Source organism: Falco peregrinus, chromosome W (genome assembly GCF_023634155.1).
Source record: "Falco peregrinus isolate bFalPer1 chromosome W, bFalPer1.pri, whole genome shotgun sequence".
NCBI classification, from domain to species: Eukaryota; Metazoa; Chordata; class Aves; order Falconiformes; family Falconidae; genus Falco; species Falco peregrinus.
This window is the reverse complement of record NC_073743.1, coordinates 5,126,729-5,198,059: the sequence shown is the minus strand read 5'-3', so window position 1 is coordinate 5,198,059 and position 71,331 is coordinate 5,126,729. Positions and strand designations below refer to the sequence as shown.

General features: G+C 48.9%; 1 long non-coding RNA gene and 1 pseudogene across 1 annotated transcript; both read left to right on the top strand.

Annotated features, from left to right (window-relative positions):
* Nucleotides 1–12,172: 12,172 nt before the first annotated feature.
* On the top strand, nucleotides 12,173–13,111 carry LOC129783205 (olfactory receptor 10AG1-like; annotated as a pseudogene).
* A 27,363-nt stretch (nucleotides 13,112–40,474) lies between these two features.
* Nucleotides 40,475–52,300, top strand: LOC129783114 (uncharacterized). Its single transcript, XR_008745108.1, has 4 exons — nucleotides 40,475–40,565; nucleotides 44,025–44,262; nucleotides 46,156–46,189; nucleotides 52,214–52,300. It is a non-coding gene; the product is annotated as an uncharacterized LOC129783114 (long non-coding RNA).
* The last annotated feature ends 19,031 nt before the right edge of the window (nucleotides 52,301–71,331 follow it).

Below are 71,331 nucleotides of genomic sequence, written 5' to 3'. Positions count from 1 at the left end.
TAAAGGTCTCTTTCTCTAGCAGTCGAAAGGAAATGTTGTTCTCCTTCTAACCTTCATCAGGGGGTTCAGAGAATGTGAGCAGAAGACCTTTGTACATGAAGGAGTTAGTGATGAGTGTCACAGGAAACCTGAGCAGGCCTGTGCTGTGCTCCACGTACCTCTTGGGCTTCAGGCTGTGCTGTGCTGAGTGTGCCCCTGGGTTGCAGAATAAGCCATATTGGAAGAAGAAATCTGCAGGAAGCTGCTGGTGAATGGCCAACCGCTCGCCCTTACCTTTACCTGGGACTGCAGTTACCAACTCCCAAGTGAACATCTCCTCTTAGAACACGAGAAGTGATGACTAGAATGGGTTTCCCTGGCAGAAAGCACTTCAAGGTCTCACAGGAGACAATGTGGGATAAGCCTTCTGCAGGCAGGATCTGCACAACTTGCTGCACCACTCTCCCAACACTGTAAACTCTGTGTTTCCAGCCTCAGAAGGGACGGAATACAGCTGACACGATTGTCTCCATGTGAGGAGAGTTTGCTCTAACCAAGGCCATTTGAAATGACACTTTGTCTCAGAGTCCAAGTGCCTTTCTTACTGCAGCCATAACCAGCTGGGCTGCTGATGGCTCATCCCCCAAGGGAACTGGACACTCCAGGGACCTCAAATTCGCCTTCATGACCATGTGCCTCCTAGTGGCCTATGAGCTTCTCAGATGTAATGGGTGTCATAATGATAGGCCAGATCATCAGCCTTCTTGTGGCCTCGGTTACTCCTTGGTTAGCGGTTCCTGAATTGGAGAAGGCAGTGATAAAGAGATGCACAGCAATGGAAGAGATGGCCAAGGACCCTGCAGGTGCCACGAAGGCTTTGCAGGAAGGAGTTTGAGGAATAGCCCCTATAGCTGTGCAAAATGGAATGGTATTAGTTATGAAGCTGGCGTCTCAAGGCAGACTCTGTACTGTTGTTAATACCGTTTATTGTGTATATGTAGATCAAAGTGGGGGAATTTCTACAGATATAAAAAAGATTTGGAAACATCCTAGTATTTTTCATGAGTTCCCGAAAGTTCACACCTTCTATGGAATTCAAGACATTTGGAATACGCTGACATCCTGGTTTCCTGATTTACAGCTCTGGGTTAAGAAGTTCATCTCCAGATGCCTTTCTCCTCTTCCTCTATGATCACGCCAATCCATTTTACCTATGCAGCTTCTCCTTTAAGGTTCAGAGAGGAAAAGTTGGACTGTCTTTCAGTAGTGTCTCTAATATTCCCTATGGGCAACTCTTCAGTTGTGGCAATAGACCTCATGGGGATCTGCTTGAAGTAATATCTGAGAAATGTAATTTTTATTTATTAATTTCTAACCCTATCCCCCACACCCCCCCTCCATAAGAAATCTCTCTTTTATTTGTCTTTAACACCCCATTGTCTAAGGAAAGCAGGCAACAATTACTGCCAAGCACTTGCTACACTCAGCTGCAGAGTTGGTTAAAGAAGTCTCATGAAAAGCGATGCAAGTCCCATGGAGACAAGGATAGAAATAGTGGGGCAAGAGAGTTGAGGAGCAAGGCTGTCCACACAGTGTTTTATCTCCAGGGACTGCTTTTCCCACCTGTCCGCACTTTCTTGCGAGATACTCTGCATCAATTGCAATTGGAAAAGCATTACCTGCCTTTCTCTTTCACTGTACTTCTGAAACTTATCCCATTAACTGTGCAAGCAAGACTTGAAGACCAGATGTCCCTGATGGGAGAGACATGGCTTGTCAGAGCTTTCTGATTCGTAATGAGCCCAGGGTGTCTTTGGTACTGTGAACTTGAGGTCTTCAGAGGAGACTTAATAAACCTCTCAAGAACACCAAGTCAGAAGCAAATCCCACAGTCCCTGGAAGCATTAACAAGCCCCGCTGAGGGCCATGACCGAGAAAGCCTCCCCATGGCCTTGTTAGAGCCCATCCTTGGAGGCTGTGAGTGCAGGTAGGCAAAGGGGCTGTGCAGGCAGCTCTGCTGCTGAGCAAAGCCTTGGCTTGCTTGATGAAGCAGAAAGGCCAAGCCGTGACCTGCAGCCTGTGGGGAGGTCGGTGCTGTCCCTCACAGAGGGCTCAGGGCTCTTCCTGGGGACCATGGAAGGTGGGGGATCCAATGCCATGTTAAGGACAACAATGGCACAACAACTTCCAGCTTCCCCATGGGGCTGCAAGGAGGCAACGATGCCTCAGTGCCATGAGGACAACTTGTCTTCTCACAGGCCTCAGTGTCAGAAACAGCTGCCATAGCCAAGGGGACAAAGAGCTGGATTCTCTTCAAGCTTTCCAGATTTGCTAAAACCCTTTTCCATCTCCACTGCAGGCTGTTCTACATGGTTGGACAACTGCCCCTGTTTCCGTGCAGGCTGTAGGCACCATCTCGCTGCCCTGCTTTGCTCTCACCCCAGCAGTTCCATCTGTTCACTGAGGTACTTCCACTCTCACTGGCTGTTCCTTGAAACACAAAGCCATGGGCTGATCCAGACTCCCTCTGGGATGCGTTCTTGCACCACAGCAGGACCCTTGGAGTGACAGTTCTTCCTCCTGATAGCCACTCTCCACCTTCTGAGTTGTACTTTGTGGCATATTTTTCCCTCTCCTTTTTTTCCCCACTACCCAGGAAAGTTTGTCCATCGCAGAAACCCTCCTTTAAGCATGGAACCCAACCCATTAGCCTTTTCTCGTGCTCTTTCCCCTCACCACTGAGAAGGAACCTGCACGTGGTCTTCTATACCACATGACTGCTTCTGGCCTTTCAGCTTCTCCCAGAGACATGACCAAGTCACGTGCCTGCTGCTGTCGTGTCATGTCCCCAAGAAAATGGACATGGCATCCCTATCTTCCTGGAGAAGGCCTAGGGGGTACAGTGGCCGAGGGACTGTCCCAGCCACGTTCCTGTGGCTGGCCTGGCACCTCCCAAGAATGAAATGACCTCACATCCCCCTTCACAGCCATGCACTTTCTTCTGCATTAGCAGTTTCTGTAAGCATAACTGAGTTCCTAACAGCGTACTCCTCCGTCACGATCCTTCTGGCCTGGGACCTGACCAGAGAAAAGCGTGTTTGTTTTATCAAATTTATCAAATATAATCCCTAGAAACCATTTGAGTGGAGAAATATTCTCAAATAAAATCCTATATTTGTATTGACATATTTTCTATATCCTTTCATTCCTTTTTTTCTATTTTTTATTATTTCCCTCAGCATAGTCGTTCTTCAAAAAACTTTCAAGGGGATGATTCATTGCATCATAGAGTAACTCATGCTTGAAGGGAGCCCTGAACAACAGTTTGTCTGGCTCACCTGCCCAGGACATGGTGAACTAGAGGAGGTTGCTCAAGACCTCCACCCAGTTTTGTACCATCCACAAAGGTGCTGAATGTGCACACAGTCATAGCATACAGGGGGATCAGAAAGATGTTCAACAGTGTTGGTCCAAGTGCTGGTCACTGAGGGATGCAGCTAGTAACTGCCTGCATGGAGGATTCTGTACCACTGATAACAGTGACTGAGAGGGGACATGACATCATTACAGGTAACACAACACCAACATCAACAATAATTACAGACCACAACCCAGGTCTGTAATGATTTCCATGATGACAGCTGTGCGGAAGAGCAATGGGTTCGTGTTTGGAATAATATCCAGTCATCAGTTTGCACACTGCACCCTTGAGCTCCTGGTTCCTCATGCTGAGGGGGTTCACTGCTGGAGGCACCACTGAGTACAAGACTGACAACACCAGATCCAGGGACTGGGAGGAGATGGAGAGGGGTTTCAGGTAGGCAAACGCACCTGTGCTGACAAAGAGGGAGACCACAGCCAGGTGAGGGAGGCACGTGGAAAAGGCTTTGTGACATTCCTGCTCAGATGGGATCCTCAGCATGGCCCTGATGATCTGCACGTAGGACAGCATGATGAAAACAAAACAGGCAAAGGCTAAACAGGCACTAACCACAAGAACATTTTACTTTGAGCCTTTCAATTCTTTTCCCCATCCCATCATGGGGGAAGCTGTGTGGGGCTTAGCAGCAGGACAGTCATTATGGAAGGAATGTTGTGGGTTGATTATTGAGACAAGTATCCAACATGATAGAATGAGCTGAAGGAATACTAAAACTAATCAAGAATGCCACCCTCCTCATCAGGAAAAAGGAGCTAAGTGACCTGCTGGGCCTTTCCATTACCATTTGAGTCTCTTTGTGGAGAGGTTTCTGTTAACTGGGAATCAGAAAATTCACTTTTCTTTCTCAGTGCTAAATGCCCAGGAAGCTTAGCATGCTCCCCTTCAGACGTAGATTTGCTCACATCAGAGAAAAAAATCTCATGGCCCATCGCAAATTCAGTTCATTTCCCTTTGTGCATCGCTCTTGAAGAACATCTTCATTTCTCCTGTAGAACAGAGTTCAGCATCTCATGGCCAACTCGGTCTCGAGGATAACATGGGGCACAGTCACGGGTTTGGAGCCAGGGAGGTGGAGGTATAGGGAAGCATTTTCTGTTCCTGCACAGATTGAATGGATTTATTTTCTGCTTCCCTTCTCTTTGGTTTGGTTTAACTTCCTTCCACAGGTTTGGCACTTTTAGCACCTAAACTTCATGTCTCTTTTTTTTTTTCTACTTTTTAAAGTCCTGAAATTATGTAATTATACTGGAAGTTGCCAGTCAGGCTAATGAACATGATTCTGACAGCCTTTTAAAAATCATTCATGGTGCTGTGAGCATCCAGGGGGGAGCAGCGGCAGCACCAGCATCCCCACCTTCTCTCCTGAGGCTGCTTACTAACTGTCTTATAACAGGTGAGAGTGACAGAGAGGTGTCCAGAGAACCTTCTCCAGATGGTTTCCAGGGGAATGCTAGAGAGAAAAAGGTCACTCACTGCCTCCTGCAGCATCATGTACTGAGAGTTGTGCTCCTACCCCTTGGCTCCTGACCATGCTAAATCCCTTTGGGCATGCCCTGAAGTGCTGAGAGTGGGGCAGCACAGACAGCACCAAAAGGAGCCACAGGCATCTGTCCAGCATGGCTGGGCTCACTGGAATGGGCTTCCTTCACTGCGGCGAATGAGGAGACGGGACGCAGCTTGATGCAAGCAAATGTCGGTTTATTGTACAGGAGCACAACTTTATATACACTTTCAAAGGCTGCGCGTCTTAAACCAATTGGTTCCTGAGGCTAAGCCTTGCATACTAGGCAATCCCTGATTGGCGGCTAATTAACAGCAAGATGTTGCCTTTCCTTGGCGCCAACTTTGGCGCCATCCGTTTCCCGCTCCCCTGTGCTCTGCAAACAGGCCTCATCATGTTAATTGCTGTCTAGACAAGCTCATCATGTTGATTGTTGTCTAGACAAGCCAGAGCACATTCCCCTCAGCTAACTGATTGCCACGCATGGTCCTAGTTTCCAGCCTGCTCCTGCATCTCCCCCTTCCTGTTGCACAAAAAGAACCCCTGAAACCGAGCAAAACCAAGGCACAAGTAATAGAACAAATAAAAAACCAACTAAGACATGATATCAATGTCAAAATAACCCACTGTCCTTGTTCCGTACAATTTTACAATTTCCCCTTTTTGCTTTTTGAACAGCTAGTACCAGGTTTGCCATGTTCTGCAGGGCCCTTGCAAACATGACAGCAACCAAGGCAATAGCAAACAAATAATACTGCCAATTGAGTGAATAAATGCTACAAAGGCTGAAATTTTCTCAGATTTTGATAACATGTTGCTGCAGTGGGGCGCCTAAAATCCACGCAGCACATACCATCAAAATCCTCACAGCCATGTCCCTGAACCAACAACAAAGGCAGTAGCAATTTTGACTCACATTCTTAACTGCCTACCAAACAAGGTGATTTAACTCTTTAATGCTTTTCCTACTGTTACTCTGGGTAAGATAAGAACCGCTGCGATACACGTTCCTATCATAGCCTCCTACTACATTAACATCTACAGAAAGACAATTATCGACAAAGTGTAAACAATATCATCTTTCTTTTAAATTAACATTATACATAGATGGAAGGGCACACCAAACAAGAACTGGTTCAATCAAAAAGTTCGAAACATCAAACATCGCATGCCTTCTTTGAACACACCTCTGGGGTCATTCCCTTCATTCCCTCTCTTTTTTATGCAAAGAGAGACAGAGAAGCCCCTATTTACATCTCTGAGCCCGGACACAAACCGCAGCTGTATGCGCCACCAGGCTCAGGGCAGAAATCATTCATGTAGTTACATAACTATATCTAAACAGTAATCTTCACACAGTTTTTCTTTCATTCTGTAGGGTCGGTGTCGGTATCAGTTGTCTGCAATAAAGGTTCACGGAAAGGTCTTACATTCTTCGCTGGGATCCATCTAGGTCCTTTTTCTGTAGAGACACAAGCATAACCTTTTCCCCAAGTAACAAGAGGATATGGTCCCATAATTTTACCTGTTTCTGGATCTCGGACCAATACTGGGGCTTTAACCCGTGCCTCGAAGGAGGCATTTGCAGTAAAATGTCGAACTATCGGTGGATTGTTATCTATTAAAGAACAATTCAAAAAATTAAAACCATACAATGCTTTCTGTAACCGTTCCTCCGGAATAGCCATTCCCATTCCCCCTTTTTGTTGTTGTAATAAACGCTTTAGAGACTGATGAGACCGTTCAATGAGAGATTGACCGGTGGGGGAATGAGGAATGCCAGTAATATGAGTTACACCCCATAGGGCAAAAAAGGTTTTGATAGTGGTTGAAACATAAGCTGGACCATTATCTGTCTTTATCTTTAAGGGAATACCCAAAGTAGCAAAAGCACGCATTAAATGTCTGTTAAACAGTTTGTGTGAAGGTGGATGAGAAGTTATTTGGCCTGTATAGTCGGCAAGTGCCATAACAAAGGTGTCTGATTGCTGATAAAGCCATTTTAAGTATACTGTTGTTATTGGTAGACAAATACAGACAAAATCCTTCCCTGATAAGGTTAGCAGGCGTGATCTAGCTTTAACAATCAGAGAGGCAAACATTTCATGTTGTGTCAAAATAGTTTTTGTAGACTGGTTAGGTAAAAAGATCCATTCAATAATTAACAGGGGGTCCGAGTTCTGAAGGTCCCATTGAAATATCAGGGCATAAGGCTGTCGTACAGGGTTTAAAATAATCAAGTAAAAAGGTAATTCAGGGGCCCATCGGTGGGCCTGTCGAGAAGCGATAGCCGAGGCAACCTTTTGTAAAGATGTATCTGCTTCAGAGTTAAGATTACGTGGAGAGCAAAGATTAGTGTCCCCTTTTAGCAGGTCAAACAAAGGACCCAAGTCTGTATTAGAAATTCCCAATAATGGTCGAACCCAGTTTATTGTTCCCAGTAATTTTTGTGCATCATGCAGGTTTCTTACATTGGTATTGATCTGCAATGGTTGAGGAATAATAGTTTGTGCTCTTATTCGCCAGCCCAGATATTTCCAAGGGGGAAACTTTTGGACCTTTTCTGGTGCTATACAGAGACCTGCCGAATTCACGGCATCTGTGACAAGGGCTACAGCTTTCTCCATGACTTCGTGATGTTGTGCTGCCACTAAAAGGTCATCCATATAATGATACAGTAACACAGTAGGCATAGCATTTCGGACAGGACTGAGTATTTTCGCAACATACCATTGACACATTGTAGGGCTATTTTTCATACCTTGTGGCAGTACAACCCACTGATATCTCTGCAACGGAGCTTGCATGTTGATGCTTGGAATGGAAAAGGCAAATTTTGGTGTATCATCTAGATGCAATGGGATACTGAAAAAACAATCTTTAAGATCTATGACAGTTAGATGCCAGTGTCAAGGGATCATAGTTGGAGACGGGAGCCCGGGTTGGAGGGCTCCCATATCTTCCATAGCATCATTAATTTTTCTGAGATCATGGAGCAAGCGCCACTTGCCAGTTTGTTTTTTAATAACAAAAACTGGTGAATTCCATGGGCTGGTAGAGGGCACAATGTGTCCTTTGGACAGTTGTTCTGAGACTAAGTTTTGAAGTGCGCGAAGTTTTTCCAAAGGAAGGGGCCATTGATCCACCCAAATAGGAACATCAGACTTCCAAGTTATTTTTAGGGTGTCACGCACTTCAATGGCCCCATCTAAAAATGTGTACGGATAGACATTCCCCATTGTGACAATACATCACGTCCCCACAAAACCATAGGGACAGGTAGCACAAAAGGTTTAACAGAAGCCACATGTCCCTCTGGTCCTTGAATTTGAATTAGTTCCAAACTCTGACGACTATTACCGGTCCCCCCTATCCCAGCCAGTGCCTGAGAGACATTAGTCAGTGGCCATTGCGGAGGCCATTTGGCTTGAGAAATTACTGTGACATCAGCTCCAGTGTCAATGATCCCATTTAGTGCTATTTGTTGGTCATTGTAAATAAGGGTACACTGATACATAGGTCGCTGTGGAGAAATGGATTGTACCCACAAAATGTGAGGTAACCCTGTAGATCCAAAACTTCCTTTCCTCTGCGGAGGGTGATCAGAGGTAAGAGAGCTTACCCCTGCCGGGATCAAAATCAATTGCGCTATTCTACTACCTTGCATTTTCAACAGCTAGTTTTGTTAGCAATATATCCCGAGCTTCCGCATTATCTACTTGACGTTCCAAAGCCTGTTTTAGTCTATCAATAAACTGCATATAAGGTTCTCGAGACTCCTGAGTGATGTTAGTAAAAGCTTTTTGTGGCTTTTGTACATCAGGAACCTGGAAAAAAGCCTTTTTTGCCTCTTCTCTAATTGCCTCGAGAGCCGCACGGGGGCAGTGTTGAGCCTGTGTTACCGGATCAACATGTGCCCCGGTGCCCATAAGATGTTCTATTGTTAATGCAGCTAATACAGGATCATTATGATTAACATACGTGAGCAGGAGTGCTTGCAGTCCTCCTCTCCAATGCGACTCCCACAACGTATACTGAGTCGGGGTTAGTAACAATCGTGCTAAAGATTTCAAATCATGAGGAGTCATGATATAAGTATCAAACACAGAAGATAACAGGCTTATAAAATAGGGAGAAGAAATACCATGTTCTGTAACCGTGCGGCGCAGTTCTTTAACAACCGAAAAAGAAAGAGCCTCCCATCGTGCTCCCCCTGCCCGACCCTGAGAATACAAGACCGGAGCAACTATAGTTTTAGCCATGTCCAAATCCCCCTCCTTTAAGGCTTGTTTCTTTATTTTTGTCCACACATCACGTAGATCAGGAGGGTATAAATCAGGTTCTTTTTCACGGTCTATCGGTCCTGGGTCAAAAGGATCTTCTTCTGGCGGATACCCCACTGCATTGACACCCAGGGGTCTAGAGCACTGTGACTTAGAGGCTGATGAGGAAAGAGCTGTAGGAGCTTGCGATTCCTCCTCCTCTCCTTCCTCTGCTTTCATAGTCTCAAAAATAGCTCTCCACGAAGAGAGCAGACGGTGGGACTCAGTATTGCCCTTTGTCGCAGAATCCCATAATTTCACCCCTGTGTCGTCCCAAAGTTCCCGCGTAAAAATTGTAGATGCAGTCACTGCGGGCATATTTACTTGCACCCACCTGAGCATTGCTTTAAGGTCTTGTCCAGAGATATTTTTCTTATGTTTATTAAGAAGACCTTTCATAAGCTCATAAACGTCTCCTTCTGGGGACGAAGCCTGATTCCCCATTACGGATTCCCCACAGCTCACCTCTCACCTCCGGAGGGATTTATGGCCGGCTCCTGCTTCCTTTCAGCAGATCATTCAAAGTTCTGTGGGATTCGCTGCATGTCGCTCAGATAGGCGATTCGAGAGCCCTTCACGTTAGATCCTTAAACGTATCACGTCGGGGTCACCAATTTGCGGCGAATGAGGAGACGGGACGCAGCTTGATGCAAGCAAATGTCGGTTTATTGTACAGGAGCACAACTTTATATACACTTTCAAAGGCTGCGCGTCTTAAACCAATTGGTTCCTGAGGCTAAGCCTTGCATACTAGGCAATCCCTGATTGGCGGCTAATTAACAGCAAGATGTTGCCTTTCCTTGGCGCCAACTTTGGCGCCATCCGTTTCCCGCTCCCCTGTGCTCTGCAAACAGGCCTCATCATGTTAATTGCTGTCTAGACAAGCTCATCATGTTGATTGTTGTCTAGACAAGCCCGAGCACATTCCCCTCAGCTAACTGATTGCCACGCATGGTCCTAGTTTCCAGCCCGCTCCTGCACTTCACCTTTGACAAATGCTGCCCATGAGACAATCACCATGGAAGAAGTACTCTGCCAGTTTCCTATGAGCAAAGCTCTCCTGAACTGTGATCTTGCGAAGCATTGAGACATCTGAGAATTGGAAAGAATAGTCTGTATGTTTGAGGACTTTGGAAACAAGCAGGACATGCTGGTATGTGGATAATCTGCCTGTGAAGGGTTGCTTTGAATTAAAGCATTTGTTTAAAATAGATGTTGGTATCTCACAGGTCTTGTTTGGTTTGTTAGTTGTTGGGGGGTTTTTTTGTTTGTTTTTTTAAGAAAAGTATTGCATTTTTCTGTGCATTTATATAAGGAGTTAGATTAGAAAACAATTATGGTGACATTTCTCTCATGTGAACTCTAATTTTATCTGGGAAATTTTGAATGGCACCTCTGTGAGATAGATACAACCCAGAGGGAAAAGGCAGGAATACCTTGGAAAGAGAATCAAACTCTTAGGATGACATGCTTTTGTGAAATGAAAATTTTCTCTGGAGAAAACCACCCCGTGTTTTTCACTTGGCTGTTTTGAATGCTTTTATTACGTGTGTTCTGACCTGCTGTTCTCATCATTAATACGTCAGAGTTTAAGACGACTTCTCAAAGGGTGTTAGTGACAGCTGGAGAGATGCAGCCAGCATCCTCAGTCTTCTGCCTGGAAGAGGATATTCGTTCCCCATGTCCAACTGAGATTCTTCAACATCTTTCAGCTGAGTCTCTGCTTCGTAAGAGGCAATCTGCCGTTGTGGTGCTGCTCACTTGTAGTTCACAGCCTTCAAGTGTGCCCAGTGAGAAGTCTACGCTCTGGGAAAGGTGGGACACGCAAAGGAAAGGCTCCATTCCTCAGACAAGAAGAGCATCGCTCTGCTTCCACGAGAGCTTGCAGGGGACTGGGAAGCATTGCAGGGCGGGATTGGAGCAAATGGGTCCTCGGTTGGTTTTGTAAGCTGTCGTAAATCCAGGAGACAAAGCAGCAAATTTAAAATGATTCAGGACTCCAGGAGTTCTAAAAGCATGACCTACTCAGGAAAAACTGGGTGTTGTGGGGAGGTCACCCACTTTTAATCTCTTTCTTTTCTGTATGACTGGAAACTGCATGAAGCATTTTGACTGATTGCAAAAAATGTCTTTAAGCACCCTGAAAACTTGTGATGTATGCATCAGCTGCTGCTTATCTACCTACCTAAGATGTTCTGCGGATGCATCAATGTCACTGGATTCATTGGCAGATAAAACTGTGTTTTACTTCTGAGGAGATTCACATGTCACCATGCAAAAAGGAATGATTCAGATTTAAAAGAGTCTCCCAGATATTTGAGTGTGTGGACACAGCATCAGGGGATGAGCCCTTACATGTGAGGAGAGCTGGGATTCATGTCTCTCACTCAGGTCTAAGAAACAAGTCATACTCTGCCTTGCTTTGTTTTGATGGCTTCTCCTTACCCAGCCTTGTCTTGCTTTATCTTCCCCCTTTTCCTCCCCATCCTCCTTTTCACCCTATCTCTTCTGCATGTTCTGATGTTAAATGCAGCTCTTACAAGACCTGGACAGGGAGTGTAAGAAAGACTGTTCTTGAAGGGGCTAGTATATATCTATTTAATTCCTTTCTTCTCATCAGTCACCAGGTCTTCTATTTAATAAAATCACCTTTAAAAAGAAGTCAAGTTTCTTTTTTCCTGATGACAAAACCCAGTCACTGAGGCTCAAGGATTCCATTCTCCCCTCTCTTTACAAAGCTCCCTGCATCAAGCAACCCCTGTTAGATTCCCTAACATTCATGCAGGCCTTGGTCAACCTCACCTAATCCTGCAATCACGTGTATGCTGGTGTTTGGAGTCTTTCTCTAGGCTTGAAGCGTATGTGATGGTGGACAGGCCATCATCATCCTCTAAGAGCCTGTTGTTTGGATTGCTCTGTATAGGGAAAATGCCCCGAAGAAAAGGCTTGGAGAATCACACTGTTGGATCTGGATTCATTCTTGTGGGGTTTTCTGACCTGCCCGGCCTGCAGGGCCTGTGCTTCACAGTCCTCCTGGTAATCTACCTTGTGGTCCTCATAGGAAACAGCCTGACTGCTCTCATCACAGTGGTGGACTCAAGCCTTCACAGCCCCATGTATTTCTTTCTGAGGAACTTGTCCTTCCTGGAGATCTGCTACACGTCAGTCACCCTGCCACAAATGCTGGTGGGTTTCCTGAGGGAAGATGGCAGGATCTCCTTCCTTGGCTGTGCTGCCCAGCTGTATTTCCTGGTTTTGCTGGGCAGCATCGAATGCCTACTCCTGGCTGCCATGGCCTACGACCGCTACGTAGCCATATGTGACTCCCTGCACTACACCCTGACCATGAGCAGGGTGCTCTGCATCAGACTGGTGGTGGGGTCATGGGTGGCTGTCGTACCAGTGCAAGTAGGACAGACCTACCAGGTGTTCACTTTACCCTTCTGTGCATCCCATGACCTTAACCACTTTTTCTGTGATGTTCCCCCGCTGCTAGAACTGGCCTGTGCAGACACTTTCTGGAACCATGTGGTGCTGTACACCATCATCGTGGTATTTGCAGTCCTTCCTGCCTCCTTCATATTTATTTCTTACATTGCAATTATCAGGGCAATTCTGAAAATGCCTTCAGTTCTGGGCAGACACAAAGCTTTCTCCACCTGCTCTTCACACCTCGGGGTGGTGATGCTCTTCTATGGCTCAGCCACAGTCGCCTACTTAAAGTGACGGTCAAAGGATTCCGTAGACACTGATAAATACTTTGCCCTGTTTTACACAATTGTGACTCCCATGTTCAACCCTGTCATCTATAGCCTGAGGAATAAGGAAGTGAGAATTGCCTTGAAGAGACTCCTATGGACAAAGTGAAACCACAGGGTATGTAAAATATTCCTAAATGGTACCAGAAGTCCCACTGGGGCTGCCTTGTTCCAGGGCCGGCTGCAGGGCTGTGAAGGTGGCTGTGCAGGCAGTGGTGTCCAGGGCTGTCCTTGCCAGCAGGGTCCCTGCAGCCCAGGGGGCTGTGTGCTGGGGCAGGGGCTCTGCCGCCTGCCAGGGGCAGCTCTCACCCTGCCCAGGAGCTCCCGTGGGGCTGTGGGGAGAAGCTGTGGGTGGAAGGAGCAACCCTACTGAGGGCAAGGTCCTTGTGCTGGTGATCGGGTGCTGCACGGGTCAGAGGTACTCACAACTCCAGCTCAGGCCCAGGTCATTTCCAAGGGGACGTGTCATGAGCATGTTCATTGCAGGGGTTCCCTGCTTCACTCTGTGCTTTCCTGAATCTGTGCGTCCACTTTTCTGTGTCTTGGCTTGTTAGAAATGGAAACTCAGCTGTGGAGGTCAGACCAGGGGCACAGACTATTAAAGCATTACACAGGTTTACCAGGAATTTCAGCAAGTGCCTTCACTCCCCACCAGCTTCCACATCAAAATATCCTTTCCTTTTCCATCAGGGTTTGGATGACCTGTTGTTCTTTCAGGCGTGCAGACAGGGAGCGGCTGCAGGGCAGAGCTGGGCACACAGGGGCTGAGCTGGGCTCTGTGAGCGCTGGCAGGGAAGAACCATGGGGCCAGAGAAAGAGCTGCTGGCAGGGAGAGCTGCAGGATGGAGACATAGGGACAGAGGGGGCTTGGGGCAGTGGAGGAATGCTGAGGAGAACACTAACACAGGGTAGATAGGGGCACCACCCACTGTGCCCTACCATGCAGATGCCTTCCCTGAAAATACACAAGTTTTCTCTCTTCTATAAGCTATCACAGCCTTTAGCTCATAAGTTCCAGGCTCCTTGGTACCTCCTCATCCAGCAGAGCTGGGCAGCTGAGAAGGAGCTGGAGGGACACAGCAGATTCCCTCACACTGCCCTAAGGCACAGACAGTCCCCTTGCCTCTCAGCACTCACCCTGCTCTCCCTGAGCACAGCACAAAAACCTTCTGACCTGACTCTGGCCATGGACGTTGCTCAGCACGGGCAGAGCAGATGCTGACAGGCCCTTCTGCGCTGGGAGCAGTTGGGTCTGACCAAGTCCAAGGGCAGGACTGGCCCCTACCCCCACGGTTCCCATGAAGCCCCTGCTGCAGAGCGGGGCTCACTGCTGGGCAGCCAGCGGGCACAGCCCCTGCTCCTCACAGCACACTCGGCCAGCACTCAGCACAGCTCCAGCCACGGCTCTGAAGGGAGCTCTCCTAGGAACGGTAGAGGGGGGGACACGGGGCAGCGGGGTCGGATCTAAGAGAAAGGGCTTTACCTTGGCTCACGGCAGTCTTTCCTGACTTGTCACTATGCTTGCTCCATGAACAGGACCCTAGGGTTGGAGGCAGCAGATGTCCAATATAAGTTGCACCACCCAGTTCCTCCTCCTGGCTTTTGGAGACACATGGGAGCTGCTGCTCTTGACCTTCTGGCTCTTTCTGGGCATCTACATGGCTGCCCTCCTGGCCAACGGCCTCATCATCACCACTGTAAGCTGTGACCACCACCTCCACACACCCCATATATTTCTTCCTCCTCAACCTGTCTCTCCTTGACCTGGGCTCCATCTCCACCACTCCCCCTAAAGCCATGGCCAACTCCCTCTGGGACACCAGGGACATCTCCTATGCAGGATGTGCTGCACAGCTCTTTCTATTTCTCTTTCTCATTTCAGCAGAGTATTCTCTGCTCACCACCATGGCCTATGACCGCTACGTGGCCATCTGCAAACCCCTGCACTACGGGACCCTGCTGGGCAGCAGAGCTTGTGTCCACATGGCAGCAGCTGCCTGGGGCACTGGGTTTCTCTGCGCTGCGCTGCACACGGCCAATACACTGTCACTGCCGCTCTGCTAAGGCAATGCCCTTGGACAGTTCTGTGAAATCCCCCAGACCCTCAAGCTCTCCTGCTCACGGGCCTACTACAAGGAAGCTGGGCTTCATGTGCTTAGTGCCTGTTTAGTCTCTGGCTGTTTTGTTTTCATCGTGCTGTCCTACATGCAGATCTTCAGGGCTGTGCTGAGGATCCCCTCTGAGCAGAGACGGCACAAAGCCTTTTGCACGTGCCTCCCTCACCTGGCTGTGGTCTCCCTTTTTCTCAGCACTGCCACCTTTGCCTACCTGAAGCCCCCTCCATCTCGTCCCCATCCCTGGACCTGGTGGTGTCAGTGCTGTACTCAGTGGTGCCTCCAGCAGTGAACCCCCTCATCTACAGCATGAGGAACCAGGAGCTGAAGGGTGCAATATGCAAACTGATAGCTGGATGTTTTTCTTAAGCAATAAACTTCTGCTAGCAATTATAAAGTAACTCATTACAGACCCAGAATGTGTCCTCTATTTTTTGTTGTTTGTGGATTTGGGTGGTTTTGGTTTTGGTTGGGTTTTTTTTCTTTTTTACTTATAATATTGTTATTGCATTTATAATTCACTCTCATCTTTGCTTTTCTGCCCCAGTGGCTGTGTAAATGATGAGCCCTGCTCTCTGCCTGTTTGAACAAAATAAAGGGCCCTTCAGTCACTATTTTCCCCTGAGATCCTTCCTCCAAGGCCTATTTGGAGCTGCAGGGGCAGTTCCTGTGTGCAGAGCTGGAGGGGAAAAGAGTCCTGGCATGGCCGCACTGCCAGGGGGTGGAAGCCCTTGGCTCTGCAATACTGTCCTCCTTCCACTTCCATGCTCCTTCTGATCCCTTGCGTTGCTGTCAGGCCTGAGTGCGCTGGCAGCCTGGTCACAGCCCTGCTGCGTGGCAGTGCTGTGACCGCAGACAGGGACAGGCAGTGGCACCTCTGTGACACAACTGGCCTCCATAAAATGTTCTGGATTGACAAAAACCGCCTGAATGCAGCCCTGGGATGTGCTCCCTTGAACCGAGGTGCCTGTCTCCACTGCTCATGACGAGGGCCATCTCCGAGAGGTGCCGAGCAGGGCGCTACACCCCCGGGCTGAGGTGCTGCCAGCCTCTGGCAGGGGCAGCAGGAGGCCAGGCAGTCACTGTGCCCACTGCAGTGCTCTGCCTCCGCACATGCCAGGGAAGGGCTCGCTAGTGGAATCCCTTGAGATAAGCACCTTGGCCAAATGTATGGAATGTGTTTATTAAGGCCCTGTATAATGTGGTGGTGTGCCTTTTCAGCTCCTCTGTAGATGATCCCAAGCTGTGTAGAGCCTTTGATCTACGATCTACCTCCTCTGCTTCACCCTGCCTTGAGCAGGATAGCTGGGCAAGACGACGTTCAAGGGTCTCTTCCAACATGAGTTATTCGATGGTTCCATGAATCGTTTTCTTAGAGAGCTATTTGAGACAGAATAGCAGGAGGAAGAAGGAAAAACCAGAAGAAAGAAGTGGAGGTATAAAAAGTACCAACAGAAATACCGCAGTTCTTCTGAGGAACACTTCTCCACTCAAAACATGAGTAGGAAATCTATTAGATTAATTGCATGAAAGAATCTTCCTTTTATCTGCTCAGGTACAGGGTCACAAGGAGGGTGCTGGGTTGGGATGCCTGCCTGAAGGGTGGTTTCCCAGGTGGTGGAGCTTTCCTTGGAGGTAAGAAAGAGCAGGAGAGAGAAGCACTGCCACACAGTGCAGCTTAGAAAGTGGAGGGTGGAGATCATGAGGAGGAAATGTCACTCAAGGGCTAATGCTGTGGTAAGAGACGTCCTCCAGAAGGAGTATGAGATCTGAGGAACAGAGTGTGAGGCTGGAAAGACATCAGTGCATGTGTGGAAATGCCAGGGTGAGAGCAAGGTGGGGAAACCAGGTGGGTGTCTGCAGCCTGCAGGGAAAAAGCAGCAGCTGTGGGACAGCGTAGGACACCCTGTGATGGACATGGCAAAGGGCACTGGCAAGGCTGGGAGTCACCAAGAGAACCAAAGTCTTTGTCCTTGTGGTTACAGCCATTGTCTCTGCCACCAAGGATAATGAGAAGATATTTTGTCCTAAGGCGCTGGGGCCTCATGGCCTCCTTGCAACCACTTGCAGAACATTCTTCTCCCCTTGAGTGATACTGCCCAAAGAATGTTCCCAGCATTGGCCACAGCCTGCCACCCTGAGGCCTGGCACCTGCACTCTGCTGCTCTCCTGCCTCACTCCCCCTGGGGGATGAGACACCATTATTTCTTGGCTACAAGAGCCAAGGGGGACACGGATGATGCAGGGTTTCAGACCCAGGTAAGCATCGCAGCTGTTGGCCCATCTGGCAGCTGTGCTAAAATGCTGATGCAAAGAACCTGCAGACACCTAAAGGAGCATTGTCACTGTGCTGTCCTGTGACTGTCAAGGTGTGGTGGCTTGAGCATTGCCTCGCAAGAGCCCACAAGCCTCTCTCTCACTGCCCCCTTCCTTCACACAGCTTGGTGTTTGTAGGATTGTTTCTCTCACAGGTCTTTCACTCACTCCTCTCCCTTACAGATGCTGCACACTGTGTCTCATCCTTTCTCCCACAGGCTGTCAGAGACGTGCCACTGGTATTTCTTATTGGCTCATCTATGGGCAGTGACTGGTTTATTATGGAGCGATTTGAAAGTGGCTTTCTTGGACATGGAGTCAGCTCTTAATCTTTTCTCACCATTGCCAGCCCTACAAACCCCATGACCACTCCCGAACCCTTGCCATGTAAACCCACAGGGTCATTAAAATCCCCAGTAAGATGTGAGGTTATTGATCCTAAGGCTTCCTCACGCTGGTTTAGTACCATTTTGTCCCCTTCTTCTTCCTGAACTAGTTTGTTTATGTCAGGGAAGAGAGGCATTGGACATCAGTTGTGGCACCAGATTCAATCTCAGACACGTTTAAAAAAAAAAGCAGGTACCTGTCGCGACGGAAGGAAGACACAGTCACTCAATATGAGTGATCAGCAGACTTCGTTTATTCTGTCTTACAGTCAGCTTTTATGCCTTGTTATAATTAGCTCATACATATTACAAAAGTTAAGCTCATTATTGGTTAGTTGCCTAAATACCAAGCCCGCCCCTAGTTTCTCTTCTGTAGTTATCTGTTCCCTCCTGCAACATTCTTTACTGACCGCAATCTTCCTGTTATTGTGTAACAAGAACAGCCAAGGACAGTGTATTTTTGCTTTACTTCAGATAAGATGAGTGCTATGTGCATTTTTGTCCAGCCAGCTGGACTATGTCTATGTGACCTTTTTCAGCTAGCCAGTTATCCACAATTCCCCTGTTTTTATTTTGGGCGACATAGGCTTGGTTGACCATTTTCAATAACAGTGTTTTAACACAGGAAAATATACAGCTAAGCACTACTAAAACTATTACAATAATGATCAAAAATAATAATCCCGTTTGCAAAATGCCTTTAAGCCAGCCTCCTAGTCCCAACCAATTTCCACATTCAGAATACAGCATAAATACAGAATACAGAATAAATTATCTCCATCAAGGCAAAAAGGCTTCTCTTTAAGCACAGAGATGTTTGCTAGTTCAAGGCAGAAACCCATTTCTTGTAGGGAACATCTGAAGCACTTTTTTTTAGTGGGTTTGTAATCAATTCCGTATTTTTCCTTGAGAAGCTTAAGCTGTTCCTCTTGTTTCAGGAGTGTTTCCAACTCTGATTTGTCGAATAGGTCCGCATTTCCCAAAAATATCATACATTTCCTCCGCTGTGATTTTATACGGCAGGTTCCGAATATAAAGGATCCGATTGACCTCTGGGGGCAGCCGGATGTCAGCTCGCTTGGCCGCTTGCATCGCCATGGCGCCGATCGGAGGCGGGGGGGGGTGTGCCTTGGAGAGAAACCGCGGGTTTTTACTATCATCAGTCCATTTGTCACTTCAGATTACCGCAATGTGTTCTACAATATGCTACACTACAAATCACTTAGAAAACTATACAAGAAAGCCCATTTAAAAGTGGACTGCCTTCTAGAGAGGATAAAAATTACAATCATAGTCATCTCATTTTATGAGATTTCCAATTGTATTTTCTGGTAAGAACACAGTTGGTATTCCAGTTTCTCTTGAATTGTGTGTGATGGTACCACGACAGTCATTAGTAATGTGATTAAACTAAGCATTCTTTTGCAGCAATGTTCTAGGTACAAGATCTGATGCTATACAATTGATGTGGAGGAAAATTACAGTAGAGAGCACCCTCTTCTCCTTCCATCCCCCTTTTTTTTTTATCTCTAGTGTGTATATATATATATATAAGTTTAAAACTATATATAGTAATTTGAAACTAATTCTGCTATGGACTTCAAAGGAGCTGCAGTTGGTTTATAAAAATGAAAAATGTAGGTTCAACTGAAGTTAATGAGTATTTTGACAATCTCGTCTGATATTGGCAAATGTCAATTTTGCAGTAAAGTTACTCTGGTGATATGAGCTCTATTGCTCTCATCTCACTAATGTAGAAAACTGGGTTTAGATCGGAAAAATCCAATATCCTGAAGAAAAAGAAAAGTAAATTAAGAGTGTTCTTATGGGCTGAATTCTATAGAAATAAAAGTGAGTTTCTTAATCTATTTAGGTAGGGAATAGCATCAATCCCAAAATGTAATTCAACCATTCCTGCAGTAATTTTCTCCTTCTACTGTTCCTTTCATTGTTTCTTCATCAAGATAATAATGAATCTTCAAATTTAATTACCAACTACTGATTGCATATTTTCCTTTTTACTTACAGACATTGTCTTCTGAGACAATGAAGCTGTACACTTCCCCTTGTATTTATGTAGTCTCGTTCGTAACAATTTAGCAAGAAGAAAACTCTTATTTTCTGAACATACCGTGATATTGAATGACACAAGTTTACAATATTTTAAAACATATATAATCGATGAATCAGATGCTTTACAAGATACAGTGGAAAGAAGTGACCAAAATAAAGTTTTCAGAGAACCAACTCTTATCAAAGTGACAATCAAATGGCTGTTCCAACACAACTTGTCAGAAATCTGAAGGGGTATTAATGAGGCAGAGCATGACTTCTTTGGATTACTAGAGATGATTTCCAACCATTCAACCAGTTGTAGGTATGTAAAAGAGTAGGTATTGCCAAGAGTATGTCAAGAAACAGAACACAGATCACTCCTGCCTTCAAAGAAAAAAAAAAAAAAAAAAAAAGACTGCAGCAACACAAAACATTGTTATGCTAAAAACAGTGCCTGGGAGGAAAAGCTTAAATCAGATTTGGGCCCTAATGAACAAAATTACCTCATATAGGTGTTAATAGAAAGAAGAATTAAAAAATGATTATATATTGAAAGGAACAATAACTAATGAGACACAGCACAGCCATATGAAGGAGGACTCAGATCATTTAAGGGCCTAGTCTAACAGATGGCAATTGCAGTTCAGTTTAGATTAAGGAACGTTAAAGTCAAGAACAAAGGACATAAAGGAATTAACAGTACAGTTGTTTTCAGCACAGTGAACAGAATATGGGCAAGGGTTGGATTTTTTTTTATTTTCTTTTTCAGTTCAATAACTGAAGAATCGACGACTAATTCTACCTTCTGAGGACTAGACTAATCTATAACCTGGTATTATACAACTGGAAAAATCAAATGCGTGTGTCTGCCTTGAAGTGTCTTTCAGTTCATTTTATCTTCTCTCAGATCCGTTGCTCCTTCAGGCAGGGTGGTTTTGGTAAATAAGGGTAACTTTGAAAGTTTAATCAATAGAGGCATCGAAAAATTGCTTTGAATTTTATCCTGGTTTTCTGGTTGTCAGGGTTTGTATGCTACAGTCAGCAAGGGCACTGGCTGAGCGAGGGCTGGAATTTTCCAAATACTATCTCTGAAACGGTTTCTCAGACGCTGAGTATTTGTGGGTTGCCTTACACATTGTGGAGATTGGCATGGTCAGTAATGTGGTTGTGTGAGACATATGATGTGCTGCTGCCTACAAGTAGATTGGGTTTTATTTTCTCCTTTTGTTGTGTAACTCTACAGGAAGAGAACAGTCCTAGAACAAATCCTCGCTTGCTGGATGCGCCTCCTCAACAACTCTTACCTCTAACTGATAAAGACAAATGTATTAGTTGTTCCAGAATCAGTAAAACAGCACATAAAGATGGAATTCAGTTTTAGAAACTCTTAATATGCACCCAGTACTTCTTCTATGCTCTAATTGTGTATGATAGCAGTTGATGTTATATAAATCCTTAATGGTACTGAACAAAGACTGGGTTATAAGTGGAAACATAGAACACATTTTCATGGATGTGAAATGAGTTCATTGTCATAGGAGCAATTAAAATGCATTTCAGATGAAACTAATGGCTGGATGCTTACAGTCTTATATTTTAAACTGCTTTCCCTCATGAATTTATTTTGGTATATTTTCTTATGGTGCTATAGATAAGGATTCATTTGGCATGCATGTGCATCTTATCCCTATTTCCATAAGCATTCCGTTAGTTAATAGATACTGTAATGCTTGTTACTTCTCTCCCTCCTCCCTGCTGTTTGTGGACTATTTCTAATGCATGGTTTGTCTCTGTTGCTATTATTTTGCTTAATTTAGCGTAGCACAGAGACTCTGCAAGTGGAAAATGATTTCTTCTTTCCTGGGCCTTAACATATAGGATCCTGAATCATGTTAATAAACTAGAAGTGTTGTGATTAGATTCTGCTGATGGATACAAGCTCCCCTCTTGCATATGTTTCAAAAAAGTAGTATATGGATGTATCTTTGGCAGGTGTTTAGAAGTTGAATTCACCTGGGGACAGAGCTGGAGATAATTTTCACAGAAAGTTCGTCGTTTGCACGGAGTACAGCGTTAGATTCTAGATTCTCCTCTAAATGTATAAGACTATTATTTCAGGACCAAATTGTACTTGTTAGTATGCATTTATATTATAATAAAAGAAATTTATACTGTAATTGCAGTGTTTGCCCTAGCTTCCAGATTTAAAAGACCAATTAAGCAGCACACAAAATAATAACTTACTGAAGATTTCTTTAAGGAATAGTCAGTTCCAGATATTAGCATTTTTAAGCTTCTTAGAAATGGTTGGGTGTATTTTGCAGATACCTTTCCACATTTTCACCTTTTATATGGAAAGATAAATTGTCTTAGAAACTCCTTCTAAGCCAGCTTTTTGGGCTGGAAAGTAGGTTTCTGGAGACATTCTGAGATGGGTTGTTTGTGGTTTTTTTTCCTTTTTTTTTTTTTTTTTTTTGTTTAAGTGAGAGAAAGAAACAATGAAGCATTTTAAGCTAGACAGTAACAAAAAATTGCACTGCAGTGTTTGCGTAACACCTGTAATAATTTGTACATACAGTACAGCAATGACTTGTGTGTTCATAGGGAAGAGGCCAATACATTTTCTTTCTAAGCTACGTATTCTTGGTTTCAGTCTATAGCTTCTAAGCTAAGGAACTAATTTTTCATACCTGTTTCTTTTTTTTTTTTTTCCCCCCCCCACCCCGGAGGATTGCCTTATTTGCTAAATATGACACCTTATTCATCTCACAGCACCGCTCCACGTGCTCATATGGCTTCTTCCACCACAGAGCTTTCTATATAAATTTTTCCATTATGGTGCCCATGCAAGCAAATGAAAAAAATAAAATAAATAAAATAAAATAAAATAAAATAAAATAAAATCTACATTTTTGTATTCCTCAGGAAGTGGAATCCCGGTTGTATTGAAGCCAGTGGTAAAACCTCTATAGATTTCCTGGGGTCAGGATAGCATTCGTGGCCTTGACCACCGGTGCTTTTCTAGGTTGAAACATTTCTGTTACAACTTTCAGATGTTCAACCAACCACTTCAAGATGGGGATCCTCTGTGTGTCTATCCCAGCTAGGAGCTGGCAGATTGCATCCTCTGGGTCCCCATGTTATATTTAAGAATCTATTTTTAATGGCTACGTCCCAGTTTGAAGCTATGGTTTCACATCCCCAATATGCACAGTAATAGTGGTTAGGGAAATTGCAATAGCTTTTCCCTGGATTCGAACTGGGGCAGAGATAAAAAGGTTTTAATGTTCTTTCTTGTCGGCCGGGTGGGTCTAGTTCATAGAAGACTAAATCTTCCAATTTAACTTGGAATTTTGGGGATCCGGCTGTCACGTTATACCGAACTTCTATTGAATCTTCCCATCAACCTAAGGTCCAATTGAAGGGTAATGCTCATTTTCTTTTTTTTTTTTTTTTTAAATCATGGTAATCAATACCATTAATAGGATACTAGCTTTCATTTCCCCACTGTTCAGTACCTCTCTGCCTTCCTCGTCTACTCTTTTGCAGAGAGCAACGGGATATCAATATCTTCTCGGCAGCAGCAGGTAGTCTTCAGGGGAATTTTGCTGTTATCCTGTCAATAATTTCCAAGGTCTAAAGAGTTAGTTATCTCTTAAATATATTTCCACCTGTTTGGTTGTTGTGTCCGTTTCCAGGCAAATCTTATAGTACGCTTTCTTAAAACTCTGTACCAGTCTGTTTCATGTACTTCCCAAAGTTCAGGTACTGACAGTTCCCATCCACAAAATAATTTACGAATTTCCACTTGATCCTCTGGTCCCCTGGTACGTATCGCATCATTGTGACATTTCATACAGTAAGGTTGTTTCTTAAATGAAACACAGGACCAATCTCTATTACAATTTAGACATTGGCAAACAACCTAACATAAATGTCTGGAAGTAGGGTGTTTTAAATTGGGTATTCCCTGGAGATCTCCTATTCTGGGTGATTCGGGTATCTCCGTCTCTGTGTTGTTTTGTGGTCAGCCAGCAATGTTAGCGATGTCCCAGTAACGTCCTTCACACCACCCCGTGGCTCAACATTGCTGCTCCGTGGGTGGCATAGATAGAGATAGAGAAAAGATTCTGCCAACTATACAAACGAGGTTAACAATCTTTATCTTTATCTAAGCTTTAAACCCATTTACAATTATCAATAAACAATAACAGGCAATAACTAAAAATGACTAACAATAACTATAAATCCCTAACGTTACTACAATAACGTTAGCTAACAATTCAAAACTCAAACATGTCATAAGCTAATTTCAAAACATTGTCATAACAGGATTACATAACAAAACAAAATAAAACATTTCTTGGCATATATAAGGTTTGTTTGTGGGGGTTAAGAATCAAGAGCCAAGAGGTGGGCATTTAAAGGGGTAAATTTTCATGCCCCTTTAAGGTTAGGCTGCGCATGCATTTTCATTGTGCAGTTTTGGTCAGGGCATTAGCCTGAATCTTGACCAGGAGGGTCACGGACCAATTTGTTTGTCTCGCTACAAACAATCCTTATCATTTTGGAAAAGATGGGAGCAGGAGACAACACACTTTGTACGGTTTTGCTGTTCAGCCTTTGTCTCATCGTGACTACAGTAACCATCAGTATGTGCTTTTGTGAGTGTTTTTGGTCACGCTGGTACAGAAGAGTGCGATCTCTTCCTCGCAGTCTGCCCCGAGTAGTGGAACCCATGGGATACCAAAGCAGAGTGCGAGAGACTGTTATATAAACAAAAGAAAACTCTTGGTCTCCAGCAGTTACCATGTGACTTGTTATTTGTTTCTGTTCATCTTTGTTACCTCGTGAACAAAATACCAAGGACCAGAGACAGACTATCGTGGAGGGAACAGATGGAGTTACCACCTCGACATTATTCAGGACTGTGCTGGACTCATGAGTGAAGAAGCCTGTTTTCCACCTCACATGAGACTTTGCTGGACTGTTATTCTGTTATTCAACTTCTAGTTCATGTTTGTTAATAAATTGTTATTTGTTGTTTACTGGTTGTCAAATGATTCATTGAATTTACTTTACATCTAACACACGGTTTTCAAAGTAAATCAAAAGGGTTGGGTAATACATATAATAATAACCTACAAAACCAAAACCTATAAACAACACTTACAACTATACATTCCACTTAAGTAATAAATGAACTATAAATACTATAGTTTCTTTAAATATTCTTTTTATATATATATATATATATATATATATATATATATATATATATGCATCACTATCATGGCTAGACTATAGGGATTTCGCATGCACGGTCTTTCCAGATTGTTCCAGTACATTCTGTGGGGTTTAAAATTGCGCATGCGCATGTTCAAAGGCATACACGATAAAAGATGGCTGCTGAGTGTCCAGATGAAGTCCTGGACCCATTTCCCGAGCTTACCACTCCGGTAAGTTTGTTAATGGTAACATTTATGGCAATATGGCCAAATGACAGGTCCTTGCTTTCAATGCAATGTTTTCTCACCATCAGACCGCCACATCACCTGCCAGGGAGGAAGGCTCTGGAGTGCGCATTTTCCCCTCTGAACATCCCGTAAGGTGAGTGTTTTTTAAACGTCTAACCTGTATGGTTCATTATAAAGGGGAATCAAAACCCCCCTTTTTTTTTTTTTTCTCGTTGTTTAGGCAGAGGGTGCGTTTTTCTACTGTCACACGCCAAGAACTTATGGCGGAGGTGGAAAAGTATAAAAGACGTTACCCCATCCTCGTCTGCGCGTTCCTGACGGTTGTTTTCTTTGCTATTCTACTTGTATTCTTAATCAGCCTACATTGTTGTATGAATTGTTAATAGTTAATTATTCCCAGATTCTTGTTTGCTATTAAATTGTTATTGTGTTAACTATATAATCTGTATTGTCGACTGTACATTTCGGTGTACTACTCGAATTTGTTTAACGCCATTGGGTGAAATCCTAGTAGCAAATTGCATGTTAGTTATAACGTGTTGAAATAATCTTATAAAACATGGAACAGTACATGGCAAAAACAATAAGGTGGCTAATCCACATAACAAATAAAATAGGATTTGTTTTACCCAGAGGCTCCCGAGAAGCCAGAAAAACAAGTCAATATTCCAGTCTTTCCAAGTTCGGACGGGAATATGGGCTAACTTCCCTGTCTCTGCTGTGATTTGTTTAACTCCCTCACCATTGCCATCAATCTTCAAACAACAATTGGAAACTTTTCATTTACCACAAACACTTCCTTCTTCGGCTAGCAGGTAATCGAGAATCATTAGAATACTTTGGCTCCTGATCTGTACTTACAGTTTGGATTTTACCATCTGGTATTAAGGATAATTCCTCCTTTCCTACCTCCTCTGCTGCTGCAGAGTTTCATCTGCACATCCCATAACAAGTCACTGTCATGGTAAACTGTGGATAACTGGCTAGCTGAAAAGGGTCACATAGACATAGTCCAGCTGGCTGGACAAAAATGCACATAGCACTCAGCTTATCTGAAGTAAAGCAAAATACACTGTCTTTGGCTGTCCTTGTTACACAGTAACAGGAAGATTTCGGTGGGAAAAGAATGTTGCAGGTGGGAACAGAAAACTACAGAAGAGAAACTAGGGGCGGGCTTGGTATTTAGGCAACTAACCAATAATGAGCTTAACTTTTGTAATATGTATGAGCTAATTATAACAAGGCATAAAAGGTGACTGTAAGGCACAATAAACGAAGTCTGCTGATCACTCATATTGAGCGACTGTGTCTTCCCTCCGTCGCAACAAATGGCGCCCGAACAGGGACCCTAGAGAGGGCTGAACCTGCGAGCCACGGTTCGACGGAGATTCGGGTACCGGTCCTGAAAGCAGCGCAGGAGGCGGAAGGGCACAGTCCCCGCGCCCGGGAGCACCTACAGAGGGTCCCGCCGGCCACGCGTCGCCGAAGTCTCGCAAAGGCTGCAACAGCGCTGACGAAGGTATGGAGGGACAAGCGACGTATGATTCGCTCATATGCTTTATAGAAAAGCGGAGCGTTCGGGACATAGATTGTAAAAAGGAATTACTCGGGTTATTAGCGTATGGGATAGCATCCGGGACCCCCGCGGCAGTGGCGAGCGGCGGCGCGGCCCGGCAGGCCCCGTCCCGGCCGCGGTTTCTCTCCGAGGCGGCACCCCACCCCCCCCCTCCGATCGGCGCCATGGCGATGCAAGCGGCCAAGCGAGCTGACATCCGGCTGCCCCCAGAGGTCAATCGGATCCTTTATATTCGGAACCTGCCGTATAAAATCACAGCGGAGGAAATGTATGATATTTTTGGGAAATGCGGACCTATTCGACAAATCAGAGTTGGAAACACTCCTGAAACAAGAGGAACAGCTTAAGCTTCTCAAGGAAAAATACGGAATTGATTACAAACCCACAAAAAAAAAAAAAAAAAAAAAAAGTGCTTCAGATGTCACCTACAAGAAATGGGTTTCTGCCTTGAACTATCAAACATCTCTGTGTTTAAAAAGAAGCTTTTTTGCCTTGATGGAGATAATTTATTCTGTATTCTGTATTTATGCTGTATTCTGAATGTGGAAGTTGGTTGGGACTAGGAGGCTGGCTTAAAGGCATTTTGCAAACGGCATTATTATTTTTGATCGTTGTTGTAATAATAGTTTCTTGATCAAAACCAGCCAACACTATTTGTAAGCATTAGGCATATGTGGAAGAGAATGCCTTTATTTGAATCAGCAGTTAAGGTGTAGTTTAGTCTGATGCTGTGGTTTTATCTGCTTCTGGTGAATTTTTGAAGTGATGAAATCAGAGATACAAGGTATACTAAGAGTTATGAGGTAATAAGGTAATAATCTAAGTAAGGGTGCTGTCTTTTATATCTACAAGTGCAATATGCTTTTATGTAGCAGAGAGAAACTTTAACAATAATGTTGCTTGAGCGAGATGTGCATGTGACAACTTGGGAAAAGGGATATCACAACTGGAGTGCAACAGTGTTTCTATGTCTGGCAGAGTGAAATCTTTCAAGCCCTGAGTTTAGACAGTCTAAAATAAATTGTTAGTATTCAGAAAACCCATCTTAAGCCTCTTTTGCTTACATAGTGTTATGGAAGTCAACTGCTATTGTAGAGAATTAATGATTTTTTTTAATACATATTAACAAATACTACTATTTTAACTTGAGGCAGTTGAGTGAGAAATACTCACGTGTAGCATTTGAGGGAATGTCAGCATAAATCGCACTTACAGTAAGACTGCATTTTTAATTACTGTACTCGTTAAGATTCGATGATGCCATAAGGCTAAGGCCTTTTATCACAGATTGGTTCTGAACTAAAAGGTGTGTGCACATGTAGATATGCACATTTGTGTTATTTTCCTTAATTGGCTACAAAATAATATAATTAGGTTGGGGACTAGATCTTTGGAATTTGTCTATTATACTTCTGTTTGTTAAGGAACGTGCATAACACACAGCACCCATGTAGGCTTGGCTTGTGGCACAGTTGTCAAATTTAGCATAGACATTCAGACAGATAAGCAACGTACTCTTCTTGTGTGTATCACCTACAAGCCATTATGGCTTAGTGTGTAAATCTGTATGTAACTATTGAAAAAAACACTTATGAATGTATATAGCTTAGAACTAATTTTTTCCCTTTGTTAATTCTTTGATATCAATGAGGTATTCTTCAGAAAATGTATGGACTGGTTGGTTGCATAAGGGCAGTTGTTATTTGGACAGAAAATTGTTAATGGTCAGGGATTTTCCACTAAAATATTTGCAAATATTCCTAGTCAAACATCAGTTTGGTTTCTTTTTGGGTTTTGAGCTTGCATTAGTCCATGTTCAGAACTTTAAAATTACCTTTGAAGTTTTTAAACTTTTTATATCACTGGAACAGAAAGAGCATCTAAATTAAAGCTTCAAGCTAACTTTATTTTTCAAGTATTTCTGGAATTATACTTCTGAACTGAGATTTTATAAGTTGGCTGTGTATTTTCCTGTGTTAAAACGCTGTTATTGAAAATGGTCAACCAGGCCTATGTCGCCCAAAATAAAAACGGGGGAATTGTGGATAACTGGCTAGCTGAAAAGGGTCACATAGACATAGTCCAGCTGGCTGGACAAAAATGCACATCGCTCTCAGCTTATCTGAAGTAAAGCAAAATACACTGTCTTTGGCTGTCCTGTTACACAGTAACAGGAAGATTTCGGTGGGAAAAGAATGTTGCAGGTGGGAACAGAAAACTACAGAAGAGAAACTAGGGGCGGGCTTGGTATTTAGGCAACTAACCAATAATGAGCTTAACTTTTGTAATATGTATGAGCTAATTATAACAAGGCATAAAAGGTGACTGTAAGGTACAATAAACGAAGTCTGCTGATCACTCATATTGAGCGACTGTGTCTTCCCTCCGTCGCAACAGTAAACCACACAGATTTACATTAGTAGAACTACTACAGAGTGTATTTTGTTTCAGTTTTTCTGCCAATATTCCCCATAGCCTTGCTGAGCAAGGGATATTGTTTTACCTGAACTAGGCAGGCCTTCCCCTTATCATTTTTACTGTAACAGGTAAAGCATTTTTTCCTTACCTGGAATTTATTTCCAGATATACCTGGTTAAAGATTTCTTTTACTTCAGGGAGGTCCTCTTTTCCACTTAAAGATTTTGGTGAATTTGGCATTCTTACTTGTTTTCTTAGTTTGTCCTTTAAAGGTTTCAGGATGTTTTCCTGGTGGCCAGCAGCTCCCACAACTGTAACAAATTCTTTTCACTGAAGTTTAACACCAAATAAGTTGGTTTTGTATTCACTAAAAATTCCACCTCATTTTTCCTAGTCCCTAGTTCACCAGAACCCCTTGCTGGTTCTTTAGCTTAGGGCAATCTCGCTTCCAGTGTCCACTTTCCCTACAATATGCTCATTCGCTTCTGCCTGATATTCCTCCTCGGTCATCTCCTCTACCAGTTTAGCACGACCCAGCTCTTCTTCTCTTACCTTCTGTACACGTCCCCTATTCCTTCTATCAACTTTTCTACATCACGATTACCTTAGTAAAAATCAACTCAAACCTTTATCCAGTCCTATTCACAACCAACTTTCAAACATCTAAATTTCCCCATCAGAGACTCACCTTTACTCTCCTCAGACCCGCTGCCTGCCCTAGAGGGGCCGTTACCGGTCCTGTTGTGCTGCAAATGCTGCAGCAATCGGGGTGACATTGTCAGGTCCTTCTGCTCAAGTGTCAGCAACAGCAACCCCCTCCTCCCCACCATCAGAAGGGTTCGGGGCAGGAGATGCTCTTCCTGCTCTGCAGGTTACACAAGCCTGCCTCTGCTACAGCACTTCTGTTTTAACTCTTTCTTACCCTGAATGCAAATCTACTCCTTGTTGCTTTAAGTCTGTGTTCTTACATACCATGCCTTCGCAGGCAAACAGCAAACACCCTGCCATGCGTCCCGCAGGACTCAGCCGCACCTTCGAGGGGCTACGGGGCTTTGTACAAACTCACCCCGATACTTTAACACTTTCACAGGGTCTAGACAGCAGCAGGAGGGGAGTGAGGGAGGTGGTAAGGGCTGGGGGGGTGGGGGGCGGTGGAGGTATATACGGAGGGGGAGAGGTAGGGATCTCATCCTCACTTCTATTATTCTTCTTCTTTTCCCCCCCTTTGTTTTCTTTTAACTGGAACAAAAGGGCCCTAGTTTCAGACCCTATCCATAAGGAAGCATGCTCACTTTCCTCCAGGCAAAAAGGGTCTTTTGAATTCACATATCTATTCAAAGCCTGGCATATCCAGTCTTCAGGTGCCCTGAAGACTGGTCAGTAGAGGTGGTCGCCCCTAATTTGTTTCCCACCCCAAACTTCCATACAGTAGTGTATCAATCTTACTTTACTCTTACCCTGCCTAGAAGGGTACGCATCCCAAAATTTTATCATTAGTCCTAGCGGACTCTCCGGTGGTATCTGTGGGAGCCTAATCTGGACCCCAGAACCACCCATGGGATCAGAGGGCTTGCTTTTCCTCTGTCGCATCTTCCGAGATGCATTCTTTCACTCACGCAGTCGCTTCCCCTGGTTCGTGGCGCAGCCCCTCGCACGCTTCAGGATACCCAACCCCAACCGAACAGTTAACCGGCCTATACTCACGCGTCCTGCGTCTTCATTCGGGCTTCGTGCACAGAGGTTATGGGGTAACCGGTTTTATTTGCGTACTGTCACATTTGAGGTTCGTCGGTAAAGGATTTGGCGTAGAAGCACCCTGACAAGGGCTGCTTATCCAGCGGGGCGCCTCCCCTGCCACGGACCTCAGGCCAGATTGCCCTCATCCGAGTCACGGCACCAAAATTGTTAGAGTTTACCTGTCCAATTAAATGACAGAGACTGGCCAATTAGAAAATGTGATTTATTAAAGCAAGCGACAAGTAAGCAAAACAGCACTGGGCGGCCAGGGAGTCTCCTGCTACACCAACGGCGTGCAAATTCAAGCAAGCTGAGCAGCTCTTTTTCTCTTCACCGAGGTCGCTTCTGACATCTTCAGTACACCCCTCTGCTGGTTCTATTATCGTAGCTTCTTGTCAGACAGGACGTTCCCATGTTTGGTGTAGCAAGATAACATTGTGGACATGTCTCTTCTTGTTAAACAGGAAGTTCTTAAGACCACCACAAAGGGTTCCTTCCTCTTGCTTACCCTGGTTGATCAGCAAATTCCCTTTAGTTACTTATTACAGTACCAGCCCAGGAGAGAGGGGAGGCTGCTGCAGCCCCCGCCCCGGCTCTGGCCAAGGAAGTGTCTTCCAGTGGGCACACGCGTGGCAAGCGGGCATGCCCACCACACACACGTGTGCATGCAGGTAGGGTCAGCGCTAGGTTATGCGGTGTACACACCCGCACAGGCAGCCAGAGGCAGCCCCCAGCCCCTGGTGCCTGTAAGCACGCTGCAGGGGGCTGCGCTTTTCCAGCCCCGGGTGGGCACCGGGGCCCGGGGGGCAGCGATCTCCCTCGGGCTCTCGGCGCAGGAGCTGGGCAGCAGCCCGGGCTGCGAGAGGGGGGCGGCTCGGGGGGCGGGGGGCCACCCGGGGTCCAGCAGGCGGTGCCGCGGGCTGGAGCGACCCTGCCCGCCCCTCCGTCGGGGCCAGCCGGCAGCTGGAACCCGGTCGTCGCCCCCCGCCCCCCCGCGCCGCGGTGCGCTCGCTGCGGAGTGCGCTGGCAGGGCCGCCGTGCCCGGGCCGCAGACCCCGCATGGCAGCCGGGGAGGGCTCCGCCGTCCCCCCCCGCCCTGCCCAGGGGTGGCTGCGGGAGCGGGGCGGGCGAGCCGGGGGAGCTGCGGGTGACGGGCGCCCCCCGAGCGGTTGCGGAGGACGGTCATGACCACGGCAGAGGCCGCGAGTGTGGCGTGAAGGTGCTGGTCAGCCAGAGCCGCCTCCCGTGGGGGGCCCGGGCTCACTGCTGGGTCTCCGCGTGGTCGGGGCTGTCGCTGCCGAGGTTCGAGACGTTTCGCTGCCGCCCCTCGCCCCGACACGCTCCTGCGACAGCGGCGCTGGGCCGTGCCCGGCTTGGGGCAGGCGTTTGCCAGCCGGAGAGTGGACCCCTTTTCCGGGAGAGGCCGGAGCGAGGCGGCGAGCGCCGGGGAGCGCGCAGGGAAGGGAGCGGGCAGCCCTGCGCAGGGGGCGAACCCGGGGGCTGCGCCGCGGCTCCGCACTCGCGGCTCCGCCTCAGCCGCAGGCAGCCCCCGCAGAGCCAGCCCCGGCCCCGCACCGCACCGCGCCGCGCCTCAGGCAGCCCCCGGCGCCCCGGGAAGCATTGCGGACCGACGGCTTGCACGTAGGTGGTCAGCAGAAGGCAGCTCTGCGCCTTAAATGGCGACGTAGAGAAAAGATGTGAGGGTCTGCAGCGAAGCACAGGAGAGGGTCCGGAGGACAGCGCGTGTTGCAGGCGCTTGGCAGCACACGGCCTCAGGAGAGGGAACAGACGCCATGGGTCAAGCTGGGGCATAAGGTAAGCTCAAGGAGAACCAGTTGGTTAATGGGACCAAACAGAAATTACTGGAACTGTGCATGAACACTTAAGTGAAACTAAAGACCGCTGTGCCTTTAAATGGGGACGAGGCTCATAAGACCCAGTGAGGATTAAGTGTGACTAAAGGTCATCGTAAATGGTTTTTCCAGGTGTATAAAGTATTTTCCTGTTGCGAAGAGCTGTGCTAGCTTTGTGGGTTTGCTCCCCAGCTCCCATCCCCGCAGACACGCGTAGCTGGTCCCTCGGCCGTGCGGGTGCTCGATCTGTTGCACGGCGGGCGATGGGATCTGGCCATTGGATGGCAGCATCAGGTCCCGAGGAGACGGTTGCTGCCAGCCCTGGCCGGCCTCGGCGCTCGGAGGGGCTGCGCGACGTCCCGGTGTGACATGTCCCTTCCTGGGGCTCGCCCCCCGTCTGGGTGCGAGGGGGGAGGCGGCCCGGCGGGTGGCGGGCCTGCCGGGGTGGGAGATGCGGCTCCAGGTGCTTTGGCCGCCAGCCCAGACGGTCCTTTCACCTCTCGTTACGCGTTCGGGGGAGGCAGGAGGGTCGCCGCTACCGTCAGCGAGCCCGTGCTGCCGCCGCTGCCCGACGTTGGGGCTGTGTGGCATCCCGGGGTGGCGGGGAGCGGAGCGATGCGCCTCGCCCTTGCAGGGTGCTGAGCTGCCCTTCCCCGGGGCCAGGGCTCGCTGCCGCTTCCAGCTGCGCAGGATTTGGTCCCGCAGCCTCAGGGTGAGGGCTGGATTTTCGCGAAACGAGGAGGAGCTGCTGGCACCTTCTGTACTGACGGGCGGCTTGATTTCTTGCTCTGCTTTTCATACATTTTTAATAGCCCGGTGGAGTACAAATTGTAAAGGAAACTTCATACGCAGAGTTTTAGAGTTTGAAGAGAGATTATTCACCCTCTAGCTGTCGTGAGGTTTCACCTCTCCTTCCTGGCAGGACTGATCTTCCAGTTAGAAGTGAAACAAGGTCAAACGGTTAAAAAAAAAGGTTTCTTTCTGTCAGGGTGAATCTAAATCAATCAAATTCCCAGGCACCAAAGTGTGTCGTGTAACAAATGTGAGTGCAAAGGTAAGCACGTAGCTACAGGTAGCAGAAGAGCATGTGCGAGAGAAGTTGTGGGTCTTCTCTCTAAGTTCTAACACCTTGCTCTTTGCGCTGTTCTGCAAATTTGCCTGGATTTTAAGTATGGGCAGAAGAGGGAGAGAACGAACATATGCATTTGATTTACTTAATAGAAAATATCTTGGCAGAAACACATGCTTGTGCTGTGTATTCTGTTAGAGTTTGGCTTTTTAAAATACTCATATGTTCTGTCTAATGAAAAGCTGGTAGTATCTCCCATTCACCTAAGAATATATGTTCAAACATAGCTTGAGGTATGCTGCTAATCACGTTAAGAAAAACGTATAGCTTAATATCAAACTAGCTAAAGTGCAGTCACTGGGGAATATCTCGGTGCTTGTAAACTTTAATTTAAAGAGTGCTATGAGGCTGGATTACCCGATAACCAGTACAATTGAAACAGCAATATACCCCCTCTTTTTTGAAGGAAGACTGTAGGTCATTTTGAACAGCATAGAATCATTTAGGTTGGAAAAGTCCTTTAAGATCATTGAGTCCAGCCATTAACCTAACACTGCCAAGTCCATCACTAAACTGTGTCCCTGAGCACCACATCTACACATCTTTGAAATGCCTCCGGGGATGGTGAGGCCACCCTGAAACTTCCCTGGGCAGCTGGTTCCAGTCCTTGACAACCCTTTCAGTGAAGAATTTTTTCCTAATGTCCAATCTAAACCTCCCCTGGGGCAACCTGAGGCCATTTCCTTTTGTCCTATCCCTTGTATCCTTGTTGGATCTGGTAGAAATGATCCCCAAATGGCAGTGTGCAAAGGATTAATTTAAATTCCAGATTCTGGTTGCCTGGCATTAGCAAAAATAAAGCTTTTGTGTTATTTCTCTTAACAGTTAAAAATTAGAGGCAGGAAAAATAAAGAGAAACACTAAGTACTGAATTCCCCCCCCCCCCCCCCCCCCCCCCCCCCATTTACATTTTGGTAAGACAGAACTAATTTGCTCTCCTATCTGCTGTGCATCCTGGTGCTGAGCTAATCTTTTCTATGCCCTAGATTGTTATTAGCCTTGCTTCCTTATTACTGAAAGATTTACTTGCTAGGACTCCTTTTAATTCCATTTGGTCCTACACTGCCTTTTGTCTTTTTCTATGCCCTAGATTGTTATTAGCCTTGCTTGCTTATTACTGAAAGATTTACTTTCTAGGACTCCTTTTAATTCCATTTGGTCCTACACTGCCTTTTGTCTTAAATGTTATTTTTTTGTAGTGTCCTTTGAAAGATTCTTGGCCTTTTCTAACCTGGGACAAATTTATAGTAGCCTGGTCGAGTTTTCCTAATAGTTAATGATCTTCCCAGCAGGATATGTTCTTTGTCTTCTTCCTAACGTGATTCAGGATGCATTCTGTTTTAAAGTGCCCTTACCCTTGAACCATTGTGCTGGGATTTAGTGTATTGACCCAAACTCTAGTAGATTTTTCTTGAGGCTTTTCTGTGTCACTTTGCACAGCACTCATAAGATACCTGCTGTCAAAGTGCTTGAATTTTAGTAATAACACCTTGGCATTGTTAAATTAAGTATGTTTAAATTTTCCTTTGGCCGACTCATCTGTTTTAATTCCTTAAGTATTCAGATTTGTTCTGAGACAGGTCGAGGAAAGGAGCACTTGTTCTTTACAGAGGATGAAATAGCAGAAATAAATGTGTAAATAGGCATGGCCATTAGGCCATTAGGGGTGTTTCTATGGGGATGCCTGCTATGCCCAGAATGGTGTAAGAACAGTAATCCGCTTTGCAGATTTGGCTGTATGACCATATCACTATATTTAGAGGTGCAGGCATCAATAGATGCAAGGGTTTTCACAGAATTAAGAAAACCATCTTGTCCATGCAGTCCAGCCATAAATGATGCAGAGAACAACAAATAATAGAAAAAAAAAAAGTCTTTTCAGAGCCATATGAGTAAATAGAGTATTCTGTGCTGTCCTGTACACGCATGTGTGTACATGTATTCGTAGCCAGTGAGTCACGGCTCCTAAGCCTGATTTAAAAACTGAATGAGTTCATTATAATCCCCCCCCCCCCCCCCGCCCAAATATATATATCTGAGGAATCAATCTAATCTGCTTTACTTAATGAACATGTGAAAGTGCTTACCAGGGATAAACATGGGGACTCTACATATTTCTCTCTTTTTTCCTCCAACAGAATGAAAACACCTTTGAGACAATAAAGGAGTTGGAAGAGGAGCCAGTGTGTCCCATTCAGTATTCTCTGTGTATCTGCGTGCACCGCTTCCCCTGTTTGGTTTCTGATCTAGACGGGAAGGACAGGGAGGGTGTAAGGACATTGCAACTCTCAGAGAGAAGATAGGCTTTTGTGCTGGCTTCAGCCAGTTCTGAGCTCTTTGGGGCTTAAATCTCCCCAGAATGGGTGTGATGTTGAGTTGTCTACTCCAGGGCAAATGGAGAGGAGGAGGGGCGCCTGGAGGGAGGACCACTGGCGCAGGGGACACCCTGAGCATCAGACGTTGTTGGAACCACTGATGACTAGAGCTGTGACCAGGGGGGACCTCTCAGACTTCTCTGCATGTGGTACCCCCAATTGCTGGGACATACATTAAGCAGAGATTGTGCAGTGTGGCGGGAGGGTGACTTGGTTTGCAAAGGGGGAGCTCAGGCCAAACCCCTGCAAGGCAGGTAGAACTGCAGATCCTCCCTGTGCTTCGTGTTCACCTTGCCTATGACAACGTGCCGCAGAAAAGCTGAGCACAGCCCTTTGCTGACGCCCAGCAGCTTGTGCTCCCTGCTGTGCCCCTCTGAAATATTTTGGTTGATCGTCATTTCATGGCGAGCTCTATTGTCCCCACAGCCAGGGCTACTGCAGCAGTAGCAAACCAGGGCTTCTAGTTACTCCCCGACGCCTGCCTTCCTCCCCCTCTGCATCTCCCCAGCTCTCACAGAGGAGTGGTTGCCAGTGGTACCTTCTTCAGGCAGGGCACATCTGCAGCTTCCCATTGAATACCCTCCTTCCCTTTGAAAGCCCTGCCTCTTTCTGGCGGGTGGGGTTTGCTCATTTCCATGAGCGCTTTTGCAGGTGGTGGTGACATGGGAAGGAAAGGGACATACAGTGCTGGAGGTAAAGAGCCACTGCGCGTCTGTTTGCACCGTGTTTGTACAGCTGAGGTGGATACAAATTGGGGGTGGCTTTGCTGGAGAACTCTGCCAGGGATATAACTGACCGGCTGTTTGGGAGTCCCAGAGCAGCACGTTCAGTAACAGGAGATCGCTGCGCTGCCTGCCCTTGCCGTTGCTGTTGCGCATGCGGCAGTAAACACCTCCTCTGCACAAAACTGAGTCCGGGTAGAGTCCATGGAGACAGTTTTGGTAAGAGTCCCAGGTACTGCAGAAAAGCAGTCTGAGGTCTCAGCTGAGCTGTACTGCTTCAGAAGGGAGATTAGCCATAGATAGGTACGTGCTTTCTTTCTCAAAGAGGGGAAAGATGGTGTGGGATAGTCCTTTGCTCGGTGGTCCTGTGGGCATGTGCACCGAAGAGGAGCCATCACAGGCCACCTCTTCCTGAGCAAGCCACCACTGTGGGAGGCACTGAGATGCTCAGCAGAGGCAGTTTAGGAGCGACAGGGGTGATCTGTCCCCCTGCTTGGAGGTAATCCCCTCCATACAACCCTGAGATGCAACGTACTCAGCTAGAAGGAATCCCAGTAGAGGTGGACAAAAAGATGAACAGGTGCAGGTATTGCTCCCCAGCAACATGCGAAAAAATTCATCAGCCGTACATATCCTGGCATGTATCCGTTCATATGGAAGGTGAATATTTATGGTTTTTAGTGTAAGTCAAAAGTTGTTGGACAGTCTGGTTTGCCTTGGAACGAAACCATACAATTAAATTTCGTGAAGCAACCCGTGTTTCAAATCCGTGGACAAGGTGAAATGCCATCTGCATGAGAACGTTTCTCATCAGCGCGGATCTTTGCTGTCTCTAAAGCAGTGCAGGCTGGGGCTGTGGGTGCTACTGGAGATATGCAGCCTGCCTGCACTGCAGGAAGGTCATTCTGGTCTGATTGTCAGATGGAGCTGTATGTTGTACAATATTGTACGTGTCGTGCCAAGCTTTCTGCAGGTAAAGAAAGAAGCAGTCGTGTATTTGACAACAGCAATCATAGGTGTTGCTGTGAAGAAATTCAGGGAAAATCTGCGGCGCATGTGATTTTGACTACAACCAAGCTGTAATTCTGACTTGTCTTGGTCACTTTAATTAGTAATGTGTCATTAATTTAAAAATAACCGGTGCAGTTAAAGAGCATGGGTGTTGGTCAGAAATGCCTGGTTTCTCATGTGTAAATTCACCAAGTCAGACGCACTGATGCAAGTGCCTGGATGAATCGGTAAAAACAGGGCTGGGCTAGCCAGGGCTGGTACGGGCAGCGTGTGCAGCATGTAGTGGTTTAGGCAATAGCTCTAATTCAGAGTTATGGTGGAGGTGCTGAATGTGCTTGGGTTTGAAAGCACACAGTCTTCGTTAGCTTCAACGGAAACTGCAGGATTCTGCTGTGCAAATCAATGAAACTGTGAGATACAATCCACTGTTCAGGAAAGTCAGAACATGTTTTTAAGGAAGTCTCTGTTGGGAGGTAAAACCGCTGCTGAAGCAATAGCAGCGATGGAGCGTGTGTAAAAGAGCCTGGGGAGACCCGCAGCCTTCTGGAGCCAGGCAGAATATTTAGTTTTGCATGACGCCGTCCAGCTTTACCCAAGCACTGCTGTGAAGTGTCGCACCTCATCTGGAAGCAGCAGGCAGGGAAATAGGGAAGTGATTCTCCCTTCCCAGCCCTGAGGAGGAATGTGGCCTCTAGAAATGCTGAGGGACTTGGTACTTTATGCAGTAAGATTTGCACATGTATTTTGCCAGAGATACTGAGGCTAGAAAAACATGGCGAGCAATGTTCAAGACTATGTTCAAGACACCCATCGTTATAAATTATACATATAAGCAATTTTCAGCTGCAGCGCTAGGACTCCTGGAATAAAATGGGTTTCAACACCAGCTGCTTCCCTTTGAACTGGTGGAAATCAAGTGTCAGGATTACCTGCTCCTCTGCTGTCAGACAAATGGCGTGTGAGGTGAGTTGGGAGGAGCTATGAAGATGCACAAAAACCTAGGTGAGCTGAAGACGACCAGATGTCAGGTTTACAATCTGCATTATCTGTGCTCCCGGGAGCTTGGGAGCCCAAGCCTGTGTGCCACCTCCTCCTGGGTGGGCTTCCTAGTGAGAGGATCCTTAGCCCGAGTGGGGCGGCTGTGGTTTGTCTGTGAACCTGTGGGCAAGGGTCAGGAGGCAGAGGAGAGCCTGACGGGGAAGAGCCCGTTTGTCATGTCAGAAGCAGATGGTCCCTGTGTGAGGCCACGTGACACCAGCCCCCCCGGTTCCCATGAGAGTTGCCCCCCTGAATGCAAAGTGCCAGGGCCGGGAAGGCTGGGCTGGGGCTCGGGCTGGGGCTGTGTGGGCATTTGTGTCAGTCCGTGAGTGACCTCTCCCTGCCCCTCGCCTTCCCAGCCCAGCCTGAAACGGGTTTTGCTCATCTGTTGCACGCTGTAAGAACCGCTGGGTGCTCGGGGAGCGGGGAAGCAATGGCAGCTGCTCTCATGTAACCCACCCGCTGTCACCCTGGGATGTGCCATGTTGTGTCGCGTCACTTCAGTCTCTGAGCAGCAACTGAAATACCGACAGGGAAGGAAGAAGAAACCCAGGGTGTAACTTCTGGAAAGCAGCCGACAGCACTTGTGCTCTGTTTGTCTTGTTCCATGTCATTAATACATTTATATAACTTTTCATAGTGATTTTTTTTTTTCTTTTCTACAAGATCACTTCTACAGGATCCGTATTGCAATGTCTGGAAGTAAAATTCAGTTTTCCAGCAACATCAGTGGGTCTTCTGCTCAGGCATCTATTGTCAGGGCAGCAGTTTGACTGAAATACTCTGTCTAGATCCATGTCTAGAGACACATTTGTGTCATGCAAGGAATAAAGCTGGGGTCTTCAAGATTTCAAGCCTGTGACTTTGTTGTTCATGATTTTCTGTGTACAGCACATAGGGAAACTGAAATTGCTGGAGGAATACTGTGTGGCGCACAGTGTGTCAGAGATACAGAGGTGTATATCTGCGTATGAGAGAGGTTGTGCATGTTTAAGAAACAGGAAGGGCCCAGTTGTGACCATATGTAGTGATTTTCAGCAAATTTCCCTTATACATTAAAAGGTATAATGCCCTGGAAGAAAGGAATTCACACAGATGCATCTTAAATCTGTATTATGATAATTTTCTCTTGGAGTGCACAAATTTGAGGGGATGTTTTATTTTGTATTAAGATTTTTGTCACAAGTAGGATGATTCAAGATGCACTCTAGGTGTAAATAAGTAGTATTAAGTCGTGCTGGTTATAAAAATGTGTGGTTTTTCACTGCAGGTGAGAACTCGGGATCTACCTTTCATACGTCATCATCAGCTGAAAAAGAAGACATGCAGGATGCCATTGAATATTGTGGGGTGTGGGTATGTAAACCCAAATATTTTGGATTACAGTCTGATTCAGTAAGTTGTACTATACACTAAGGTAAAGAAAACTTACCAGTCAGTGAATAATGCTGAAGGGAGAGTCCTGTAGGTGAAGGCTGTGTTACAGTCTGAAGGAAAGCTGGATACAGTTGTCTTATGGTGGGGTAAAATCCTTGTCACTATGTCGGATGCTTGCTGTTACTGATTTTTTTTCAGTTGGTTTGCTTAAATTTTGAGCGGTGTTTTTCCTCTTGTGCACTGCTGAGAAACAGTGTGGCCAAATGTGGGGTTTTTTGCCTGTGCAAAACGCACGTTCAAGTGAAGAGGGAGATTTGTCTGTAATAGGCTGATCTGTTTGGTGAAACATGCCGGTCGTCCTCTTTGTAAGACAAAGGTCAAAGAGAACACCTTGAAATGTGGTGACCTTTCTGAGGCTTCCCCAGCCTCTGCAAAATACACTCTTGTTTGGCCACGTGAAGTGTTTGAAAAGGGTTTTCTCAGAGGGTATCCTAGAGGGGAATAAGGCAGGCGTCCTGCTTGTGTTGGGCATGTGGGGCAGGGCTGCACAGTGGGGTCTGGCGTCCTCTGGAACACCCGAAGGGACAGCGTAGCAAATGATTTCCACCCCACAGCCGGGCATCGCGAGAGAGGGACGTGCCTAATTCTAGCAGGCAAAGCGCAGGACTTAAGCCTGTTGCAAGGTGGTAGTAGTTGGCCAGTGAGCTTGGGAAGGGGGAGGGTGAGACAGGTGGTGTCTGGCTGAGGTGCTCCTTCCCTCTTGTGAGCAGAGGGGTCTTTGCCGCGGGAGAACAGGGCCTGGCTGACGAGAGGAGCACGAGGAGCGTGACGGTCTCAGCCCGCTGGGACACCAAGGCTGCAGGCCCTGTTCAGAAGGCACCACGAGCCGAGGAGGCGTGTGGGCAGGACTGTGACATGGGGCAGAAGCAGTCGGAGCTGTTGAGAAACAGAGCGTGGGGACAGGGACTTGAGGGGGCTGGGTAGGGTTAAGGCGTGGTGCGGTTTTCCTGCGAGCTTGGGTTCCTGATTCCTGGGATGAGGGCAGGAGCAGGCAGGTTTCCCTAATAAATCCTTTCCTTTGCACCTTGGAGTGGAATTTATTATTTCTGAAGCTTGGGTGAAGAAATAATCCTCCCTTAGCCAGTTCTCTGTGTGGTGAACGGTAAAAAGCTTGTCATGTTCATTCCCGTTGGGTTAGCTTAGGTGGCCGGGGACTGTACAATGCCAGATGGTAGAGCGCGATGGCGGGAGGAGGGTGGGTGAGGAAAATGTTGGCAGTTTAATGAAAAATGGTATTAAAGCAATAAACCGTGAAAAATAAACATGCTCTGTGACAAATGCCGGCAGTTACAGAAAGCAAGCAGGCTAAAAGGTAAAAGCAACCCTAATGCCTAGGCAAACCTAACCCAAGAAACTGCTGTCTCTGAGTCCTTCTCTTGTTAAGAAGATGGTGTGCAGTGAACCTTTCATTTAGTATCCCTTGATTTTTGTTATGAAAATGGCTTTCAAAATCCCTTATTTCTATTATAGGATGAGTTTGCAACAGTAATTGCATAGATTAACTGTAATATTTTTTTTCTTGATAATCTTTCTGTCTGTACCTGTTTACTTAAGGATAAATATATTTTAGAAACTACCAACTTGACAGAAAAAAACAGCACATGAAAATCACACTGATAAGGCAGAAATTTTACATCAGAAATTTCACAGCAGAAAATGAGGAATTGCACAGTGCTGACAAGCAGTTAAGTCCAAAACCTTGGGAAGAAAGATATGCAAGAATGTGAGTTTGAAATGAGAAAAGGGAATTGAAAACAAATTGTAAAAATGTTACAGCAGAGCTAAAGCAGCTGCTTGGTGAAATTAATGAAACTGGGAAAACTACTTCCCTTGTGGAAGAAATGTCAGAAGATGGCTTCAGTGCTGAGCTGAAGAGTTCTCATGTTGTTTTGTCTCATGCAACAGAATCAAGTAACAACTTAGAAAGTAAAGGTGAATTTGGAGATACTAAACTTATGCTAGGTGGAAAAGTACCCAAAATGGAAACTGTAATCCGAGTCTTGGTGTCCTTTCTGATCAAGATAACTGAAATGCAAACATGGAAGATACCTGGATTACAGATGAAGCAGATTGCACAAATAATATCGAGGATACAAAGATGCCTCTAGCAAAAGGAGAGAGAGAAAAAAAGCGCCTCCTATGGAAATGGAAGAGAATGAAACTGGAAGTAGTAGAAATGCAGTGGGAGGTCCTGAATACTCCCCGAGATACAGCTTTAAAACAAGTCTTTTGGATGACATTTCTAATATTATTCCTTAAATAAGACCAGTTTCTACACGTGATGAAAATGCATTTTTTGTATCAGAGAGGGAACTTGGAAAAGACTCTGGATTTAGTGATGATTTTCTGAGGGACTGCTTTATCAACAACAAAATAGGAGAAACAGAAATGGAAAGTCCTTTTGCAAATGCTCAGCATTCGTGTGTCATGCTGAAAAGGAATCTTGATGAAGAACTAAAACAAGATAGGGGAAGATTTAAGGGTAAGGTAGGAATGCTGCAAATAGTATTCCTGGCTTTGGAGAAAGAGAAGGTACGGCTGCCAAAAGACTTGGTTCACCTGCTACGCTTTAATCTCGCTCCGGATCAACGGTCCTGTTCACTTTAGCTATTTGTCATGAAGGGGAAGATGCTTCCTACAAATTGGGTTTTGTTCTAATGGAAATAGGTGACTTGTGAATAAAGAGGGCAGTGGAGAGTTGTCTTTTTCCCTATTTTTGGAAAACGGAATGCATTATTGTTCCAGTTTAACAGCAGGTGGCACTTGGTTCCAGTGCAAGTAGTTATCACTTCATTGCCATAAAAAGAAATCCATATAAATATGTCGGTTCTGATTCTGAATCAAAGAATGAAAATAGCTTCTGAACAGGGTCTTGACTAATAATTCACGTGCTGTGGTATCTGCATGGTGTGTCTTCATTGCCTTTCCCTAAAATTCCTCTTTCCTGTGAAACCAGTTGTGTTTGTGGGTTTGGGATCTTTTTTTTCTTTCCTCCCCTTGTTCAGGGAGCAGTAGCCCAGCACAGTTCCACTTGATTTTTTTCAGGTGGTGTTACAACTAACATTGTGCAGTCCTTCTAACTCTGTCCATCAGTAATGCTTTCACTTTTTTGTTGTTCATGTTTTAAGAGACACTATTGTTTTCTTTCTAAGGGCTGTATTTTTGTTATGTCCTTCATGATGAGTGAATTCAAGGTACTTTCAATGGCATAATACACTTTGTAGTGTAATTTTGTGAAAATGCTCCTCTATGAATTACAAAAAAGATTTCATTTTATATTATTTCAGAGGTAAACCCTGAATTAATCAATCTTGGATGTGGTGTTTCTGTCTTCTAGAAATACTAAGAAATACATGAAGCTTAACTTTGTTTTTATAGGTTGAGAAGGAAAAAGCAAACAAAGATGTTCAAAAGTGCAGGCGGTGGCAAAACAGCAATGTCTGGACAAATTAAATACACCACCAGGCAACATCACTAATCGGCAAATGAAACAAAAGATTACTGTAAGGAAGAATGACTGTTTGAAAATGGAGAATGAAAACACGATAGAAGAAAAAGACAAAAAGATTTTTTCATCTGGGGAGAGCTCAAAATTGATTAAAATGCCAATGAAATGGTAAGCTAAGGAAATAATCTCTAATTCCTATTTGTAGTACTATGTAAGTGTCTTAGGTTTTCTAATACTGTAGTAGTTGAAGTAGTTTCCCAGTGGTGAAAGCCATAGTGAGTAGTCCACTGCTTCTGAAAAAGTGAAGAAAATTTCTTTTTAGAAAACACGAAGCTCATGATGGAGGTTCAAATTTATTGCCTGCTCTAAAAAAAGAAAAGGGGAAAAAAAAAAAAGAACCCCCCCACCCAAATTCCTGTGAGTTACATGTCAATACTGAGGCAAAATGCATCTTCAAAACCAGAAAGAAAGGCAGACAGGAAAAAGCAGTTATTTTTGTAGGAAATGGCCACCTAGAAAAGAAAAGTAGGAACTTGCGGTTTGCTACTACTCCCTTTTCTAGGTGATTTTAGTGATCTCCGCGCAGTTGGTGTTTTCCTTTTCATTAAGTTAATATGCCCTTTGTCAGGAGAAGATGATATTACCAATCTCAAATAAAACCAATCTCAAAAGTCTAAAGAAGGCACACATATTTTTTTGCAAACCTAAGCAGGAGTTTTTTCCTGTCTGTCCTTCAAAGGAATCTCTGCTCTAGATGCTTCCTGTAACGTGACTATTGGATATAGTCCAGCTTAACCTGGATCTAGCTCAGATTCCACGTGTCCCCCTCACTCCTAGGGGCAGGTTTTTTAAGCACTTGGGTATCTTCCACGATCTTTGCAGTCAAGTCTGTGATTTTATCATAGATATTTGTTGTCTCAGTTTTTTCTGGACATCATCTTAAGTATGTCTGTTTCACAGAAATACTTTTTGCAAACCTACTCACTTGGTGATTTTTTTCTTTCTTTCTGTGTAATGCAGTAAAATTGCCCTGAATGCCGAAGGTGTAAAGGAAAGTAAAAGACAGCCTTCAAAGCAGAAGGCTCATCAGCAGATGAGCTCTTCCAGTGGCAATCATGGTCAAGTACTGGAGCAGCAAGAGCTGGGGGCAAGTTTGGGTTTTTGTTGTATTTTGGGTTTTTTGGCAAATCTGATGCATATGAAGATTCTTGTTCTTTTGTGTGACCACACTACCTGGTGTGCTTTGGGTTGACAAACACTTCTTTTTTGTTTAGAGTGCTTTGAGCATGCTGGCCAAGTCAACAATAAGGTCAAGTGCACAAATTCTGATTAATTACATGAGTGTGTGCACAGGCATAGAAGTATTACATGTGTTTAAAAAGGGTGAGGAGAGACTTAGAGAAAAGCAAGATTACTCTTTCACTGCAGGTATCTCGGGATTTTTTGCCCTGCTCCCCGCTCCACACAGCTGTGTATCCTCCTGACTTCTTGCCCACCCTGAACTTACTTGTGTGGGTTGTGGCAAAGTGAGAAAGAGAAGTTGTTGACACTAGCTAAACTAGAAGTTTAGCACTAGCTAAAAATCTGGTGTGTTATCAACACTGTTTTGGTCAGAAATCTAACACAGCGCTGTGTGGGCTGCTGTGAAGAAAATAAACTGCATCCCAGCCAGACCCAGGACACCAGAGAATCCAAAATTACAGTTCTTTGACCTTTAGGAGAAGGATTCTCATTACTGAAGAGAGCTAAACCCCTGGTATTAAACAGGGAACGCACGTAACCGTATAGCTACATGTCTGTAGCTGTAAGATTTCTGTCACTTTGTGTGAAGTTGAGAGAACAGTTATTTCAACTATTTGCTTAATATCTTGTGGAAAAAATAGCCTTCCAATAGACATAATGGTAGACAATAACTGTTTCAGTCTTCAACTACATCTAGCAAAGTTGTTATACTAGATTTTAGTTTAATTAATTTCTGCAATGAAGTTTTCAAAGCAACTGTAGTATTATTCATAATGCAATGTAAGCATTTCAGTACTGAAATATATTTCTGTTTTCTAGACCTGCAGCAACAACCAGGAGTGAAAAGAACAAGGTACTGTAAAGCTGGTTTCTTGATAAACGGTTTCTATCAGCTTTTAATCACTTAGATGGGAACTGTGTTTATGTCGTTGTGATAAATAACTTAGTCCCAAAATAGGATTACAATCAAAGTTTGCAATGCATTAAGCAAATAGAGGCAAGCAAACAGTGCTGGGTGCGCCGGGAGTCTCCGCTCCACCAAGACGTGCGCTGCACAAAGTTCATTTTTTGTTTATATTTCCTAAACTATTACATATTCATAGCTATTTCTAAGAAAGGGCTGGTTTATGTAAATGGATCCTTGGAATAGGCGTGTACTTCGTGGCGCATGCTCTTTCTATCTCCGAGGGTCTTCTTAACCCCTATCCGGTGGTCGGTGGATGAAGTCAGCAGTCTTCCTCGGCTCACCCTTAGGATGACCCTATATTTTACGCATGCGCCCTGTAAACTTCTCTTACTTAACACTATGCGGTTAGCAGCTCAGCCTGCATATCAGGGTGTGTAACCAGATGTCCTTTGTAAGATACAGAAATTAGGTATGTAGCCGGATGTTCTTTGCAAGATACAGGAACTATATACATTGATCACTCTGTTTTTCTTAAGCATATGGTTATACAAGGGTATGTAAGACAGAAGGTTACATTTCATCATGCAGTCCTAGCATTGTTCTATATTGACACGAATCAAATGAACACATTTCACACAGGGAAAGTGGCTGTGAAGAGGGAGAGCGATTTAGTGGGGCAGAAGGTTTTAGCCCAGCCGTAGGGTGGGAGCAGGCCAAACCAGGGGAAGTGATACAGGCTCCCCTGCGCCAGGCTGTGGGAAATGAAGGACCCATTACGGTGAGGGTCCCGTTTTCAATAACAGAGTTGAAGAATTGCAAAGCAACCGCAGGAAATTACCGAGACGACCCTGAGAAGGCGGCTGGTGTTTTTGAAATAATGATGGTTAAAACACAGGATCCAGAGTGTAAGGATATAGAGGCAATACTGCAGGTTTTGTTTGATAGTAGTGAGAAGGAGATGATTTGTCAAGCCGCTAGAATACATGTGGAAGCTGAGGTTAAAACAGGAACTGTGGAGCATCATTTCCCCTCTGTTGGTCCAAACTGGGACCTGCATGTTAACGGACCCAGGCAGCTTTGGACTCGGTATCAGAAAGGGATTATATTTGGCATTCAAAGTGCTGTGGCTAAGGCAATAACCATGTCTGAATGGTACGAGGGTAGGCACGATAGCCAAGAGCCCCCCACAGATCTGCAGAACAGAATGAAGGAGGTAGCCCGCAACTCTACAAGTGTTGACCCTGAATCTTAAGAGGGATGAGATCAATTAGCCCCTCTACTGGTGGGCCAATCCTGGGATGGTATTAGAAGAAAATTACAAAAGTTACAAGGAAGTGATTGCTTGAGATAGGGGAAAGCTGTTGGATGTTGCTTGGATTGCATATCGTCATAGAGAGAGTCAAAAGGGAAGAGTAAATTGTTGCTTGTTGGCGGTATCAGAGTAAAATAGTAGGGTGAGGGCAAGGGCCTGAGGATGGGGCAGAGCCCCGAGAGGGGGACTCCGGCCCAGCCCTCGGTTGGGTGATAATCAGTGTGCACAGTGCAAAAGGGATGGGCATTCGGAAGAAGACCATCTGCTTAATGATTGGAGCCCCTCTGCCCCCTTGCTCCCAGTAAGCGAGGAATGAGGGGGAGCGGAGGAGTCTCTCCCCAGAGGAGCCTCTGGTTAAAGCGGAGCTGGGAAGTGAAGAAGTTGAGCTTTGGGTAGATCCTGGGGCTACTTCCTCTGTTCAGAAGGCTTTAGAGGGGAACTAAGCAATAAGAATATAAGCATTGCTGGTATGGCAGGGACCCATGAAACTTGGCCATTTTTGAAGCCCTTAGCAATGAAGCTGGGAAAACGGTGGGTTACTCATCAGTTTTTACATTAGCCAAATTCTCCAAAAGCATTGTTTGGGGAGAGATCTACTCCAAAAAATTGGAAGCAGAAATCTGATTTTAAAACAAGGAAATAGAAATCTTCATTCCAGAAACTGTTTGTGTAGAGGCAGCAGCTTTGTTATTACAGGCTATGCTGCCTTGAAAGGAGAAAGATACGCCCAGAGGTCAGAGATGCTGTGATTCCTATTGTACGAGCCGGAGAGGTTCCTGGAAAATCCCACAGGTCAAAACCTGTGAGGATTGACTTAAAGCCTGGATCATCCCTGCTGAGGATGAAACAGTATCGCCTTGAAGCTGGAAGCTAGGAATGGGTCGGTACGGATAATTCAGAAATTCTTGAAGTACAACCTGTTCGTGGGGTGTGCGTCGAAATCCAGCACCCCTGTTTTGCCAGTGAAAAAGGCCAAGGGTCAAGATTGCCGATTGGTGCAGGATTTAAGAGCAACAAATCACATACCTCAAGGTATTTATCCTGTAGTAGCACATCCATACAGATACTAAACCACCCTTACAGGGGAACAGGGATGGTCTACAGTTTTTGATGCGAAGGATGCCTTTTTCTGTGTTCCCCTGGGCACTGACAGTCAGAAGCCTTTTGCTTTTGAATGCGCAAACCCAGAAACGGGAAGGAAAATGCAATACACTTAGGCGGTTATACCGCAAGGCTTTCAAAATATCCCGACAATCTTTGGGAATCAGTTGGCAAAGCAGTTCGACATTTGGAGAACAGAAAATGATCAGGGAAGAGTTCTGCGATCGTAGGATGATATTCTGGTCGCAGCAGGGACTTGGGAGCTGTGTCTTTCCCTGACGATAAGCCTTCTAAATGTCTTGGGAATTAGTGGATATGGAATTATCGAGGAGTCACTTCCACGTTTGGGGTTTGAAGTGCTGGAAGGCCAGAGACAGTTGGGATCCCAACAGAAGGAGGCTATTTGCTGCCTCGCGGAGCCTCAAACTCTCAAGGAACTACGAGGATTTCTCGGGGTGGTCGGATGGTGTCGGCTTTGGGGAGGCAATTGTGTTTTATTTGTGAAAGCTCGGTACGAGCTCCTGAAAACCTCCTGCCATGGGTCTGTTAGCGGGACAGAGGAGGGTAAAGCCACTTTCAAGCGTCTGAAAAAAAGTGAGCTCTGGTGGAGGCCCCCGCGTGGGGATTACCTGATGTGACAAAGACCTGTGCACTTTTTAAGCGTGAGGGAAAAGGCATTGCCTTTGGAGTTCTGGCACATTGTTTAGGGCCTCAGGGGTGGGCTGTAGCTTACTCCTGCAAAGAGCTGGATGAGGTGAGCTCAGGATGGCCTGGATGCCTTAAAGCAGGAGCAGCACCTGTGCTACTGATGCAGGAGGCCCCTAAGTTCACCATGGGGCAGAAGGTGACCGTCCATGTACCACCCGTGGCCGTCACGGCACTAGAAGAAAAAGGAGGACATTGGTTGGCCCCTAGCATAATGTTAAACTGTCACGTGTCATGTGGGGAGGGGGTCCTCCCATTTTGGGATGGGGGGGTCTGTTTTTGGGGCTCCGTTCCCTTGACAGTGCAGATCTGAGGGTTGCCCTGCTGCTAAGACTTCCATCGAGGGGGAGCTTCTGCGTGATAACTGAGAATGACCTGCTGGAGGGTCCCCTTGGGGGATCCTGATGTCCCAGGAGTGCTCTGCGGAGGGTCCTTCTGCTTCCAAGACGTCCCTAATGTCACTAGGGTGTCCCTGGGAGGGTCCTAATGTCCTCGGGAGTGTCCCTGGTGTCCCAGGGATGTCTCCAGGGATGTCCTAGTGTTCTCAGGTGGCCCTATAGGCATTCGGGTTTCCCAGTGTGTCCTGTGGGGGTCCTGGTGTCCCAGGGGGAGTTCCTAATGCCCCTACAGTTTCCCTGGATGCAGGTCGTGTGTTTCCAGGGGGGTCCTAAATGTTCCAGTGTTGTCGCTGGGGTGGTCCTGGTATCCGCGGGCCATTCTAGATGTCCCAGTGGTGTGTCAATGGGTCCTTGTGTATCACAGTGTGTCCCTGGTGGGGGTCATTAATGTCACAGCGGTATCCCTGGAAGGGTCCTGATGTCCCCAGTCCTTTCTAGATGTCCCGGTGGTGTCTGTCAGGGGGTGCATGTGACCTAATATGTCCTTCTGGGGGTCCTTAACGTTCTAGTGGTGTTCCCCAGGGGAGTCCCTGATGTCCTCATGGTGTCCCTAGGGGGGTGGGGGGGGTGTTCTGGTGTCCTGGTGTCCCAGTGTGTCCCTGGGGCGTTGTGGGGTGTCCCTGGGGGTGGTCCTGGTGTCCCCAGGGAGGTGAGTGGGTAGTCTGTTATGTCCCGGGGCGGGGTTCCTGGGAAATTCCTAATGTCACAGGGGTGTCCCTGGAGAGGTCCTGATGTCCTAAAGGCTATTCTAATGATGTCCCAGTGGTGTCTCCCAATATGTCCTTGTGTCGCAAGGTATCCCTGTGGGGGTCCTTAATGTCCTTGTGGTGTCACTGGGGCAGTCCTGGTGTCCCTGATGTCCCAGGGATGTCCCCAGGAATGTCCTTGTGTCCCCAGCATGTCCCTTGTGCGTTTCTGGTCCTGTGGGGGTCCTGGTGTTCCGGGAGGAGTCCTTAATGCCTCTACATTGTCGCTGGGGTAGGGCTTGTGTTAAAGGGGGGTCCTTAATGGCCCAGTGGCATCCCTGGGAGTTCCTGTTTCCCTAGGGATGTCCTCAGTGAGCACAGCCTCTCCTGCCTGATCTCTGCCTGCCCTCACCCTCGCTGCACTCTGCGACCGAGACCTGCAGCCGCTGAAAAGCTCACCCACACCCAGCCCGATGACCAAGGCCGAGAAAGGTGAAGCGTTGCTGCTCCTTCCGCAGAGGATTCACAGCGGGCCTCTCTCAGGGAAGTCCCTCAGCAGCTCTCCTGCTCTTGCTTCTTGGTCAACCAGGAGTGAAAGCATGCCCAGATCTAGTCTGAGAAAGCATTTGGCACGTGATAGAGTTTCGCTCTTCCCTGTGGTCAGCCTTTGTGTCGTTTTCCTGGGCAGGGGGTCCTGGTCACAGGACTCGGGACCTTTGCTACGGTCCAAGAGCGATTCCAAGGTGAGGAAGAGATGTACGCGGTTCGAAGACCCGTCTTCCAGCTGGACATTGCTGAGTTATCTCTGCGGGAACTCGCGTTCCTCACAGAGGTTATCCCTGGTGAGAAGGCAACGACCAACCTCCACTTTCCCGCGCCCTGTTTGGGACCGGGGTGCATGCTCTCTGCACTTTAGAAAGGGCGCAGGAAATGAGGATTTCAGAATTTCTCCGGAGAGAATTCCCTCCAAATTTAGGCGGACAGCTTGAGCTCCTCCCAAACTAACCACTCCCCAAGAGCCGTTTCCGTAAACGACCTTTTCTCTGGCATTTTGTTTCTAATTTTACATGGAAATTCAGCCCGCTCTGCCAGTGACGATGTTCCTCCTCCTTGCAGACAATGTCAAGATCGAGCCGCTGAACTACAGGTGGCTATCACGAGTCACTTCCTTCCCATGGCACGTGGTGCAGAGCTGTGTGCAAGAGACCATACTCTTGCACTCCTTCCAACTGAGGAACAGGCAGCGCCTCGCCTTCGCCTTCAAGGACATTGGCGTTCTGTCCTTCACCGACAACGTCCTGTGCATGCGGTTCTATTGCGACTGCGTCACAGGGCTGGAGGGCAAGGCCAGCTGGATTGCGCTGCTCAACACTGTGACTTGCTCAGGCTTTGAGGGTGATGCAGTGACTTTGGGAAGCCTCTTGAAGGGTGAGCAACCGCGATGGCCGTTGGGCAGCCTGCACGTGGCAGGCCAGTCCGACACCTTTCCACGTGCTCGCCCACGCTGACTTCTCCATTGGAAAAGAAGTTTTATTCTGAGCTTCTGAGTTCTTGCCCTACAGAAAGGCTGGCAGTGTTACTGCGCAGTCTCAGTGTTTGCTGTGCAGCTTCTCCAGAGCAGAGCAAGGGCTCATGTTCATGGAGGAAGATTTGGAGGAGGGGTTTGGAGAAGCGGCTTCCTTTTGGAGCAGGAGACGGGTCTGCTTCCTTTGGGAGCCAAGAGCAAGGTGCCTTGGAAACCTTCTAGCAGCTCTGTGTCACTTTACAGAGGCTGTGGATGCCCGGTGCAGCTGTCTCCGGTGGAGCGACCAGCACTCGGGGGATGCAGGCTGCTCCTGCCCACGCCTTCCCCAGGCGAGTGCGTTTCCTCTGCAGCCCTCGACTGACCGAGCGGGCGGATTCCCAGCTCCTGATCAGGAGTGCGCCTTGCCGGGGCTTGGCGTTGCACGTTGAGTCTGGGAGGGGGCCTGACCTGAAGGGGGTGGTTTCTGGTTAACTTACGATGAGTTGGGGTTACACGTGTGTTCTCCTGGAGTGGCCGGGCAGTGTCATTGCGTTTCTCGTGCCCAGCCTGCCCGTCACTCCTGTCAGAGAGAGCCAGCTGCACACAGGGAGGACTTTAAGCTACATCGTCTGGTGTTGGGGGGAGGTTGCTAATAAAACCCATGCATGGCTGCATGGCCACAAGGAAAAGGGGTGCCATGCCTCACACGAGAGTCGTGAGGATTAGTGCTGGGAAGCTGCAAGAGGGTAGGGGTCACCCTTCTTCAAGCCTGTGTCATCATTTACTGCCCAGGTTTCGCTGTACGGTGGTCAGCAGAGCAGTGGCCAAGGCTTTGTCCGCCTGAGCCAAGAAGGCTGCAGCAAAGTCCAGGCTCAGACAAGGTATGGGAACAGGTCTCCGCTGCCCAGCTGAGGCCCTGCCCCGCGCTGGGTGACCACAGCTCCGTCAAAAGGCACTCCTCAGGGGGCTGCTCTGCTGAGTTTCCTCCTTTGCCAGGTGCAGAGGCGCATCCTGGCAAGCTGCTGCAGAGACGGAGGAAGCTTTCCCTTGCTGCACTGCCAAGTCAGGGGCCAGGCACAAGACAGAAAGACTTGGGCAAGAAGACTTCTGAGAGGTGAGACCCTGGTGGGAAGGGATGAAAGGGATCCTGCACCCATGGAGGAGAGACATCCCCTCCGGACACTCCAGCCGCAGGGATGTGGCAAGGTCCCTGACACATGCCGCATGGTTCTTATGTGCTTGTTTCCCCTGTTGTGGGCCCCTCACTGGGAAGGTGGTGGGTGCTGAGTGCACCCCACGTCCCTGTGGTTCCCTTACGCAAGAGCTGAGGTGCAGTCCTCCCCCGTCCATCTGAGGGGGCTCAGGAAAGGCTCCCCGCTGCCAGCAGAAATGGCCCCACCTCACGTGCTGCTTCTGCCAGCCTGGGGAGCTTTGGTACCAGGCGAAAGTGGGAGGAGAGCAAACTGCCCCGTGCTCATGCCGACTGCTCCTGGTGCCTCTTTGCAGTGCGCTCCCCCCACGTCCAGGCAGCTCCCCCAGGATGAAGGAGGCAGGCAGGCAGGAGCCGGCTTCTCCAGCCAAACCCACCTCTACACTCCCATCCTCAGACGACTGCCAGAAAGCGCTGCAGGTACCTGCCTTGCTGTAGCTACCGTGCTGCTGGGGACTCGGCAGAAGCCTCTTTGTGCAGAGAGCCAGCCCGAAAGGACCCCTGGACACGCGCTCCTTGTCAGCTAGCTGTCTGTCACCTCCTTCAGATCTTCCTTGCCCCCTGGGTTGTGACAAAACACTTTCTCCTGGCCCAGGGGCTATGGGAGATGCCCAAGTCCTTTCTCTGCTGTTCACAGTGGAGGTCTTTGTTCGCAGCTGTGTTTGCCAGGAGCCTAGAATGACCCCAGAGCCCCCGATCTGTTAGGGGCAAAGCCCTGCCAACCGACCAGCTGAGGCAAGGGGCGGCAACACGGGTCAGACCCGGAGGACACCCGTTCTAGGAGCTGAGACTAAGCCTGCCTTCTGCTGCCTTGCCATCCCCTCCAGGAGGTCTGGCAGCTGCCTGCAGAGTGGGAGCAAGTGAGGCCCAAGTGGCAAGAGCAGCTCAGGCAAGCAAAGGCAGAGTGGGCGGCGTGGGGAGCCTGGTCTGCGGGGAAGGACCGACAGCAACCCCAGGTACGGGCAGCAATTGACACCTCTGAGAGCAGCAGCGACCCTCTCCTTCGGGGCACCCAGGGCGGCAGGTCTCCAGAGCGGGGGAGCAGGACAGACACCTGGCTGCAGGGCAGGGGTTTGCCTGCTCATGCTCCTGAGGGAGAGACTGGCAGCAGGATGCAAGCGGCAAAATCAGCCGTGATGACAGGCATGCAGTGCTGGGTCTCCAGGCTGCCAGGTCCTGCTGCAGGCTCCTTTCAAGAGGTCCTCTGGGAAACAGCACCTGTGGTTGCCATCTGCTTTGCTGAGAGCGTCTGCTCCTTGGCAGGCACTCAGCACTGGAGGCACTTGGACTCTCCACCCTCCAGCCCAGCCCAGGAGAGAGGCAGTCAGGGAGAGGTGGAGAAAGGCTCCAACCCCTCTCCCAGCCGAGCAGAAGACAGCAGCAACCTCTAGGCCTGGGGGAAACCTGCATTAGGGAGGAAATAGGCATTTCCTCCTCCCCTTAAGCTTTGAGTCTTGTTCTGTAGAAGGAAGAGAGTTGCCTTATTGCCCGAGGATGAGGTAGGAGAGCCTGGAGGCAGCGGTGCCTGAGCCTGGGACAGGGTTCTCCAGCCTGGAGGCCAAAGCTGTTGGTGGGACTGGGAAAGTCCTGGTCTCTGCAGGGGGCAGGGGACCCGTGCTGGGGCAGCAAACATTGCTGTAAAGCCTAAAGATGTCCCCAGGGGCTGCTCCCAGCTCTGCCTGGGAGCTGCTGCTGTCAGATTCACCCACTGGCAAGCAATTCCTGGTGCAGGAGTGACAACTGCATGGAGGAGAACAAGTCTAGGTGCCTAATATCAAGGTCTCCAACATCAGCTGAGCAGCGTTTATTTTAATGGGGTTTTTTTGTTCTCCCCAGGAGTTTCCATTGCGCCCCAAAGCCATTTTCTGTCAGAAAAGGTGCAGGCATGTGCATGAGACACAGGGGTTTCTCTGTGTTGTAACTGGGAACAAAGGCAGCTTTTCTTTTCATTCCAGCTCGAAAGGGAGCACAGAGCGTCAGCCCCAGGGAGGCAGCCCTGCTCCCTCGTCCTGGCTGTGGGTGTGAGCCCGTGCACGCTCCACCTCTGGAGGAAAGCCACTGAAGAAGAGCAGCCTGGGAGGGACCTCCCAGAGCCGGCTGGGGAGAGGGCTGGTCACCCCGCGGCCCATGGCGACTGCCGGGAGCAGCTCAGCGTGGCCAGTGCCCTCTGGGCACGGGCCGGCGGGCCTCCCCTGCGTTTCTGTAGACGGGCACCGGAGCGTCCCCAGGCCTGGGCGCCCTGTGTGGGAGCCATGCCTGGGGACAAGGCCCAGGGCGGTGGCACCCGGAGCTGCTGCACGCACACAGGACTGAGCTCTGCGGAGGCTGCTGGCACCGGGGGGATGGGGGAGGTGCGGGCTCGGGCCTGCTGGGGCCTCTGTGAGGGGCAAGCAGGGGCTGCCCCACGCCGGTGGGGGCACAGCCGGTTCCAGCCAGTCCCTGCCAGGCTCCGCAGCATCCACCAGGGCTTTGTGATGCAGGCAGCGCACCATGCCCAGAGGTCATTGTGATGCGGGCCCCCACGGTGACCCCGTGGGTATTTAAGGAGCCAGAGCCCTGGGGTGCCCACTCCCAGGAGAGCCACTCCCTCAGGAGGCAGCATCTCCCCTGGGTGACCATGGCCGGTCCTCTGCCGAAGATACCCATGGGTGAGGAGGCAAACGCCCACCCCCAGCCCAACAGCAGGCTGCCGGGCCTGCAAAACCGGCACCAGGTGAGGGACGGGGCAGGAGGGGGAGGCCGGTGGTGGGACGGGGCCACGCGGAGCTGCCTTGGTGCCAGGGCCGGCCTTGCCGCCACTGTGGGGGCCACTGTGCCAAGGCAGCTGCCTCCATTCCTTGACTCCTCCTTCTGCCCGCAGATGGGCCACAGGCAGCCGCTGGCAGCGCCGCAGGACAGCCAGGGACAGGCTTCGTCCCCCCATGGGAACAGGCTGCGACGACTCCCCTGCCCACAGAGCTCGCAGGCCGCTGGGAGCCGACGCGCACAGGTAGGGAGCCCGAGGGAGACCGGGACAAACATCTTCCCATGTCCAGGAGATGCCGACAGGCAGGCGGGAGCTGCAGGAGGGGACGGGAGGGCCCGGTCACATAGCAAGCTGAGCCCCCTAAGCCATGCCTGCAGGCTGCCCGGGCATGCCAGGGATGCTCCCAGGAGTCGCTGTGGGCCATGGCCGGAGCAGGGCGCTCCCCAGCCAGCTCTGGGAGCCGAGCGGCAACTCCCTGTGTGGCCAAGTGCTGCCCTGGGAGCTGGCAGGGGAGCCGGCACAGGGGCTTTTCAGGCTGGGACAAGGGGTGCACGGGCGAAGGGCCACAGTCACTCAGCCTCTCTCCTCGCCTTCTCTTGCAGACGGACAGCCCAGCGTGCAGGGTGGCAATGCCCCCCATCAGGGTGAGGCGGGAGGAGACGGCCCGTCTGCCAGCAAGGCAGGCAGCAGCACCACAGAAGGTGCACGCAGCTCGGGCACCAGGAGCTGCCAGCACTTGCTGCAAGCTCCCGCCTCTGCCAGCAGCAACCTCTGCAGCTTCTGGCCAGGGCAGGGGAAAGGCCAGCAGCCCTGCAACCAGCAGACACCGAGAGCTTGTCCCATTTACTTGGGGCATCCCCAGTGAGCAGGGGAAAGCCACCAGAGTGCAGAGCAGGAGGCATGCCCCACACAGCCCTGCAGCCAATGCCACAGCTGTGGAGGAGACAAAGAGGTACCTTTTGAGTAAGGACCTGGACAAGGTTTTCACCGGGAGCCAACGACCCAGCCAGCAGACAGCGGCACAGTGGCATCGGGAACACAGGCTGGGTGTGGCAAAGATGGCAAGAACAGAGGAGGTCCGGGTGGCCCACAGTGGCCAGGCCCCTGAAGGTCAGCACGTGCCTGATCCTCATGCATGTAAAAGCACTGGTGCTGCGGGCAGGGTTTCTGTGCCAGCTTCCCTGGGCAGGAGGGATGTGGCTTCAGGGCACCAGGGACAAGTGGAAGAGCGCGATCTCAAAGCACAGGTGATACTTACCAAAGACAAGTGCAAAGGCAAATCACTGCATGATCAGCACAAAGCTCTTAAGGAGCATGTGGCCATCCCGTCAGTGAAGACTCAGGATCGGGAAGCCCAGCACAGCAGGACAGGCAGTCATGCAAGTGCAGCAGCTTGTGTCCCCAAGAAGAACTGGGTAAGGGCAGCAAGGCCACAGAACAACCCAGGGTCCCTGCCAAAGGAAAAAGACTGGGAAGATGACAATGAGCTGCGCCAAGAAGAGAACATCACCGTTGACAGCAACTGGGTCAACCCCTCATTCCTGGAGTTCTACCAGGACCCCCACGCTGTTCCCCAGGATGGGCCCTGCCGGCTGAGCAGTGCACAAAACACGAACGTGGTGATGGTCGCAACAAAACCTGCGGCACCTCAGGACAGCGAGTCTTCCTTGTCTGGAGAGCATCAGGGAGAGCCCGACTCAGCCTCCCTCGTGCAAGAGGAATACGAGGACGGAGACTACATGGCTTCTGCCGTGTCTGGAGACCATCAAGGAGAGGCCAGCACAGGCATTTTCTCCCCAGCAGCGCAGGAGGAAGATCTGGCCTCACTGCTTTTTCAGATCTCTCTGGATGATGCTGCCATACCCCACCTTGACCCATCAGGGGAAGACAAAAGAGATTACATGGATTCTACCTTGTCTGCAGAGTCTTGGCACCAGGTGAGCCTGGAGTGCGTGTCCGTCACGGACCATCACAAGTTACTTTGGACACGTATAGTGTCCAGGGTGTGTGCGGCAGGGAGATGGCTGGTGCTGTCCGTGTCAGCCCGCTGACATACCCTCCATCCCCTGCTGGTGCTCTTCTTCTCCCCTTGCAAGTGGCCTCCCAGCACAGAGGTGACGCACAGCCCTCCTCTGGCTGCAGGGACCGTAAACCTAACCAACCTGACACATGGCACTGCATAGTCTACCACTAAAGCATGTCCCTAAGCGCCTGTGTTTCCCCCGGTACCCAATAACGGATGCTCAGATCTCCTTTGGCTGTTAATGTTTTTATAGGACGCGCCAGTTTTCATGTCTGAGGAGGACAATTGGGAAGATGACAATGATAAAGAGCTGTCCCAAGATAAGAACATCATCATCCACAGCATCTGGGTCAACCCCTCATTCCTGGAGTTCTACCAGGACCCCCACGCTGTTCCCCAGGATGGGCCCTGCCGGCTGAGCAGTGCACAAAACACGAACGTGGTGATGGTCGCAACAAAACCTGCGGCACCTCAGGACAGCGAGTCTTCCTTGTCTGGAGAGCATCAGGGAGAGCCCAACTCAGCCTCCCTCGTGCAAGAGGAATACGAGGATGGAGACTACATGGCTTCTGCCGTGTCTGGAGACCATCAAGAAGAGGCCAGCACAGGCATTTTCTCCCCAGCAGCGCAGGAGGAAGATCTGGCCTCACTGCTTTTTCAGATCTCTCTGGATGATGCTGCCATACCCCACCTTGACCCATCAGGGGAAGACAAAAGAGATTACATGGATTCTACCTTGTCTGCAGAGTCTTGGCACCAGGTGAGCCTGGAGTGCGTGTCCGTCACGGACCATCACAAGTTACTTTGGACACGTATATTGTCCAGGGTGTGTGCGGCAGGGAGATGGCTGGTGCTGTCCGTGTCAGCCCGCTGACATACCCTCCATCCCCTGCTGGTGCTCTTCTTCTCCCCTTGCAAGTGGCCTCCCAGCACAGAGGTGACGCACAGCCCTCCTCTGGCTGCAGGGACCGTAAACCTAACCAACCTGACACATGGCACTGCATAGCCTACCACTAAAGCATGTCCCTAAGCGCCTGTGTTTCCCCCGGTACCCAATAACGGATGCTTAGATCTCCTTTGGCTGTTAATGTTTTTATAGGACGCGCCAGTTTTCATGTCTGAGGAGGACAATTGGGAAGATGACAATGATAAAGAGCTGTCCCAAGATAAGAACATCATCATCCACAGCATCTGGGTCAACCCCTCATTCCTGGAGTTCTACCAGGACCCCCACGCTGTTCCCCAGGATGGGCCCTGCCGGCTGAGCAGTGCACAAAACACGAACGTGGTGATGGTCGCAACAAAACCTGCGGCACCTCAGGACAGCGAGTCTTCCTTGTCTGGAGAGCATCAGGGAGAGCCCAACTCAGCCTCCCTCGTGCAAGAGGAATACGAGGATGGAGACTACATGGCTTCTGCCGTGTCTGGAGACCATCAAGAAGAGGCCAGCACAGGCATTTTCTCCCCAGCAGCGCAGGAGGAAGATCTGGCCTCACTGCTTTTTCAGATCTCTCTGGATGATGCTGCCATACCCCACCTTGACCCATCAGGGGAAGACAAAAGAGATTACATGGATTCTACCTTGTCTGCAGAGTCTTGGCACCAGGTGAGCCTGGAGTGCGTGTCCGTCACGGACCATCACAAGTTACTTTGGACACGTATAGTGTCCAGGGTGTGTGCGGCAGGGAGATGGCTGGTGCTGTCCGTGTCAGCCCGCTGACATACCCTCCATCCCCTGCTGGTGCTCTTCTTCTCCCCTTGCAAGTGGCCTCCCAGCACAGAGGTGACGCACAGCCCTCCTCTGGCTGCAGGGACCGTAAACCTAACCAACCTGACACATGGCACTGCATAGTCTACCACTAAAGCATGTCCCTAAGCGCCTGTGTTTCCCCCGGTACCCAATAACGGATGCTCAGATCTCCTTTGGCTGTTAATGTTTTTATAGGACGCGCCAGTTTTCATGTCTGAGGAGGACAATTGGGAAGATGACAATGATAAAGAGCTGTCCCAAGATAAGAACATCATCATCCACAGCATCTGGGTCAACCCCTCATTCCTGGAGTTCTACCAGGACCCCCACGCTGTTCGCCAGGATGGCCCCTGCCGGCTGAGCAGTGCACAAAACACGAACGTGGTGATGGTCGCAACAAAACCTGCGGCACCTCAGGACAGCGAGTCTTCCTTGTCTGGAGAGCATCAGGGAGAGCCCAACTCAGCCTCCCTCGTGCAAGAGGAATACGAGGATGGAGACTACATGGCTTCTGCCGTGTCTGGAGACCATCAAGAAGAGGCCAGCACAGGCATTTTCTCCCCAGCAGCGCAGGAGGAAGATCTGGCCTCACTGCTTTTTCAGATCTCTCTGGATGATGCTGCCATACCCCACCTTGACCCATCAGGGGAAGACAAAAGAGATTACATGGATTCTACCTTGTCTGCAGAGTCTTGGCACCAGGTGAGCCTGGAGTGCGTGTCCGTCACGGACCATCACAAGTTACTTTGGACACGTATATTGTCCAGGGTGTGTGCGGCAGGGAGATGGCTGGTGCTGTCCGTGTCAGCCCGCTGACATACCCTCCATCCCCTGCTGGTGCTCTTCTTCTCCCCTTGCAAGTGGCCTCCCAGCACAGAGGTGACGCACAGCCCTCCTCTGGCTGCAGGGACCGTAAACCTAACCAACCTGACACATGGCACTGCATAGTCTACCACTAAAGCATGTCCCTAAGCGCCTGTGTTTCCCCCGGTACCCAATAACGGATGCTTAGATCTCCTTTGGCTGTTAATGTTTTTATAGGAGCAGCCAGGGCACTCTGCCATAGAGGACAAGCGGGAAGACGACAATGGCAAAGAGCTGTGCCAAGGGGAAGACATTGCCATCCACAGCGTTATGGCCAACCCCCCATTCCTGGAGATGTTCCAGGACCTCCATGCTGGTTTCCAGGAGGGGCAGCCAGCCCCTGAGCAGAGCGATAACACGTGGCCCTGCTCCAAGCCCAGGGATGAGCCCGAGGATGACCCAGGTACATCCCCGAGTGTAGCGCTGGCCCAGCAAGGGAAGGCTTAGCCCAGCCGTCCCGGCAATGTGCACCCAGGCCAAAGCAGAAGGACTGCGTGCATGAGGGCTGGCCGTTCCCTGGCCACCACTCCCTGGGGAAAGCTCTCGGTGACAGGGAGCAGGCAGGATCTTGCCCGGTACCTGCCCAGCCCCCTGCCTACCCTTGTCTTCCTTCCACAGGCATGGCTGCCCTCCCGCATGCCCCAGCTCGACGGCGACGGCCCTCCCTCTTCCGCAGGGCACTCAAGGCTCTGCGCAAGGCTTTCTACTCTACTTGCATCAGGCCACAGCAAGAGTAGCAGTGCCGTGCTGGCAAAGGGGTCCCCAGAGATGGCAGCTGGCCCTGATCCTGTGTGGTACCCAGAGCGTGTGGCACAGGGAGGCACGCGAGGCATGGGTGCATGGACGGCGCCCAACATGTTCAGCTGCCGTGAGGACATTGTGCTGCCAGACTCTGCTCCACCTGGACACATTCTGAGAGCAATAAAAGCTGAGCACGTTCCCCCAGTGGTTGTCTGTGCCTGGTTCATTCTGGGAGAAAGGCGTGTGCAGGCAAGGGCCATGCCGGCAGGCAGAGCTGGAGAGCCCCTGTGCTCCTTCTTCTCCATGCCAAGCAGAGCCCACGCCTTGGGCCTCTGCCTGTGCCTCTGGCGCTCCAGCTGCTGACCAGCTGGGGCCTCTGCTGCCCTTGCTCCGTGGGCCTGTTATTTGAGTCACCCTCTGTCCTCAGGGTGTCCTGGCACTTGCTCGGGAGAGCCCTGGGCTGGTGCTGGCAGCAAGCCGGCAGTCTGGCTGGAACTTGCCTCTCTAGCTGACTTCCAGGTGCCTCTCTGCCATTCAAACCGAGGACTTTGACCATTTCTTTTGCATCGTAAACTTGGTCTGGTTTAACTAATGCTTGCACTGCACCACCCCGCAGCACCTTGGTCTCACGAGGAACCTGCCCATTGCAGGGGGGCGTGGGAGCACCTACATGGGCCACTTGTTTTTAAAGCCCTCCATTTTTAAGACCTGGTCCTGAGAGTAGCTGTTTTGGTGAGAAAAGCCAGACCTTAGGTGGTCTAGCTGTTGGCCAGATGTTTGGGGGCTCCGTCTGAGTTGGTTCTTGACATTTTGACATATTAGCAGGGCAGCAGGACCGTGCTACGAACGAAATGAGGTGCACAACAAATCTCTCAGAATAAACTGAAATAGGTTTTTACAGATGTTTGAAACAAAAGTAGGGAAGATTGGATAAAGACGTGGAGGAAGACTGATGAGGATACTTGAACATTGCTTCCTGAAGAAGCAAACCTCATAGTAAACTGTTACGTGTATGTGCATTTATGTCTTTGTCTCAGGCGTCTTCCCACTTGTGCATTTCCCTGACCTTTGGTTGTTCTTAGAAGAGAATCAGTTCTGGAGGAGAGTGCTTCAAACTTCTTTCTGTAACACTGGGATCCAGGAAGTGCCTCAGCGGCATCCCTAGCTGTGATGAGAAAAGGATTTTCCTTCCGTGGAGCCTTTCCTTCACTGTGGCTGTTTAGAACGTGAGGAGGCATGGGAGACTTTGCAGGGTGCCTGCTAGCTGAAATGATTCTAGCGTTCTGTGAGCAATACAGCCACACCTTTCTCTGTCCTCCTTTATGGAGAACATCTGGCATGAACCTTGGGTGGTAATGGGTGTAATTTTGATTCTCTTTTGAAATGTAATTTTTCACAGTTTAAACTTCAAAACGCTGTAGTGATTACACGCATGCATGCAGTTGGGCATGTTTTTCCTTCCCTGAGAGAAGCCTAGAAAAACCTCAAGCATGCGGTGTAGCTGAGAGTTGCAACGTGTAAGAAACCAGGCAAGGAAGCTCTTTCTGACATCAAGGACCAAGCGGGCTGACGGTTTCCGCCCTTCTCGCTTGGCACTGGAGTTTCAAACCGTGGCACCGCATGCCTTGCGGCACCATTTTCTGTGTTGGCTGCCTGAGGCAATGGAACAGCTGAATTCAGAGGGATCCTGTGCCCAGGGCTATGAGGCCTCCTGCCGGGCCTCGCCCCCCTCTCACAGTGCAGCCAGGAGCTGCTCTCAGGTGAGCGTCCCCTGTGCCTGACGGTAGGCATGAGGAACAGAGTTGGCTGCTTTGGGAAGAGCCCTGTCAGAGCGGCCATGGCCCAGAGGAGGTGACTTTTCGACAGAGGGGACCTGCAGGCTGTGCTGGGCCGTGGCGGGAGGCCCACCCGATGCCACACAAGCTGGGGCTCCCAGCAGCTGAGCCCTGGTGGCACTGGCTGTCCTGTCCTCCTCTCCCCCTGAGGGTGACCTCAAACAGCAGCAGCTGCAGAGATGCTTGGCAGAACCTGAGCGCCTTTCCCACCGGGATGGTAAAGAGCCAGCCTGCTGGGGCCAGGGGGGCTGTTGGGGACAGACCGTGGGGCCGGGGGAGAGATTTCAGTGACGGACCGGGGGGCGGGGGGAAGGAGTCTCTAGCTGGGCTGTGGGGGCGGGGGGGATGGATTTAGGGACGGACCGAGGGGGTCGGGGGAGGCCTGTAGGTAGTGAGAGGGGGGTTCCAGGGAGGGTTTTAGGGGCTGCCGGGGGGCAGGGCAATGATTTTAGGGACAGAGTGGAGGGGGGGGCTGTGGGAAGGAGTGTAGGGCATGACCGGCAGGGGCTGGGGAGAAATAGTGACGGGAGAAAGTGTGGGGTCGGGGGAAAGGAGTCTAGGAATGGCCATGAGGGTCTGGGGGGAAGGGCTTTAGGGACAGGACGGGAGTGAGGGGAAGGATGTTAGGGCCAGGCTGGGGGCAAGTGGAATCACTGCAGGGCCCGACGGAGGGGGGTGGTTGGGGTGTTGAGGAAGGTTCTCAGGGTGGGATGGGGGTACAGGGGGAAGGTTGTGGGGGCAAAGGAGGGGGATGAGGGAAGGATTGTATAGATGGACTGCTGGGGTTGGGGGCACAGGGGAAATAGTTTGGGGACAGTCCGAGAGGCACGGGGGAGGATTTTAGAAACGAACTGGGGTGTGGGGTGGGGGGTGGTTTGAGGGAAGAAATTGGGAACGGGATGGGGGCAATGGGGAGGCTTTTAGGCATGACTGGGGTGCTCGATGGAAGGATTTTAGGGACAGCCATGGTATGTAGGGGAAGGTTTTGATGGCACTGTATAGATAGCACTGCATATACCTTTCTGTCCAAGGAATCTGTTCAGGGAAGGTTGCTGGCTCAGCAACGGGGCCAGATGTCTAAACTCCCCAGTTTCCAAGCTCTAATGTCGTGTTTGGCTCTATGTGAATGAAAGCTAGGCACAAAGTTTAGCTAAGCTACCCCTCTAAAGTTGTTAGAAGTGATGAACAAAGGGATGTCTGATCTGGGGAGTCAGCCTTGGGAAGGGCACGGAACAAAGAGCGGATGGGGAAAAGAACTTCATTCTCTTGAGTGATGCACAAAAAAGCCTCTGAGTGGGGAAGTTCTGGCCACAGGAGGAAACAAGTCGGTAGAGTGTGCGTGTGTGATGCAGTATGAGCGTGCAAGTACTCTGCTGTATGTGATGCGTACCCTCGAGTAACTTGGTGAGCGTGCTCAGAGGTGACACTCCCCCGTGCTCCCAGCACTGTCATAAAGAATGCCGGCCTTCTGAAACTTCACATCAGGTCTGAGAGGGTTTTTCACCGTGACCGCCTTTACGGGATCATTTTCTGGTGACCCAGGTGAGACTCTGCTATTGAGCGTCGGTGGAGCTGTGAATCGCAGCAATTCCAGCCGGCACTGAGGGACTCTTGGGGAAGACCTCTGATTCCCGGACCAACGACTCCAAAGCAACGTTCCCCCGGTAAGATGTCAGGCATTCCTTGTGGTCTGGGATACCTGCCCCTAAGCAGAGGCAAAAGCCCCGCTGGGTTGGGGTATTGAGGGCTCTCCTGGAAACAATGTGTCTGGTAAAATTTCTGCCTGACATACTCAAGTATATTAATGGTGTGTGTGTGTGTGTGTGTGTCTAGTAGAGTGCACTCTGAACACTGAAAATACTTCTATACATGTATATGATAAAACGTTCAGGATGCTAAAAGAAAGTGGGCCCTGGTCAGTGTACACGGCCGTGGTATTTTCCAGCAGTCTCCACTGGGATGTGTTTTGGGACACTGGGAAGAATTAAGGGGTAGTTCTGAGGGAAACGTAACTAAAAGCAACCTAGTGCAATACTGTACTCAGGGGTGGTCTCTGTATAAACTGGGTGATGGGGGAAAATGGCAGTTTGCATTATTGTATGATGTTACGGCTGATGTTGTTTTGAAGGCAAGAAAGGAAAAGGGACAGAGTTTGATATGCTGATCTTTTTTTCCGCTGTAAAGACCCATTCTGAATGGCAAAACCAGTGTGGTATAAATTTACCTCCCTGAGATCCTTTTCCTTGGCTTTGGAAAAGGATAAGAAGAGGTTGTTGAAAAGGGTCTGCTCTGCTTGTAGTATCAGACAGAGGTGTTTAAAATTGTAATGACTACAAGAAAGAAGGAGGTTTAGAGATGACGGTTTAGAGTTAATGGTTGGAGCCCAGCAGAGACGGGGAGTGAGTTCTGACGCTGATATTAGTGATGTGAGCAGGGTAAGAGAAAGTGGTGGCAGTTGAGCTGACAAGGCTGGTGGCAGGGAAAGTGGCTGTGAAGAGGGAGAGCGATTTAGTGGGGCAGAAGGTTTTAGCCCAGCCGTAGGGTGGGAGCAGGCCAAACCAGGGGAAGTGATACAGGCTCCCCTGCGCCAGGCTGTGGGAAATGAAGGACCCATTACGGTGAGGGTCCCGTTTTCAATAACAGAGTTGAAGAATTGCAAAGCAACCGCAGGAAATTACCGAGACGACCCTGAGAAGGCGGCTGGTGTTTTTGAAATAATGATGGTTAAAACACAGGATCCAGAGTGTAAGGATATAGAGGCAATACTGCAGGTTTTGTTTGATAGTAGTGAGAAGGAGATGATTTGTCAAGCCGCTAGAATACATGTGGAAGCTGAGGTTAAAACAGGAACTGTGGAGCATCATTTCCCCTCTGTTGGTCCAAACTGGGACCTGCATGTTAACGGACCCAGGCAGCTTTGGACTCGGTATCAGAAAGGGATTATATTTGGCATTCAAAGTGCTGTGGCTAAGGCAATAACCATGTCTGAATGGTACGAGGGTAGGCACGATAGCCAAGAGCCCCCCACAGATCTGCAGAACAGAATGAAGGAGGTAGCCCGCAACTCTACAAGTGTTGACCCTGAATCTTAAGAGGGATGAGATCAATTAGCCCCTCTACTGGTGGGCCAATCCTGGGATGGTATTAGAAGAAAATTACAAAAGTTACAAGGAAGTGATTGCTTGAGATAGGGGAAAGCTGTTGGATGTTGCTTGGATTGCATATCGTCATAGAGAGAGTCAAAAGGGAAGAGTAAATTGTTGCTTGTTGGCGGTATCAGAGTAAAATAGTAGGGTGAGGGCAAGGGCCTGAGGATGGGGCAGAGCCCCGAGAGGGGGACTCCGGCCCAGCCCTCGGTTGGGTGATAATCAGTGTGCACAGTGCAAAAGGGATGGGCATTCGGAAGAAGACCATCTGCTTAATGATTGGAGCCCCTCTGCCCCCTTGCTCCCAGTAAGCGAGGAATGAGGGGGAGCGGAGGAGTCTCTCCCCAGAGGAGCCTCTGGTTAAAGCGGAGCTGGGAAGTGAAGAAGTTGAGCTTTGGGTAGATCCTGGGGCTACTTCCTCTGTTCAGAAGGCTTTAGAGGGGAACTAAGCAATAAGAATATAAGCATTGCTGGTATGGCAGGGACCCATGAAACTTGGCCATTTTTGAAGCCCTTAGCAATGAAGCTGGGAAAACGGTGGGTTACTCATCAGTTTTTACATTAGCCAAATTCTCCAAAAGCATTGTTTGGGGAGAGATCTACTCCAAAAAATTGGAAGCAGAAATCTGATTTTAAAACAAGGAAATAGAAATCTTCATTCCAGAAACTGTTTGTGTAGAGGCAGCAGCTTTGTTATTACAGGCTATGCTGCCTTGAAAGGAGAAAGATACGCCCAGAGGTCAGAGATGCTGTGATTCCTATTGTACGAGCCGGAGAGGTTCCTGGAAAATCCCACAGGTCAAAACCTGTGAGGATTGACTTAAAGCCTGGATCATCCCTGCTGAGGATGAAACAGTATCGCCTTGAAGCTGGAAGCTAGGAATGGGTCGGTACGGATAATTCAGAAATTCTTGAAGTACAACCTGTTCGTGGGGTGTGCGTCGAAATCCAGCACCCCTGTTTTGCCAGTGAAAAAGGCCAAGGGTCAAGATTGCCGATTGGTGCAGGATTTAAGAGCAACAAATCACATACCTCAAGGTATTTATCCTGTAGTAGCACATCCATACAGATACTAAACCACCCTTACAGGGGAACAGGGATGGTCTACAGTTTTTGATGCGAAGGATGCCTTTTTCTGTGTTCCCCTGGGCACTGACAGTCAGAAGCCTTTTGCTTTTGAATGCGCAAACCCAGAAACGGGAAGGAAAATGCAATACACTTAGGCGGTTATACCGCAAGGCTTTCAAAATATCCCGACAATCTTTGGGAATCAGTTGGCAAAGCAGTTCGACATTTGGAGAACAGAAAATGATCAGGGAAGAGTTCTGCGATCGTAGGATGATATTCTGGTCGCAGCAGGGACTTGGGAGCTGTGTCTTTCCCTGACGATAAGCCTTCTAAATGTCTTGGGAATTAGTGGATATGGAATTATCGAGGAGTCACTTCCACGTTTGGGGTTTGAAGTGCTGGAAGGCCAGAGACAGTTGGGATCCCAACAGAAGGAGGCTATTTGCTGCCTCGCGGAGCCTCAAACTCTCAAGGAACTACGAGGATTTCTCGGGGTGGTCGGATGGTGTCGGCTTTGGGGAGGCAATTGTGTTTTATTTGTGAAAGCTCGGTACGAGCTCCTGAAAACCTCCTGCCATGGGTCTGTTAGCGGGACAGAGGAGGGTAAAGCCACTTTCAAGCGTCTGAAAAAAAGTGAGCTCTGGTGGAGGCCCCCGCGTGGGGATTACCTGATGTGACAAAGACCTGTGCACTTTTTAAGCGTGAGGGAAAAGGCATTGCCTTTGGAGTTCTGGCACATTGTTTAGGGCCTCAGGGGCGGGCTGTAGCTTACTCCTGCAAAGAGCTGGATGAGGTGAGCTCAGGATGGCCTGGATGCCTTAAAGCAGGAGCAGCACCTGTGCTACTGATGCAGGAGGCCCCTAAGTTCACCATGGGGCAGAAGGTGACCGTCCATGTACCACCCGTGGCCGTCACGGCACTAGAAGAAAAAGGAGGACATTGGTTGGCCCCTAGCATAATGTTAAACTGTCACGTGTCATGTGGGGAGGGGGTCCTCCCATTTTGGGATGGGGGGGGTCTGTTTTTGGGGCTCCGTTCCCTTGACAGTGCAGATCTGAGGGTTGCCCTGCTGCTAAGACTTCCATCGAGGGGGAGCTTCTGCGTGATAACTGAGAATGACCTGCTGGAGGGTCCCCTTGGGGGATCCTGATGTCCCAGGAGTGCTCTGCGGAGGGTCCTTCTGCTTCCAAGACGTCCCTAATGTCACTAGGGTGTCCCTGGGAGGGTCCTAATGTCCCCGGGAGTGTCCCTGGTGTCCCAGGGATGTCTCCAGGGATGTCCTAGTGTTCTCAGGTGGCCCTATAAGCATTCGGGTTTCCCAGTGTGTCCTGTGGGGGTCCTGGTGTCCCAGGGGGAGTTCCTAATGCCCCTACAGTTTCCCTGGATGCAGGTCGTGTGTTTCCAGGGGGGTCCTAAATGTTCCAGTGTTGTCGCTGGGGTGGTCCTGGTATCCGCGGGCCATTCTAGATGTCCCAGTGGTGTGTCAATGGGTCCTTGTGTATCACAGTGTGTCCCTGGTGGGGGTCATTAATGTCACAGCGGTATCCCTGGAAGGGTCCTGATGTCCCCAGTCCTTTCTAGATGTCCCGGTGGTGTCTGTCAGGGGGTGCATGTGACCTAATATGTCCTTCTGGGGGTCCTTAACGTTCTAGTGGTGTTCCCCAGGGGAGTCCCTGATGTCCTCATGGTGTCCCTAGGGGGGTGGGGGGGGTGTTCTGGTGTCCTGGTGTCCCAGTGTGTCCCTGGGGCGTTGTGGGGTGTCCCTGGGGGTGGTCCTGGTGTCCCCAGGGAGGTGAGTGGGTAGTCTGTTATGTCCCGGGGCGGGGTTCCTGGGAAATTCCTAATGTCACAGGGGTGTCCCTGGAGAGGTCCTGATGTCCTAAAGGCTATTCTAATGATGTCCCAGTGGTGTCTCCCAATATGTCCTTGTGTCGCAAGGTATCCCTGTGGGGGTCCTTAATGTCCTTGTGGTGTCACTGGGGCAGTCCTGGTGTCCCTGATGTCCCAGGGATGTCCCCAGGAATGTCCTTGTGTCCCCAGCATGTCCCTTGTGCGTTTCTGGTCCTGTGGGGGTCCTGGTGTTCCGGGAGGAGTCCTTAATGCCTCTACATTGTCGCTGGGGTAGGGCTTGTGTTAAAGGGGGGTCCTTAATGGCCCAGTGGCATCCCTGGGAGTTCCTGTTTCCCTAGGGATGTCCTCAGTGAGCACAGCCTCTCCTGCCTGATCTCTGCCTGCCCTCACCCTCGCTGCACTCTGCGACCGAGACCTGCAGCCGCTGAAAAGCTCACCCACACCCAGCCCGATGACCAAGGCCGAGAAAGGTGAAGCGTTGCTGCTCCTTCCGCAGAGGATTCACAGCGGGCCTCTCTCAGGGAAGTCCCTCAGCAGCTCTCCTGCTCTTGCTTCTTGGTCAACCAGGAGTGAAAGCATGCCCAGATCTAGTCTGAGAAAGCATTTGGCACGTGATAGAGTTTCGCTCTTCCCTGTGGTCAGCCTTTGTGTCGTTTTCCTGGGCAGGGGGTCCTGGTCACAGGACTCGGGACCTTTGCTACGGTCCAAGAGCGATTCCAAGGTGAGGAAGAGATGTACGCGGTTCGAAGACCCGTCTTCCAGCTGGACATTGCTGAGTTATCTCTGCGGGAACTCGCGTTCCTCACAGAGGTTATCCCTGGTGAGAAGGCAACGACCAACCTCCACTTTCCCACGCCCTGTTTGGGACCGGGGTGCATGCTCTCTGCACTTTAGAAAGGGCGCAGGAAATGAGGATTTCAGAATTTCTCCGGAGAGAATTCCCTCCAAATTTAGGCGGACAGCTTGAGCTCCTCCCAAACTAACCACTCCCCAAGAGCCGTTTCCGTAAACGACCTTTTCTCTGGCATTTTGTTTCTAATTTTACATGGAAATTCAGCCCGCTCTGCCAGTGACGATGTTCCTCCTCCTTGCAGACAATGTCAAGATCGAGCCGCTGAACTACAGGTGGCTATCACGAGTCACTTCCTTCCCATGGCACGTGGTGCAGAGCTGTGTGCAAGAGACCATACTCTTGCACTCCTTCCAACTGAGGAACAGGCAGCGCCTCGCCTTCGCCTTCAAGGACATTGGCGTTCTGTCCTTCACCGACAACGTCCTGTGCATGCGGTTCTATTGCGACTGCGTCACAGGGCTGGAGGGCAAGGCCAGCTGGATTGCGCTGCTCAACACTGTGACTTGCTCAGGCTTTGAGGGTGATGCAGTGACTTTGGGAAGCCTCTTGAAGGGTGAGCAACCGCGATGGCCGTTGGGCAGCCTGCACGTGGCAGGCCAGTCCGACACCTTTCCACGTGCTCGCCCACACTGACTTCTCCATTGGAAAAGAAGTTTTATTCTGAGCTTCTGAGTTCTTGCCCTACAGAAAGGCTGGCAGTGTTACTGCGCAGTCTCAGTGTTTGCTGTGCAGCTTCTCCAGAGCAGAGCAAGGGCTCATGTTCATGGAGGAAGATTTGGAGGAGGGGTTTGGAGAAGCGGCTTCCTTTTGGAGCAGGAGACGGGTCTGCTTCCTTTGGGAGCCAAGAGCAAGGTGCCTTGGAAACCTTCTAGCAGCTCTGTGTCACTTTACAGAGGCTGTGGATGCCCGGTGCAGCTGTCTCCGGTGGAGCGACCAGCACTCGGGGGATGCAGGCTGCTCCTGCCCACGCCTTCCCCAGGCGAGTGCGTTTCCTCTGCAGCCCTCGACTGACCGAGCGGGCGGATTCCCAGCTCCTGATCAGGAGTGCGCCTTGCCGGGGCTTGGCGTTGCACGTTGAGTCTGGGAGGGGGCCTGACCTGAAGGGGGTGGTTTCTGGTTAACTTACGATGAGTTGGGGTTACACGTGTGTTCTCCTGGAGTGGCCGGGCAGTGTCATTGCGTTTCTCGTGCCCAGCCTGCCCGTCACTCCTGTCAGAGAGAGCCAGCTGCACACAGGGAGGACTTTAAGCTACATCGTCTGGTGTTGGGGGGAGGTTGCTAATAAAACCCATGCA